Source organism: Manduca sexta, chromosome 12 (genome assembly GCF_014839805.1).
Source record: "Manduca sexta isolate Smith_Timp_Sample1 chromosome 12, JHU_Msex_v1.0, whole genome shotgun sequence".
NCBI lineage: Eukaryota > Metazoa > Arthropoda > Insecta > Lepidoptera > Sphingidae > Manduca > Manduca sexta.
Genome location: NC_051126.1, coordinates 715,358 through 783,835, shown reverse-complemented (window position 1 = coordinate 783,835; position 68,478 = coordinate 715,358). Strand labels below are relative to the sequence as shown.

Below are 68,478 nucleotides of genomic sequence, written 5' to 3'. Positions count from 1 at the left end.
AATATGATGGCCCACAAAACAGTAGAAACACCATCCAACACCATAAATTACAAAGTATTGTTTGGTATTCCACTGCACTCGCCATCCTAAGACATCTTATTATGTCCCGAAGTTATACTGCCTACAATATCCTTCAACCTGGAACACAATAGTGACTACACTCTGCTGCTTGGCGGCAGAAATAGATATTGCGGTGGTACCTACCCAGGCAGAATCCCACATACGAGATACCTACCACCAGTAAATAGGAGTGTGAAATATATGCCCAATGTGGCGATAGGCTTGTGGCGGTACGATTAGTATCCTCACCGCCATCTCGTCAACATCAATGGAACTACGAGAAGACTTATGTGGTATTGACACAACTGTAGTGATTTATCGAATAGCAATCACGCAAGATGGCGATAAACGACCCTGGATTACAATTGCACAATTTGAGCAACGTGTTACATATATACCACCTCCGAATAGGAACTGTCGGAGGGGCCGCGGCCGGTCAGGCGCAACATCTGCCTGACTGGAAATCTTCCCCTTCCATAGAGGAACGTCACCATCTGTTCCTCTACAGCGGTGCCTACCTTTACGCCGCTAAAGTCTTACATCCTATTACATCATGGGACTGAATATGCGCGGCGGTTAGTGGAAAATCAAGTTGCGCCTCTGCCTACTTCTTCTAAAATAAAAAGCGTGAGTGTATGTATGTGTCAAACATAAGAAGTTTGAAGTTTTAAGGCTCCAATCGTTATGTGCGACTAGACAAGCCACTAGTCCTTGCTAAAGAACACCGCTTCCTGCCTAGAGTTATTCGCGAGGTTATTGAAATTAAAGAACATCCGGATTTCAATAGAGAAGATGGTTAGAAGCTTGCACAAGCCTGGAATCCTGTTCTACATTAAATAAAGAAGTTTGAAGTAAAAAAATAAGATAGAATAGCTCCCTATCTTTATAATTATCTAAACTGTGTTTAAGAATTATTAAAGAAGAAATTTTATTTGTGCCAATAAAAACAGGCAAAACTGAAACTTAAAATTGAATATGCAATTTCGAAAAGGGTACATGTCTGTAAATGTAAAAAGTTCAGGAAATGAAAGAAACTTATTATTTTCTATAGTGTTTTTTTAATTTATTTTCGGGTTGCAACTTGGGTTCAACTAGCAATAAAAAATTACAAAAGTTTTGTTATTATATATACATTTCTAGATATTTTATATTTATGAGATTTGCACCTTTCTAAATTGTGCAACTCAACATACGTTGGCAAAATACGGCGCTGACCTGCTGTTGGGCCACTTGGTGATGTCATAGTACTATTTACAATGTTTTTTCTTATGATAATTAGTATCAGAATGATGAGGTTGGTGACACATCCGCATATAAATTAGCAAGTCATTCGACTTAGTGCCGATTCACTATTACTTTATTATTTTATGTTACTATGCCTCTAGTTAGGATGCGAGGCGCCTCCCGCGTGGTCACTTTATTAAAAAAAAATGCCAATATTTTCAACATATTTATTTTTAGTATTTCTATATCTTTTTATTAATTTTTACTTTTCTGTTTCGCCCGTAAATTTATAATTCAGAATAGAAGTACATCATGTCTATTCTTATTATCGAGCTAACATTAAACCTACATTCATCAAAATTGGTTCAGCAGTGAAGCCATGAAAATTATAAACGGTGTATATCTAGACCAACTCACTTTCCGATTTATAATATTTATGTTTATTTATATCTATATAATAAAATCCTTACTTATGCCATAATAAAATGGAAGAGATAATGAGTTTCTATATGTATTGTTTAAAGACTATTATCCTTTAAAAATATTTTTGAACGCTTTGTAGATTTTGAGTAAGATTTATAAAGAAAGGAATAGAGAATAACGAAAAATACTAAGCGTCTAGTAATTCTACGCAAGCGAATCGTAACAATAAACTGGGACTTGACGTTATATTTTTGTGACGCAAACCGAGCTGCTTAAGTATGGTAATTGAAATAAAAAATATTTAAAATTTCATCTCGGGAGTAATATAGATTCCTATTAGTGAAAAAAAATCAAAATCGGTTTAGTAGTTCCTGAGATAAGCGTGCAAACAAACAAACTCTTCAACTTTATATATTAGTCTATATTACTATCACATACGTATCGATAACCATGCTGATTAAATAATAAATATGTGACTAATTAAGTACAAACTTATTTATGTTATAAAAATCAGACTACTGTGAAATATGCTTCGTAATAATTATGTTTTTATTTTATCCCGAAGTTATGTTATAACTATTTTAATAATAATATATGTATAAACAAGATTATATTATCTTTTTTCATAACATCATACATAATACATAACATCACGCATTTATCCCCGAAGGGGTATGCAGAGGCGCAACTAGGGCACCCACTTTTCGACAAGTATGTTCCGTCCCATGATGTGATAGGGGGCGAGCCTATCGCCATATCGGGCACAAATTCCAGACTCCGGGTTGATACTGAGCAGAAAAACCCAAATATCACTTTGCCCGACCCGGGATTCGAACCCAGGACCTCAGAGCGCTATTGTACCGGACATGCAAAACAACTACGCCACCGAGGCAGTCATCGTCTCGATCTTTTTTCATCAATAAAATATTTTGGTATATAACACTAGCATGTTACATTCGTTTTTGGCGCTGTTCAAAATAAATGTATTCAATAAAATATGAAAATATTAAGATTGTTAATATCAAAAAATTTAATAAAGTGAGCTTTGTTATTAAATCGTATACAAACAATTTTTTCGGTTCGCTACTAAGTTTCATTTAGATTCAATTACAGAACTCGGCAGTGATGGATTATGAGAGAAATAACTCAGGATTAAAGAAATATTAGTATATTTATTGAGAACAGTAATGACTAGACAACGACCAAAGAGAATTATATAATCTTGTTTTAAGCGGCATAATGCCAGTACTAATATAGCTCACATTGGTTGTTATTGTTTGGTTTATACTCTTTGTTACTATACAGTTTCAACTGGCAGGAAAATTATACATCAAGCTTAGTATAATATAATTGTTGATATAAGTTGTTATATATTTATACCAAACTAGCTGACCCGACAGACGTTGTCCTGTCTTAACTATGTATGCACGCGCGCATTCTGTCGATCGCTGACAGTTATTTCAAACCACTGACAGATATGTAAAATTAATATTCTCGTTAAGTTTTCTTAAATTTTCTAATTTTCCGCGTAATTTTTTGAAACTATCTTCTATACTTATAATAAATCTGTAGAGAGGTCAATTCTGTACATGAAATATATTTACAAAATCACTATCAGCGGGTGATTAGGGATCGATACTGATGCCAAAAATGCAATTAGTAAAATTTTTGTTTTTTGTCTGTCTGTCTGTCTGTATAACCGTTATAGAAACAAAAATTACTCGACGGATTTTAACGAAACTTGGTACAATTATTTGTCATACTCCTGTGCTGGTTATAGTATACTTTTCATCACGCTACAATTAATAGGAGCAGAGCAGTGAAGGGAAATGTTGGGAAAACGGGAGAAGTTACTCTATTTTTTAAGCTTCCGTCGCGTGTGCAACCTTAATGGTTAAAGCTACACAGAAATCATGTATGACGGAAATGTTCTCCTTAAAATTATGTAAAAATATCCCACGACAGCATATGTCTATCTTTTATGATTGACTCACAATAACACGTGTAACTCCCGATAACTTAGCAGTTCGAAGCTTTCTTATTATATTTGTCTACTCTTACGTTTATAACACTCTCAGTCATCCCTAATTAAAAAAGTTAACATTATTAAGTTAAATATTCCATAAAAAAGAATCATAGAAATCGGTATAGAAACACCAAAGTTATACATGATATGCTAATAATAAGCCATCACGCGTGAATACTGAATCCCATCATCAGACCCTGACCGGACAATCGGACCACCTGCATACCACCATACATTAAAAAAACATCCCGACAAATTGAGCACCTCCTCCATTTTTGAAGTCCGAAATCCACGCGGGCGAAGCTGCGAGCGGAAGCTAGTCTCTCATAAGAACCTTCTCCTGACAATAACAAACACAACAAAAAAAAAATAGTAAAATCGGTCCAGCCGTTCACGCGTGATGGCGTGACCAAGGGAAATAGGGATTCATTTTTATATATATAGACATATATGTTTATAGTCAGATACATAATCTTATATTTCACAGCAAATGACAAATTAATTAATTATGATGACTTGATGTTATATGCATATTTTTGTTGTGTATGATCTCATGAAGGAAATTACTCATTTTATTTTCGTTCCGTATGAGCTTTTGTTGCTACATACCGATTATGTTTATAGTACAACCTATTTACTGCCGAGTACTTTCTGAAAGATAATCTTAGTTTAATGAACCGCTCGTGAGAGTAATAATTATAATATGTCCCGCGGATGCCGCATTATTACTTCCACACTACACTCGAGTGTGGAGGGAGTTTAATTAATATAAATGCCTCTTATGGGAGAACTATGCTGAGGGAGAGATTACCGTTTTTGTTCTAGAGTGCTGCTGGTGGTGGGATATATTTTATATGCGCCCGGATAGCGACTACCGTACGCGAGGTGTTAAAACCCGCCATAGTGGCCCAGGTAAGTGTGTTACTTTCCGGATCAGCCTGTACAAATCCAACAGGCCGGCATAATTGTGGCAACTGCTCTAGGATTATCATTTCTCGTTACACGACTTTTTATTGGAACCCACTCCACTTACCATCTGTTCCAGTGGAGTAACTTGTCTGTGCACGTATAAAAATATGGCAAAATCGTCGTCAATTTACTTTTTTTTTGTGTAAGTGCCTTACGAGTTATGTCTACCGTCCAGTCTTCATGGGGGTGACTAGGTGGCTATGTTGGGGTTACCGTGCCCTACGACCAGGCATTAAGACGCCCGGATTTGATGATGACCTTCGGTTGGCCGCCGGGCCGACTTCCTAACCTATATACAACACACGGCATACCAACTAAAACTCCGCCGTGGCCCTCTTCGGCGCATTAGGGATGACTACGGGCTTCCTCTAACAAAGCTGTCTAAGTCGTCGTCCGCAGCCGCCCCTGCGCGGTGCCGCCAGGTGCGGCCCGTCTGCTATGGAGGGAGGGGGGCTCAGAAGCCCACGCGCAACCAAACACGCTGTCGGCGTCAACGGCACCATGAGGCCTACCTTCCACGATGCCGTCCATCCCGGGGGTCATCGCAATGTGCGAGATGTGCCCACCGTACACTGATGGCAGACGGCCCTCAGCCGCCCGCCAGCAAACCCTCGATGCCCCCTATTAGTCGCCTTTTACGACAGGCGGGAGATACCGTGATGGAATATTCCAAACACCCCCTTTCGACAAGGCGGGAGATGCCAGTCATTCATCCACCCGGCGCCTCCTACGACTCCTCTGGCGTCGAGAGCGATCCTTCTCCCGATTCCTTTCAGCACTCTTCTTCTGCAAGAGGATAACCTGCAGAAGTGGGCGACCGCACGCCAGGCTTCGGGTTGTATGGACCCTTCACTACAGTGGTACGAGCTGAGATAAAAGAGACCATGAAGGGTGTTACAAACCAGCACGCATACTTCTGTTTAGTAAAACATATCTATGACTTTTCGCGTAAACCTAATTCTATTATTGTAAGCAAACGTACCACTAACCATTTCACCACCGCCTTCCTTTTATCCCAAATTATATAAAGGCGAAGACAATCACAGTAAAGTGGAAACGTAAAAATAGCCATTTTTATTCCAGACTTCCTTTAACCAAGTAACACGCCAATTACTAGAGTAACCAGGTCAATAACTTAGATTACTGTGACCTTGCGGTCCGTAACAAAGGTCGATCGGACCCCTATTTATTGCAGACCTCCTAATTGGCCCGAACAATTATCAGTCCTCTCTCCAGGGACCCGTTTATGCGACCCCGGCCGTTCCTTGGGCCCTAAACAATGTACCTGAGGTTTTTGATTGTTGAACACTTGTGAAGTTAGATTTATTGTTTTTGTTTGTTACAAAATTAATGTTGCTCATTTCGCAAATATTACGTATATTGAAATGACTTGTAATTTTGAAAGTAATGCGTAAATGTTTGACATTATCTGTACTTATAAATTTAATGCAATATTATATAGAAGATAAGTAACTTTGTTTGTTTGTAGAGGCTAATCTCTGGAATTACTGATCCGATTTTGAAAATAATTGCGCTAATAGGTACCTTAATTATTCCTGAGTACTATAGGCCCATTATCCTAGTCTATACCCTTTATCCCGGGAAAATACGAAGCGGGACTGGTATACACGATTAGCCACTCATTTACATGATTATAATAAAGTTTTGTCTGACTTCTAGACGATATGGCTTCATTGGTAAACAAATGCCTAAATAATTAATAACCTAAGCTGTTTGTCCGTGGGGTAAGCAGAAAGAAAAAGATAATATTCGTGTTTGGTGAATGCATCGCTATATTAGGTAGAAAATTCAAATCGGGACTACTAAGTCCCGATTTGTACTAACTCTTCCATATAAATATTGGTTTATTTTCACGGACTTCAAGACCGCGGCCATAGCTTCAAATCATCAGTACCTACATAACTGTGTTTTACGTTAGGTATAGCAATGAAGTATTATTACTTAAATTGGTACATTATTATAATGTAAAATTATATTATTATGAAAAACAATCAAGAAATTGCAAGTTTGACGACACTATTATACCGCACTGTCTTGAAAACAACAATAAAGGGACCCCAACAATTTTTGACATAGACTTCCCCTTTGACAAGCTACTTCATTGGAACCTTTTATGAAATTGATATAGCGCGCTGAACATCAGAGGAAGTGCAGTCAGTTTGGTTTGCTGGAAAAAAGCTGATCTTTTTTTTATTCACCAAAAGTATTATTTAATTTTTATTGCTATGAATGACGAAACGAGCTAGCCGTCGCCTAGTGGTAAGCGATACGACCGTCCATAAACAGTAGAAACACCATCCAACACCTTGAATTACAAAGTATTTTTTGGTATTACACTGCGCTCGCCATCCTGAGACATGAGATGCTAAGTATTATTATATCCAGTAGTTACACTTGCTACAATGTCCGGCAGCCATAATCTGGAGTGGCCGTGTCAAATTGGCATACTTGTTAAGGCTTATAACTAATAACATATATGACAATTGTTAGAATAAGGAGTAGTTTATTTCTTTATTTTATGTATTACTATGTTACACCAACGATACGTCACAATACAATATAACGATATTTAAATATATAGCAATTTTCACACTGTGAAATGCCTTTACTGGTGTATACAACATTTAAAAATTTCAGAGCAAGAAGAAGAAAAATTATAAAAAGATTGCACGATAACAGTACACATACATCCGAAATTAACGATAATAACATTACTAACATTCGTACAATAACGTTAGTTTACAATATGACAATAGATATACCACACGTTCTTATTACTCCGAAAATATAGTATACTCATCGTAACGGGCGAAATCCATTTATCAATAACAAAATTAAGGTCAAACCAAAAGCTTATGGAGTCATTTTATTACTACATCTACATCACGCTTTTGTCGCCGGAGGGGTAGGCAGTGTTGCAATAGCATCCACTATTCACCATGTGTTCCGTTCCATGATATGATAGAGGATGAGCCCCTAGCTATATAGGATACAAATTTCTCTCGTCAAGCTGATACGAATCAGAAAATATTAATAACTTAATATTGATTGATTTATCGATAAATATATGGAAATCCCTAATAATTTATGTTATCAGCGGTCTTCATCTGTAAGTAGTTGTATATAATACAGAAGCGACACAGTCAATCGTATCTCCGCGTAGTGTACACGTATCAAATCTGTTTTAACCGCCTACAAAAAAAGGAGGTCATCAATTCGACGTGAATTTTGCCTTTACGCTGTGTAACTAATCAGGTACGATTTTTTACAGCTTACAATGTTTGTAGTATTTGATGTAATCTCTTTTACGTGTTACATATTGTTCGTTTTTGGTATGGGCGCTAGTTCTTTATTCAACAAAATTGTAACCAACCTCAAATTTATTGGTATAATAAAGTGGCAGAAATGTGAAGCTTGGAATCATTAAAAAAAAAAATTTTTGACCCCGCCATTTATAAGATAAAAACCACTAAAAACCAAAAAATTATTTAACCTTTATACTATTCACCACTATATCACTGGTGGTTGGTCTCTTATATGTGAGAGTCCGCCTGGGTAGATACTACCGTAATATCTATTTCTACCACCAAGCAGCAGTGTGTAGCCACTGTTGTGTTCCGGTTTGAAGGGCTTTGTAGGCAGTGTAACTACTGGACATAATAAGATTAACATCTCATGTCTCGCGATGGCGAGCGCAGTGTACCAAACAATACTTTGTAATTCAAGTTGTCGGATAGTGTTTCTGCTATTTATGGGCGGTCGTACCATTTACAATCAAGCGAACGGCAAGCTCGTATCGTCATATAAAGCAAAAAAAAAACAACAATTTTGGAGTAATTAAAATTGCTAGTTAAGCTATATAAATACATAAACAAATGTACTATAACTATAAATTTTAGGTAGTCACCAACTTCTAAATTAGTAACCACTATAAAGGCAAAGTTAAATATTTTTTTGCTTTAGTGGTTTTTGAAGGCGGTATATTTTTTGTGAAAAAGTTTTTATTTTTTACTTTTTTGTGTTATTAAAAATCAGTATAAGTCGAGGACATCACGACCGTCGATTTTTTTGAAGTCAGTTAAAAATTACATTCAATTGTCAAATAAAACTCAAAAAATAACTTTATTGATTCATCATAAGTAGCTGTCAGTTAATGACGTTTGCGAATATAAACGGAAAATAAAAAAATAGTCAAAAAATGACATTCGAAGTAATATTTACAAAAATAAACGTTTTCTTTTTATTTGCTTTTTTGAAGATGTGTTCCAATGTGTAACTTTTAAGTAAACGAAAATTTGAAAAATCTCAAAAAACAGATGTCTTTAAAATTATATGATTAAGTTAGTATACTGAGTGCAGTTTAATAAAGAGTCTATAAACTAACAAGACGTCACAACACATTCATCCGCCATTACATGCAACCCTGTCGCATCGGTGCAACCCCGCGTTAGTGCGCGACGTGCAGAGAAATTATTTTAAATAGTAAAGAAAAAAAACACAAAAAGAATATAATAAAGAATTACAATAAATATTCATGAACCAGATATAAATTAAAAGGAGGTAGAAAAATGAAACTATTTAAGGAAGAAAATACATAGGAAGAGCGAAAAAAGAAAATAGAAAATTATATTAATTATTGAAGAAAGTAAATACTTAGGAAGAATGAAAAGTGAACATTTAAGAATATAAAATAACATGGAGGAAATATAGAAAAAAAACATGTAAAAGGAATATGACTCGCAAGTAGTACAAACATATCGACGGTTGAAAAGCTAATTGTCTTAAGCGACAATTTTCTTCGAAAAGTTTTAGCAAGGTTAAAAAAAAAAGATTGCTGATTTCAAATATGAATGAAACTTAGAACACTGCTTCTTTCTATGTTATTTTAACCTAGTTATAAAAATTGAATATAAATGTCGCTTAAATAAATGATTCTTTCAACCATCGATACTACATCATTCAATGCAATAAAACAATAAGGTACAGCATTTGATGTGGGTGCTTCTAATAGATGTATACTGCGTTCACCGCAGACTTACCTAATTAAAAACTAAAACGTTATACTCAGGTAGAAGATGTTAGTTTTGTTTGCAGCGCGTTGTTGCGAATATACGTCTAGATACTTCATAAACATAGTCTAACAACTTGGTAACGCCTTAGAAACATCGTTATTGAGGTCAGAATAAAAAAAAGAAGGTTTTTATTGTTGGAACAAAAATAACAGGGTTATATATTTATATTATAAATAATATATTATGATATTGTGCCAATAATGGGAACTCTCATTCGGCTCCATATTGCAGTACGGCGTATCCAATACTGCAGCGCTGATTTCCGGATGAGGGGCCCGAGCTACGTACGATCACTAATCGGTGGGATACCATTCACAAATTATATATTTTATACTTATATAATATCTGAAAAGTATAATTATATTTAGGGAAACAAAACAACGAACAGTTAATAAATATATATGTTTGGACAGAGATTAATATTATCTAACGTGATATTTTTTATAAGATATTTATTAATTTGATTTCCGCCTCTTTGGAGTGATGACAGTGTACATAAACAATGAGCCTGGAGGTCATCTGTTTAAATCCCTAGTTGAGCATGTTTACAACATGATTTGCTTGCATACTTTATACCTGTTGAACTAAGCGCAGTTTTTCAATGTGTACGGTTTAGTATATCAGCTTACCCTGGAAAGCAATTCGTCAGAAGATGCCTCTATAGTAAGTTTTCCACCATGTTACCATTGCTATACAATCACTCACGAAATGTAACGCTCCTACAATGATTAATGTTCGTATTAATTTGGTTATTTCGATTTTTGTGTTCTTTTTTTGTGCTTTGGTCAGACATACTATATGCTCGTTTCATAGTCGTTTTTAAGCATAAACATGTTTATACGTAATTCGATTGCTTAATATAAAAACTGGTGCTCTAAAACTAATCTTTAGTTAACATCGCATTTATCCTTCCCCATATCATAAATAGAGTTGAACCGTTGTCAGTCAACTACATCCTAAAAATATTCATTATTATGGCCCCCAATATGGTGACTAAATTGTCCATCCAAGGTCGAACTAGCGTTCACAATATTGTTTATGATGCACCAATAGCCACTCACAATTGCTCAAATTGAGGCCCACTTCCCACTCGACTTCAATCATATTTCGTTACTGCGCAGTTTAGGACATTGAGTTCAGGGGTCCCTTACAAGATACCTTTAGAATTATATAGCTACGATGTTTCATGTCCGAATAAAATGCGTGAATAGGAGACTGTAATTTCATTTATAAAATTTTTCTACATCAAGGACCAAATACTCTCTATCACCTTAACAATCCTGAAATTGTTAGACGTATGTAATCTTTTTAATCAAATTGATTTCATTATTTCTAATAAAAAGAAAAGGAATTAAAGTTATAATATAATAAACCACGATAAAATCTTAATCTCTGCACCCAAACATATTTAGCATAACATGTCAAAACCATATCGATAAAAAAATATTCTGTATTCTAATCTAATGTGATAAGGTAGATATAGTGATAAAAACACTTTTTCTATGCATTGGAAGTTTCGTATGTACGTACGTTAAAACATATTTTTTACAATGTTTTTTATTTTTACTATATGCCTTAAGTTACAATGTTTCAATGGAGCGTCAAATCAAGAAACAAACGCCTTGTTTATAATCTGTTTATCCAGAAAATGGACCATTATGCCAAATAACATCATAATCCTTAGCGGTTTCTACATCTACATCCAAACTTACTTGATGAGTAACAAATGTATATAGTATAAGATCAGTGGAACGATTTCTTTTCGTTGCAGTATGTTGTTGATAATATGGGCGTTGGTGCTGGTGGCTGCAGCGGTGGAATACATCAGACGTACATACACTCTGTTTACCAGGCAAGGAGTCAAGCAGATCGCCCCCGTCCCACTGCTGGGGGACATGACACCGCTTCTCTTAAGAAAAGAGCATTTCACTAAACATATGGAGAGAATATATAACGAAAACTCTGGTGAAAGGTAAGTAGCAAAAACAAACCAATATAGCCCTTAATGATAAATAAACATGTTTCTTCGGTAGTTAAATGGCGTGTGTGGTACGACCACTGCACTAAGGTCCAGGGTTAGAATCACGGATTAGGATAAATGATATTGGATTTTTCTGCTCAGTATCAGTCCACAATCTAGAATTTATGTCCTATACAGTAATAGACTCGCCTCCATCACATCATGGGATGGAATACACATGGCGATTAGTAGGCGTCCTGGTTTCATTACCACTTCAGTGATAAAGGCGTGATGTGTGTTTCTATGGTTCAAAGGTTTGTGGGGCGCTACGAATTTACCAAGCCGACACTATTTTTGCGCGACATCGAGCTGTTAAAGAAGATCACTGTGAAAGACTTCGAGCACTTCCTGGACCACAAGACGTTTATAGACGAACATACGGATACTATGTTCGGCAGGAGCCTCTTTTCTTTGAAAGGTAGGAGAGCAATGATGTAAATTAGGCCACAGGTCAACAACTTGCCAACACATGACAATAGGATAAGGGAGGTTGCCTTTGATGAAACTTTACAGCGATGCTGTCGCGCGTTTAGTAGATTCGTTTCTACATCACTATTATCGTGAGTTAATTGCGTTTACAAAGTTTAGTGTTGGAGATTGTAACCTTTATTGTGACTATCGTTTTTATGTGTTTTATTTTTATAACTATTTGTGTATTCTTTTGGTTTGGTTCAAGAAAGACTTGAAAAAAAAAATACAAAGGATGTAATGAACAGTTGATGACAAAAAAGTAAGCCCGGAGTTTCTTTCTGCCTTTCTTCTTCGGCTAGTCATTACTTAGGTAGCTAGTGAAAGGCTGGTAGATAAGCTGGTTAGGGCTCATGTCCTCGCCGGTGAGGACCGCAACGCGTTATCACTTAATTCCCCCTATTTGCCAGTTATTCCTTATAAATTTTATCCCTAACTTAAAATGTCCATAGTTATATAAGAAATTTTAATTGGGATTTAGAAATAATAATAATTATTCGTATACATTGTTCTACGCGCTGCTTGTGGTCGAGCGAAAAAAAATCCTAATCCTCCGCACATAATATCGCTAGAAAATAAATTATGCAAAAAAAAAAACAGATATTGATAAGGGTACAGATGTAACTTAATTATAGCAAATGTTTTATGTTTTGTTTGTCATGTAGTGTAACGATTAGTTGACTTATTGATCAGATATATTGAGTCATCAGCTATGTATCCATGTATGGATTCCGCTATGGCGACTTTATATTATTGTATAGTCTATATACTGACTATTTTGTACTATACTTCAAAATATATGGAGTATCGTCTTCAATAAATAGTTTGTTGATGATCTTCGTCCAGGTCAAGAATGGAAGGATATGCGCTCCACCCTAAGCCCCGCGTTCACCAGCTCCAAGATGAAGCTCATGATGCCATTCATGGTGGAAGTGGGCGAGCAAATGATACAGGCGTTGAAGAAAAAGATTACAGATTCCGGAGGCAAGTATTTCAAATTTATTTACTTCGAGGTGTTGCTCGCAATTTTGCTTGCGTGAGAAGCCTTTTCCACTACAAAATACCCTAAAATATTGTATCTATTCATAGATCTGCCACTACCATATGTACAACAGATAAAAAATTACATTATTTACCCCATCAGAATAAATTAATGGAAAAAATTGGCCTAAATACGAATCCAATACAATCTCTAGTCGTGTGCGAAATTTTTATCAAACCTGTTCTGTTGTTATTAGGCTTACCTCTAACAAATATACAAACAGTATCACAAACATTTGCATTTATAACATTAGTAAGAGTAAGATTTATAAATACTTTGTTCTGTTAAATCATTTTACCCATAATTTAATTAGTTACTGATTTAGCATTTTCTACCTTTCCTCGATTAGAGTTACGAAGGCCTACACACGTACAGTTTCTTAAACAATTTCCAAAATGTTTTTGTTAATAGAAAGCAACAATAGTTTTGAGTGAAACAATAATTCATTTTGAAAGGGGCACGGCTAAGTAATTCCATTGCTGGTGGCAAATGTATTGTCAATAAGTACTGAGTATCGACAATATTATTCTGAACTGTACAGCACATGCTGAACCCGGAACGCGCCACACGTTAGCCTCTGTGGCAGGCTTAACACCTTGTGAACCATTGTGGCTATGCAAGCGATCAGCTACCGATAGAATAGCAAAATCCTAACAAATACTCCTAAATAGACTTTTAGGCCAGTTAGAGCAAGTTTCTTGTTTGTTTTTACAAGGACACGACGAAGTGAACCTGCTGCTTCTGATGGTAAACGAAGTAAAGTCCAGATAGAATGGCGATTGACAAGAGATGATTATCCCTCGCCAGTAGACAGAGTATACCGGCCTGGGCCCTTATTCTGTATGATAGTGTAAACGCGTAACGCGGCCGTGTCATGTTATCTTCGAGAAATGTGCGTGGAATGGTATTCTGTAAGCCAAATTTCTATAGTCCTAAACATGATGCGTTGTGTTACGTGCTTGTTACGCACGGTTAAAATAACGTGCGGGATAGAGAATAAGGCCCCTGATTGAACCGAATATACATAGTTTGATCTCAGTACGCGACACACTTACATGAGTCAGTATAGCGGGTTTTGACATCTTGTCAGCTCGTCTTTGTAAGACGGTCGCTCTCTAGGCGGATAAAAATGGATCCTACTAACAGCAATTTGTAACATTAAGCAAAATTCTCTTCGCAGTTGGCTACGTAGACATTGACTGTAAAGACCTGACGACGCGCTACGCCAATGACGTGATCGCTTCCTGTGCCTTCGGGCTGAAAGTGGACTCCATAACGGAGGAGAATAATCAATTCTACGCGATGGGCAAAACTGCTTCCACATTCACCTTCAAACAGAACCTCGTATTCTTTGCATATTCAGTCATCCCTAAGATAATACAGGTTAGTTTATTAAAAATACATTTAATTCATTAAAATCCTTCACGCAGAATATTAAAAAGTAACGCTAAGAACTCACGAAGCGGTATTTACCCGCTCCCGCAGCGATTGCGGGTCCGCTATTATTGTAGAATGCAAATATATTATATGTCAAAAATAAATGCACATTTTGCAAGAACTGAATATATTTTTAAAGAGAAGAAAAGAGTGTAAATTCCTTAACTTGTATTTGCATGAAGTAATTCTTTAAAAATTCTAAAATCTTTTTTATTTGCAAGAAACAAGCGAGCAAACAAGACAGTTGTATTTTAATAAATGCATTTCCTTTCATAGATGCTGAACATAACGTTTGTTAGTGACGAAACTAAAAACTTCTTTACCGACCTGGTGACAAGTACAATGAAGGACAGAGTGGCCAGGCACATCATCAGGCCTGATATGATCAACATCCTCATGGAGGTCAAGAAGGGTACAAACATTTTTATATACTAGATAAATCTTTTTTTACAAGGAAAATCAATTTACGGATTACTGCCGGAATAAATCATTCTACCAACTAAAACTCATCCATATTAATGATTTCTTATGATTACGCGAATGTTAGACATTGAAATAAAACTATTTTACGAAATCTGTAAAATAATTTTATTTCAATCTCATCCATATTACTCTCTCTCTCTCTCTATACTCGCTTGATTGAAATGACCCCACTGTCCAAAAACAGTAGTATCGACATTGAACTTTAAATTTAAAAGCATTAGTGGCACTGCACTCACAATTCTCAGACAATGTTAATGGAAAATAAAGAGAAATTAATATCACAATAATATTATTTTCACAGGAAAAATATCTCACGAAGAAAACTCTACCAAAGATATTGACGCTGGATTTGCTACTGTCGAAGAATCTGCTGTAGGCTTGAAAGAAGTTAACAGAGGTGAGTGTAAAGAGGCAACTACGCTTATAAAATATATTTTGTTGTAAGTAGAAAACCTTCGATAAGGTCTGGCATAGCGGCCTTCTTTTCAATCCTATATTATCCCTGTGGAACTCAGAAACTGGATTGCTAGCTTTCTGGATGGTCCGAGCATAAACGTGTCATTGAGGGCAGTATCTCCGAGACCAAGACCATTAACGCTAGCGTTCCTCAAGGTTCGGTGCTCTCCCCCATGTTTCTAAAATAAAGCTACATAAGCCTCAAGAAAACTGGGTGTCCTTAACAGAGCTAGGCGGTATTTCATGTCAAAGCAACAGCTACTGCTTTACAAAGCACAAATCTGACCTGTCGTAGAATACTGCTCGCACGTCTGGGCTGGGGCAATCAAGTACCAATTACTTCCATGACTCCTTACAAATGCGTGCCGCTCGAGTGGTGGACGATCCCAAGCTCACGAACAGTTTGGATTCGTTGGGTATGCGGAGAGACATTGGGTCTCTTTGCGTACTCTATGGGCTCTTTCGCGGGGAGTACTCCGAGGAACTCTTTGTGACGACACCATCATCTCCGATTTACTATCAGACCAACCGTTTACGGAGGAAAGTTCATTCACACCACCTCGAACGGTCATCTGCCAATACTGCGTTTTAAGAGATGATTTTTACCACCAACTTGTACGCTGTGCTATAAACTTCCTCCCACAGTGTTTCCTCGGTGTTATGACTTGTTCTTCTTTAAACGAGATTCAAAAAAAGTTTTCACGGTAATCAGTGGCTTGGCTGTTTCCCTGTCTCTGTAGATATCCATGGGCAACAGTTACCACTTACCAACAGGTGGGTCGTTAGCTTGTCTACCTTCGGCAACAATAAAGAAGAAAAAAAGATCTGAGTTTGAAGGTTTGAGCTTTGAAATAACGTACCGAATGATAATGTCAACAAGATTTTATCAAAACTGGTGTACGCAAATTAGCCATTAATAAACATATTCTACTGTTTGTACATCTGTCATTTTTAATAAATTCCGCGTGTGGTGTGGCGGTTCTTATGTGTTTGGGGTCCTAAACTTACATTTTTACATATCCACTAGGTATCATAAAAATGAATAAACAACCAAATTGCCCGCCTGGTAGTAAGTTTAGTAGTACATATGCTAATTGAAAAAACTCATACAAACCTCACATCCCATCCTTATTTTTCTTTATTAGTCCGTATACTTTCTTCCGAAAGGAAACGAGCCTAGAATCTTTTTCTAAAATAAGTAACCACTAGCACCGAATACATGCTAAAAGACTTTAAAATCTTACTTTCCTTAGTATGGTCTGACGATGATCTCGTCGCGCAAGCGTTCCTGTTCTTCATCGCTGGTTTCGAGACCGTGTCATCAGCGATGTCGTTCCTCCTCCATGAAATCGCAGTGAACCCTGACGTCCAAGAGCGGTTGTACCAGGAGATCAAAGACAACAAGGCGAATAACGGAGGGAAGTTCGACTACAACTCCATACAGCAATTGAAGTATATGGATATGGTGGTTTCGGGTGAGAAAGACTTTGAGGTTATATATTATATACTAGCTTCCGCTCGCAGCTTCGCCCGCGTGGATTTCGGACTTCAAAAATGGAGCCGAGAATGTTCGTTTTACGAAGCTACTCGCTAGGTGATTCGCTAGCCTCTAGGTGCCAAGCAAGCCGCCTGCCTGTGCGTTCGCGACCTTATATATTATATACAAAAGTAATCCTTATAGCATGATTCAGTATTCACGCATGATGGCTTATTATTAGCGTATTTCATGTATAACTTTGGTGTTTCTATACCGATTTCTATGATTCTTTTTTATGGAATATTTAATAATGTTAACTTTTTTAATTAGGGATGACTGAGAGTGTTATAAACGTAAGAGTAGACAAATATAATGAGAAAGCTTCGAACTGCTAAGCTATCGGGAGTTACACGTGTTATTGTGAGTCAACCATAAAAGATCGACATATGCTGTCGTGGGATATTTTTTACATAATTTTAAGGAGAACATTTCCGTCATACATGATTTCTGTGTAGCTTTAACCATTAAGGTTGCACACGTGACGGAAGCTTAAAAAATGGAGTAACTTCTCCCATTTTCCCAACATTTCCCTTCACTGCTCTGCTCCTATTAATTGTAGCGTGATGAAAAGTATACTATAACCAGCACAGGAGTATGACAAATAATTGTACCAAGTTTCGTTAAAATCCGTCGAGTAGTTTTTGTTTCTATAACGGTTATACAGACAGACAGACAGACAGACAAAAATTTTACTAATTGCATTTTTGGCATCAGTATCGATCGCTAATCACCCCCTGATAGTTATTTTGGAAATATATTTCATGTACAGAATTGATCTCTCTACAGATTTATTATAAGTATAGATATAGATAGAAGATTATCTTGAGTTTTTGTCCGACAAGGGTTTTTGTCTGGAAATCTTTAATGAGCACGTAGATTTAATACTGGACTTACAAATGTCTGAAGAATATGAGATAGAAAGGAGACGAGATGCAATAATGGGATCTTATCAACAATTCAGTGTTACTCAGGTTTCTAGACCATTCTCATGAATGTAAAAAAGTCACTGCGATATATAAAACAATAATTATTGAGGAACCGAACTAGTGTCACCTTGATGATCGTTTTAGAAAGTCGGTTATACAATCATAAGCATCCTCAGAGTCGGAAATTCACCATGGTTAGATTCCAAAATATTTTGAGTGCTTCGAAAGATAAATCATTAAGTCTATCAAACTGAATTAGACCATCCAAATTCTTCAAATTATTATGATTAATTATTTATGAAGATAATTTAATTGTGTATACTCGCAAGACGATATTCGTTTTGGTTTTGTCTTTATTTCCATAGAAAATATTTAAAATGTTATGTTCTTTGCAGAGACACTAAGGCTCTGGCCCCCAGCAGTTATTCTAGACAGGCTATGCATCAAGGATTACAACATGGGCAAGCCTAACAACAAAGCTGACAAGGATTTCATAGTAAGTTTTACTTTATATACAGATACGAGCAATTTACTTCCCCAAAGACAAATTCCCCCATCAACTCATTAGAAGTAATACATCTAGAAATTTGAATCATAAGGCTTTGATTAATCATCTTGATACATTGTACAATGTTCATACCGTCTCATAATGTTCAGTAGTAATATTGCTTCCAAAGTCTTTTAAATCTACAATATTACCCACAAGTTACACTTGTTTCCCCAAAAGGGGTTTTTCACCCCTCGTGCATTGATTTTGATCAGTATCAAATTGGACCTAGCAAGACTTCTTGCCATAATGATAGTATCATTCCCTTTTACACAGTATTTTATAATACAAAGTAAAATTCAATACTGAATACCAACCATTTTTCAAATGCAATTGGTTTCTTTGTCCGGCCTAGTGTATTGTTTTAAACCTCTCTGTCGAAAAAGGAGTCGACAAGTTCTATAGCAATAAAAATAAGGCAATAAGCCATTCCTGAACCTATTTATGTTGCCTCTCAAAATCTGTTGCGCCAAAATGTGTAATTCAAAGGATGAAAATATTGAATAACTAGTTGGCCCGACAGGCGTTGTCCCATCTTAACTATGAATTTGCAGCGCGCGTTCTGTCAATCGCTGACAGTTATTTCATACAATTGACAGTTATATAAAATTAATATTTTCGTTAAGTTTTCTTAAATTTTCTAATTTTTCGCTCAATTTTTTGTTTTTTTTTTTCATAAGAACCTTCTCTTGACAATAACAAAAAAAACAACAAAAAAATAGTGAAATCGGTCCAACCTTTCACGCGTGATGGCGTGACCAAGGGAAATACTGATTCATTTTTATATATATATAGATAGAAGATATTGACCATCACTTAGGTCATCTAATAATGTTCTTATATGTTATTAAAGCAATTTAATATTAAAGTATTTATAAAAAATCGGGAATGTTATAACTTTTGCTTTTTATTTTATACATGATGTACAATATACTTGTTTTAAAGATCTAAAGAAGATTCAATAATTTTCATACCTTGGATGGAAAAGTTATAAACTTTTTCAGTTCTTTTCCTATTTTATAGTGCTTAATACTTTCACTTAAAATAGATGTAAATTAGGAGCTCTCAAATGATTACGAAATTATGTTCCGACATGAAACCTCTTAATTATTATATTCCAGTGTCGCAAAGGTCAGAGTCTAGTTATTCCTGTATGGGCGCTCCACAGAGACCCCCAATACTTCCCGAACCCAGACAAGTTTGACCCTGAGCGATTCTCCGACGAGAACAAACACAACATCAAGCCTTTTACATACTTACCCTTCGGCTTGGGACCCAGAAATTGTATTGGTAAGCGAAACTAGAATTTGTTCTACTGTCATAGATCTCTCATATTTAAAAACTTGCTGTTACTAATTCTTTATCTATTTATGTCACCAAGCAGTAGACAAGCGTTTTTTTAAATGTACTGGAATAAAAGTAATTATTTCTTCTATAGTATCCTCATCTCAAAGAGACCCAGTGCTACATTCTGAGTTTGTAATTTAAATCTCATGATGATTGTACTTCTAAAGGCAGCCTTAAGGATTACTGACTATTGTCTCCTCATATAGTGGCAGACTTACCTGATATTAGAAATGCAGTAACTGCTCCACGGATTTGGATAAAATTTGGCACACGGATAGATCATGTCTTAGTTTAACAAGTAGTCTATTGTTTATTCGAGCAATTTGCTCCAATGCAAAAGAATAGATTATTAAAATCAGGTTTCTAAATCGATGGCGCTATTAATCAATCTAGTGTTTTATGTAGCGGGAAAGGCTTTATATAATTAAACTTTTCAGGATCGAGGTTCGCTCTGATTGAAGTCAAGGTAATGATGTACCTGCTCCTAGAACACTTGGAAGTATCCCCGTGCGAGAAGACCTGCATACCAGCCGTGCTAGACAAGTCCACGTTCAGCATGATGATGCATGGTGGACACTGGATCCGGCTGAAAGTCAGACAGTGATAAAGGGATCCCGGATTTCAACTCATTCATTTAATTCGAGTCATTTATAAGGCAGGTTCTACATATATGATATTCATGAAAGTAGATGAACTTTAAATTATAAAATAGTGCAAACGATTCCGTAGCCTCTATCTACTTCTGTAGAATAGAGGTGTGATATTAAATGTATTAAGTAGTTTGAATAGTCCAGATTTGACTTATTAGTTGCGTAAATTTGTTTACGTAAGTTTTTATTATATTTTTGTAGGTGATGATGATTAGGCACTAGGATTTATCGCCGCAACTGTCAATCACTTGAGAATAACTTGAACAAAATTGATTTGTATAACGTTTAGTTGAGCTGTCAGTGTCATAGCAATTGTATGGAAAATAAATATTCAGCACTGCGCTGCCATTTTATTTTTTCTTGCAATAAAACGTCTGTGTAGATTATAAAATGCGCATAACATGAATTACCTACGTCTTTACAATTGTACATTAATATTGTATATAAAAAAGATAATATTCTAAAATGAATAATAGGTAGATACGATATTAAAAATATCAAATAATAATATGACGTTGCTTTGTATAAATATTATGCATAAAATTTTAATTTTTTTGTTGTTGATTTTTTGTTAGGAAAACTTTGTTGTTGTAAATACATTATTTTTATTTGTTTTTACTAAAATTTGTTACAATGTATAGTTCCAAATATTTATAATGTTACATCTTGTATTTTTCATAAAAAGATATAATAAAATAAAACAATTTTTAAATATATTATTTTTATTTTTTCTTGTGTTACTGTGATCGAATAAAGCTCGGTTCCTAACAAGGCCCACCATCCATGTTTTGGTACTTTGTGTAGAAAAATATACTAGGATTTTTTTTTATTTCTATTATTACATTTTGGTAAGGCATGACTGCCTCAGTGGTGTAGTTATAATTGTACACCGCGCTGAGGTCCTGGGTTCGAATCCCGGGTCCGTCCAAAATAATTGTGAGTAGATTTTTCTCTCTTAAAAAAATAGCTCAGTCGCAGCTGGGAGTCAAGAAGCTGGCGGTGTGATACCCCCGTGCCTCAAAAAGCACGAAAAGCCGTTGGTCCTACGACTAATCTCTCCCTGGTTAAGTCGGATTGCCGTCTCACCTGATTTTAAGATAGTGTGTGATGTGTGTAATGCGTACATTATACTTGTACTTAATATATCCTGCATACTTCGCTGATCTCCGATGAGTTTAATACTAAATAAAACATTAATGATTAATGATTAATATATTAAATATTAATGATTTCTTATGTTTACGCGAATGTTAGACATTGAAATTAAACTAATTTTCCGGATTCTATCGCGATGTTTTGTTTTTTATTTTTTCAATTAAGAATAGATTAAGAATTTCCCTCGTTGGAGATTAATTTTCTCTTCGTATGAAAGAAAACAAACTATTATGACACAATATAATTCATAATGAGGCCGGTCATTAATCCTGAAAAACTTGTTTTTATATCGTGCGTCAAAAAGTATTGCTCCAAATCTATGTTTAAGTGAGGTAAGGGAAGGTGGAAAATACAAACATAGTATCACGCCTCTATCTCATAGAGATAGGCAGAGACTATGGATTGCCACTTTGTACGATACTGGCATACTTTCCGCGCTTCCTCCACCTTCATCAATCTTTTCACGCATTGCCACCGGTTTCGGGTACTTTTGACCTGTCCTTTACTAGAATATCAGGTATCTGACATTTGAAGGTTCGGTGCGGTCCAACCCCTACCGGCTATTCCATCCACATTCGCCTTATAAACCCTCTTTGACAGTTAGTTAACATCCATCCTCTCCAAATGCCCAAACCACCTTAGTATGCCCTTTTCGATTTTAGTAACTACATCCACAAGGTGGAAAATGGTAGTGCGTAGGCCGAAATTATGAAGAATATTATATCATAATTGCAACATTGTGTGTCTCCTTACTCAAGCAAGAGTCAATGTACTGAAGTGGTCCAAATTGTTGTGAAACTACTTTCTCTTTCATATTCTATTAACTGATCATGCACAAACAAGGTTCAGTTTTTAAACCTGCTGAGCTGGCACTAGATTATAAGATTCGAGGTTTGATTTCCAGCTCATAAAAGTCGTGAGAAGCGTTCTGGAGTCGATGTACACAAGGTCATTTTAACATCCTGTTACTGAAACCATATTATATTTATCTTCTCTACGATATTCCAAGAAGATGGAAAATAGAAGAATATAAGTGTCGAACAAAGTAAAAATAAATAAAAAGTAACTTTAATTTTACGCACCTTAATCCCACTCCCTCTACTCTAAGAGAATTTGTCGCAGCGATATCACCTTTAGTCAGAAATATACCCACTCACATGCCATATTAGCACTAAACTACAAAATAATCAAAAAATCTGATGGTAAAATCAAGAATTTTTGGTGGAAATATTCATTATTGGTGGATGATTTTTGCCACAATATTAGCAAAAGTAAAGACGAGTACGTGGTTTTATTTATTAACACACAACAACAACAACATCACGCATTTTATCCCCGAAGGGGTATGCAGAGGCGCAACCATGGCACCCACTTTTCGCCAAGTGTGTTCCGTCCCATGATGTGATAGGGGGCGAGCCTATCGCCATATCGGGCACAAATTCCAGACTCCGGGCTGATACTGAGCAGAAAAACCCAAATATCACTTTGCCCGACCCGGGATTCGAACCCAGGACCTCAGGGCGCTGCCGTACCGCGCATGCAGTACAACTACGCCACCGAGGCAGTCTGTTGTCTATTTTATTTATTAACGCAATATTAAAATGATCTTGTATGCAGTGAGTTAAACATATACGACCACCGACGCGGCACTCAATGTCTCTTGTTAGTAACATTGTGTTTACCTTTGATTGTGTTTTTTTTAAAACAGCCTAGTGACGAGACGAGCAAACCGCTTATGTGTTAGCTAATATGACCTGTAGCATCTTAGATATATTGTTTAAAATCTGCATAGAATACATAATATAACACACTGTTGTGTTGAAACACAATGATAGCACATTTCATCGAGCAAAACGGTTTGGACAAGCAACAAATCTGCGAGTGACGTCACGTCCGTCGTGTATCAGTACAGACGCCATTTTGACACGCTACGTCAAAAGCAGGCTGCATGAATCAACTGAAATACAACACGACGTGTTTGGACTCTGCCACCGAGGATGTATGTTTGATGTTAAACGCATTTACAATTTACATAAACCATTATGCCTTTTTTCTATTTTCGGGAGCAAGCAGAAGTGTAACTGCTACATTTCAAGGTCGCCACACGTTTTACGTCTCGTATAAAAGGGGGCGTAGCTGTTTTTATTTACCAGGCATAATTTTAGACTGATGATATAGCAGAAACACACCAAAACAAGGATTGAACGCAATTGAACAGATATGTTGAGAAACTATTCTAAAGCTAACGGTGAAGCAGAAATAACAATTACTGATTTATTTTATGTAATCGTTCCTCTGATTCCTCTACCACCGTCTACATTATATCCTTGAGGCGGTACAAGTAAGTATTACATACACCGCCATCTCGTCAACATCACAGGAACTGAAAAATGAATAATATTAGCAATTAGGAAATAATGCTCAATAATCACACTAGATGGCGTTAGACGGTATTAACTTGCGACAGCAGAATTTGCGTGTCGCGAAGGAAATATTAGGATTAAGAACCGTCGGAGGGACCGCAGCTAATCAGGCCCTGACTGGAGATCTTCCCCTTCCACAGAGAAACGACAACGATCTGTTCGTCTACAGTGGGGTCTACCTATACGCCGCTACTTTAAATACTTGATACAATTACTTAGGATTTTATCACTCCTTAAATGTAATACTCGTCAGAATGAACCCATGCGAATTCAATCAGGTGTATCAATAACAAATTAAGGTCAAACCAAAAGCTTATAAAATAATTTTATTCCTATATCTACATGATACCATTATACCCGAAGGGGTAGACAGAATTGCAACCCTGGCACCTTTTCGCCATTTGTGTTCCATCCCACGATCTGATAGGGGCGAGTCTATCGCCATATCGGGCATAAATGCCAGTCTCAGAGCGAATACTAATCACAAGATAATAACATTGATTGATTTATCGATAAACGTATCCAAAACACTACTCATTGATATTATCAGCGGTCATCACCTGTAAGTAGTTGTAATATGCAAACGCGACACAGTCAATCGTATCTCAGCGTAGTGCACACGTATCAAACCTGTTTTTACTTTCGTGTTGTGTAACGAATAAAATACGAAATTTTGTTTACAGCTAGCTATCAATGTGAGTTGTATTTTTATGTAATAAATAAAATGCTTTGTGACTGTATTTTGTATGTGTGAATAGATTTTATTTATGGTTAAATGTAATGTAAATAGATAATGTGTCAAGTAATGCTTGTAAAATCTGTATGTAATCAGAGATAATGAGTAAAGTAGATAATATGTTTATTTATATATAACTTCACTTAAATTGTGGATTATAATAAAACTGGTTTCTGTGTATTTTTCACACGCACACATCTATGCAAAATTACCGACTGTAAAATCAAAAATAATACTTAAGAAACAGCAACAACTCCCACAACACCGACGTCACAATCATGACATGTCAACAGTAACTTTTCTACTGTGGGTCCGTAACTGTAGCGGTGCCAGCCGAGTCGAAGCACAGGGTCAGACCCTGGAAGGGCGTAAACCAAAATCAAGTTATAGCAGCTCGCACCGGGCTCATCAAAGGCTTACTTCACTGATTGTTAGTTTGTTTATTGTAAAAATGCATTACATGTTACATCATCTATGCAATACGCCATTAAGGTACAGCATATAACATGATTCCTATTAATAAGTGTGCACGGCATTCACCACTAACTTAATTAAAAATTAAAATATAAAACTGAGATTGTAACGCGTTGTCGCAAATAAAATATTACGTCAGCATACTCCATAAACTCTAAATTGGTGGGGCCTTCAAAATATGTTTGATAAGGTCAGAATTCATGTTTGTGCAGAGATTAACATTATCTGACGTGTTAAGTTTTATGATATTTATATAATTTGTTTTGACGCCTCTTTGGTTGAGTGATAGTGTATACAGACAATGAGCCTGGAGGTCTGTTTAAATCCCAGGTCGGGAATGTTTTTAACATGATTTGCGAGCGTGTTGTATGCGTCAATGGTTAGATTTTTAGTTCGCTACGATTACGCTCATCCATAATTGTTGATGCTCATACTCTGCCACTGACCGTTCTGAGCCGAGGTTGGTAACTCGTTGGTGGGTCCCATGTGTTTGCATAAGCCCGCTCTTAACAGGCTTGCAAATGTGGGGACATGTAATTTTTTTTTAATATCATAGATGTTGGTGTATATTCCAGTTAATAAGTGTATACGGTGTAGTATGTCCGATTACCCTGGACCGCGATTCGTCAGAACATGCCGCTACAATGAGTTTTTCACCATGTTACCATTGCTATACGCCCCAAAAACGCTTCCACAATGATTAATGTTTGCATCAAGTTTATTTAGTTTTTTGTATTTCATTTCTTATGCTTTTCTCTGCCATATTATATACTCGTTTTTATATTTGTTGTTTTTAAGTTAAACATAAACATGTTTACGTACGACAGTCTCAGCTACGAACCGGATTTTTAGACTAATCATTAGTTGTTTGCGCTTTTTTTACCCGTTCTATGTGTCATAAATACATTGAAACAGTTGCTACGCAACTACGAACTAAAAAAATCATTGTCAAGGCCCATATCATGGTCAATAAACTGTTCAGCCAAGGTCGAACTAGCGTTAACAATATTGTTTACGATGCATCACTAGACTCCGGCTCGCATCACAATTACTCAAATTGATGCGGACTTGCCACTCGACTTCAATTATATTTCGTTACTGCGCAGTTTGGGACTTTGACTTCACGGGTCTTAGATAGATGTCTCTAGGATTTTATAGTTATAGTATTTGATATCCAAAAAGAGTGGGATTTCATTCCTCATTTCTACTTTTAGACAGGACATGTGTTTTTCTATTTTCTATTAGTGTCAACGATTATTGAAAGAGACAGCAATTTCGTTCATCCATTTTTTCATTTCAAGAAAGAAATCATCTTTAAAACTTGAACAATCTTGAAATTGTTATAAGTACGTAATCTTTTTAACCAGATTGATTTAATAGTCTTTATCCTGAATAAGCACCAATTTTGTTTTTAATTACTTAAAGTATTAGTAAGGACTAGACTAATAGCGGTACATGCGTGACGAAGGCGTCACGCATGTACCGCTTGGGGAATAACCTTATATTAGTACATTGAAGAAAAATAATAAATGAAGTAAGCAGACATCTCTTAAAACAATACGTCTTGTTAGATGTCAAGCGATCTCCACCTGCGATAAACAGTTATTATTGTGGTTATTATACTTAAAGAATCGTGGATGCGCGCCGTGCTAAGGAAATACATATAATGACAGGGTTTTTTAGTCCTCAGTAAAATAGTGAATACAGTAATGATTTCTAATGTTTACGCTAATGTTACACATCGAAAAAAACTATGAAGGTTGCAAAGTTTTTGAAACGTCGGGGGAAAATATAATAAACCGCGGTAAAATCGAAAAAATAGTTTTATGCCGATATTAAATACATTTGTTTTGATACTGGAACACAGCAGCAAGTATTGCTTGGATATAATTCGGATCTTATTTTTTGTGGTTTTTGACATTGACATGATCGTCTTCAATATAAAAAAGACTATAAAACTGCACGAAATGTTATGATTGAAATCAAAACCACAAAGTCGGTACGACGGTATACGATTTCTGATAAACCCACAATGTCGTTAATCAAATGTTGGTTCTTTAGAGTGATTTAAAAAACTAAATAAATAATACAGTTAGCAGATTCTCCAAAGGGAATTAATTTCTGGAAGGTTCAACCTTCTAGAGATTAATGCCCTCTGTGTGCTCTGCACCAAAATATATTTAGCATAAGATGTCGAAAATAATTTCGATACAAAAAATCATACCTACATATAAGAGCAGTAGGAAGATTTATTTTTGTTGCAGTATGTTGCTGATAATATGGGCGGTGGTGCTGGTGGCAGCAGCGGCGTTGTACTTCAGACGCACATACACGCTATTCACCAGGCATGGAGTCAAGCAGAACTCCCCCGTGCCGCTGCTGGGGGACATGGCCAAGGTCCTCTTCAGACAAGAGCATTTCGCTGAACAAGTCATGAGGATGTATAACGCGTACCCTGGTGAAAGGTAAGCAATAAAAGCAAAACAATATAGCCCTTAATGATGAATGAAATTATACTATTCTTTGGTAGTTATTTTGCATGCGCGGTACGACCACCGTTCTTTCGAATCACAGATCAGACTTTTTTTTATTACTTTGAATGACGATATGAGCTTGCCGTTCGCCTGGTGGTAAGTGATAAGACTGCCCATAAGCAGTAGAATTACCATCCAACACCTTGAATTACAAATTATTGTTTGATATTCCACTGCGCTTGCCATCCAGTCACATGAGTTATTAAGTATTATTATGTCCAGTAGTTACACTGGCTACAATGTCTAAGCTGGCTGACTGGCTGGGTCTGCGGCCTGGGTTAGGTAATATCGGGTCTTTCTGCTAAATATCAACATGGAGTCTCTAATTTGTGTCTCATGTGGCCATAGTCTTAACCCTTATCACATCATGGGATGGAATACACATGGTGAAAAGTGGACGGCCTAGCATGCATGATTATGCATGATGTGTGTGTTTTTCTTTCAAAGGTTTGTCGGGCGATACGAGTTTATCAAGCCAACGCTGGTTGTGCGTGACATCGAGCTGCTGAAGAAGATCACTGTGAAGGACTTCGAGCACTTCCTGGACCACAACACGTTGATAGACGAGCATTCGGATCCTCTGTTTGGCAGAAACCTCTTTTCTTTGAAAGGTAGGAGAGCAATGATGAAAATTAGGCCACAAACCAATAACTTGCTCCACGCATGTCACAATAAGAGTAAGGGAGGTTGCTTGGACGAACTTTCGCAGCGATGCTATCGCGCGTTTCGTAGACTCTAGATCACTATTATAGCGAGTTACTCGCGTTTTCAACGCGCATTGGAAGCGATATAAATTCACAACAACATTACTACCATATCGATACATGCGCCAAAAACAATCCGTAGAAGCAGCAACAAAGACAATTTTATCAATGTTCTCTCGTCGGCCAATTGTATCGTTCATATTGATTCCTGTATCAAAGTTAAATCGCAACAGCTGCTGCTGTCTTTAGCGTCTATATCGCGGCATTTTGCGATTACATCGCTACTGCATCACTGCAATGTCTCAATCGACGACCTTCCTAAAGGTTTCATACGTTCCCATACAATTGTTTTCCCCTTACCCGAGCCGCTGCCCGCGCCGCTCCCTGTGGTCGAGCGATAAAGTTTCCTAACCATAAAATCAAAACCGAACCATCCAAAAAAGAAATTATACAACAAAAACACATTATGTAACTTAATTATACCTAATGTTTAATTTTTGTGCGTCATGTGTACTGATTAGTTGACCTATTATCAGATATATTGAGTCATCAGCTTTTTATTCATGTCGGCAAACAGCGAGACGATAACCTGATAAAATAACATTGCCTAAATATACAATTGTAAAGTATGTTTCTAATTGTGAAACATAATTACATCAATATTTAATGTCAGTTGATCTAAAAACGGGTTCTACGTTCGATTCTCACATTGGTCCAGATTTTTATGACATTATGGATGGTAATCGCTACTCGGTACAGTACAAAAAGTATGCAGTATCGTTTTAAATAGATTGGATGACCCTTGTTTAGGTCAAGAATGGAAGGATATGCGCTCCACTTTGAGCCCTGCATTCACCAGTTCCAAGATGAAACTCATGGTACCGTTCATGGTTGAAGTGGGCGAGCAGATGATACAAGCTTTGAAGAAAAAGATCAAAGATTCCGGTGGCAAGTATTTAAAATATATTTTACTACTAAGTATTGCTAGCTGCTTCGCCCGCGTGAAAAATCTTTCTCACTACAAACTACCCTAAAAACTATAGCAATTCAAAAACTTATCAGCACCAATTATTTAAAAATTCCATTATTTTCAATGGAACCAAATTACCTGGAAATAAGTGGTCTCTATGTCCATTATAAGCTCTACTCAAATAACATTCTACAAAAATTAATCTGGATTAATCTTACTAACAGCAATCTGTATTTTCAAGCAAAATTCACTTCGCAGATGGCTACGTAGACATTGACTGTAAAGACCTGACGACGCGCTACGCCAATGACGTGATCGCTTCCTGTGCCTTCGGACTGAAGGTGGACTCCATAACAGAGGAGAATAATCAATTCTACGCGATGGGCAAAACAGCTGCCACGTTCAACTTCAAGCAGATACTCGTGTTCTTTGCATTTTCAACGTTTCCTAAGTTAATGCAGGTTAGTTTTTTACAATACCTTTTCATTAATTATAATCAGTTCTTCATGCAGAATATGTAAGAGTAAGAGAGGCCAGATTGCACTAACCGTAGTTTAGGCAATATCGATAGCTGATCTTCGATTTTCCTATGATTCTGCAGCGGCATGAACAAAAAATGCATGTAACAGTTCATTTAATGAATTAGCAAAGAAGGAAAAATAAAAAGAAGAGTCGTGATTAATTCCTCTACAATTTAGGAGCTGAATATAATTCTATAAATATTATAATTAAAAGTACGTATATCCTAAAGGAATATATTAATTTTATTATTAAAAAAATATCTAGTCTTTTTATAGGTGAGAAACAAGCGAGCAAGCGAGTCAGTTTGGTTTTGTTTTGTATAAATACATTTCCTTTTTTAGATCCTGAAGGTAACGATCTTTAGTGATGAAACTAAACACTTCTTTAGCCACCTGGTGACAAGTACAATGAAGGACAGAGAGGCCAGGCACATCATCAGGCCTGATATGATCAACATCCTCATGGAGGCAAAGAAAGGTACAAAATTGTTTATACAACTAAATAAGGTGATTATGTCACCTATTTTTTAGACGGAGAATCCATTTACGGATTTCTGCAAGACTCAGTGAACTAAACCATTCTACCGACTAAAACTCATGTTTGTTAATCTCTCCCTTATAACCGTGTTTGAAGAAAATGACCCCATAGCCCATAAACAGTTGCATCCGCACAGAACTTTAAATTTCAAAGAATTAATAACACTGCACTCACCACCCTTAGGCTATGTTATTAGAAAATTAAAAAGTGAAAATAACCAAAATAATACTATCGCAGGAAAAATATCTCACGAAGAAAAGCCTACCAAAGATATTGACGCTGGATTTGCTACTGTTGAAGAATCTGCTGTGGGCATGAAAGAAGTTAATAGAGGTGAGTCAAGTGTAAAGAGGCAACTAACATCATAAAATATATTTGTTACTAGTCTGAGTTGATAGAAAAGTAAATCTTTTTTTTTTGTTCGTACTACCCAAATCTCAAGTTATGGTTTAGGACATTAAACCGCAGCTCCCCTCACTTGAAATTCCATGTGCGATATAAAATTTTTATAACTGTGAACCATTCTGGCAAAAAGATCCACGTATGTTAATTTAAGTCTTGATCTATTTCCCAAGCAAACATAATAACAGCTTACAAGTTTCTGAGTTTTGAAATAATCCCAACATGTTCACAAATGATCGCATTTGCAACAGACCAAGATTACTCGAATTATTTTACAACGAACTTTTTTATCAGAGGATAATTATGTTTTAACTCATTTTTTTTATTTTGTTTGCAAGTAACGTACCGGATACGGTAACTAATGTCAACTAGATTTTATAAAAACTGATTTAAGTAAATTAGCCATTATTAACCATATACTGTTTGACTATGCCAATCATTTTAATTGATAACTTCCACACGGAGTGTAATGGTTCTTATATCACTTGAATCCTAATCTTACTTTTTTACATATGCACCAGGTAACGTAAAAATGTATAAACAATCAAATTATCTGCTTAGTAGCAAGTCCATACCTTAATCGAAGAGACTCATACAGATCACCTTACACCTACCAACTTCATCTTCATTAATTACTTTTTTAAATAAGTTAATAACCAACATTGAACACCAAATATACCAATAAACTTAAATTTTATACTTTCTTTAGAATGGTCTGACGATGACCTCATCGCGCAAGCTATTCTATTCTTCATCGCTGGTTTCGAGACCGTGTCATCAGCGATGTCGTTCCTCCTCCACGAGATCGCAGTGAACCCTGACGTCCAAGAGCGGCTGTACCAAGAGATCATGGAAAACGAGGCTAATAACGGAGGGAAGTTCGACTACAACTCCATACAGCAAATGAAGTATATGGATATGGTAGTTTCAGGTGAGAAAGACGTTGAGTGGATTATGTTATTGTATTATGTTGAGGAGTTTATGTGTCACAAAGATTTTTGGTCTGAAAATCTTTAAGGGAGACGTATGTTCAATAGTGGACTTCCAATAGCTGAAGAATAAGAGGAAGAAAGGAGATGAGATGCAATAATAAGATGCAGCAACAATTCAGATTTACTCAGTTTCCCTAGAGCATCCACAATTATCTAACAAGCCCACTGCGAAATTTAAGTAATCATTATTGAGGAACCGAACTAGTTTCCCCTCGGTGATCGCGTTAAATAGACGATGATATTATCATAGTCCTCCATGGAGCTTCGGAACTTCGAAAAATAAATCATCATTCCTATCATCCTGATTAAAGAGAATCCTAATTCTTCAAGTTATTGTTACTTAATTAAGAAAATGTTTTATTGGAAATGTAGAAATATTCAAAAGGTTAAATCTTTTACAGAGGCTCTAAGGCTCTGGCCGCCAGCAATTGCCTTAGACAGGGTCTGTATCAAGGATTACAACATGGGCAAGCCCAACGACAAAGCTGAAAAGGATTTCATTGTAAGTTTTACTTTATATGTCGATACGAGCAAGTAGGTCTCCGAATGACAAATTCCAATTTCTCATTAGACGTAATAGGCCCAACTTGAATATCGCATTTCAAGACTTGGATAAACCATCCTTATACATAACATCATAATTTCCAGTAATAACATTGCTTCCAAAGTCTTTCAACTCAAAATTACACACACACACACAATAGGCCTTCGTCTCCGAAAGGGTTTTTCACCTAGTTTCGCCGTAAATGTTTTATCCCATGGTGTGATAGGGTGTGAGCCTATCGCAATATCGGGCACAAATTCTAGATATTTAATACAATTTCTCTTGCATTAGGTTGTATCAGTATCAACCTAGAGTTCGCCTGATAATGGCACTATATCTCTATTACAAGATATTTAATAATCCAAAGCAGATATTATTTAACTCTACTCCTGTTGAAAAGTGTGATGCTGTGTGAGCCAATATTTCAGCCCTTTTTCAAGTGCAGTTGGTTTCTTTGTTTGGTATAGTGTATTGTTCCAAACTTCCGTGTCGAAAAAAGGAGGCCACACGTTCTATAGTAATAAAAATAGGATAAAAATCCTTTCCTGAACTTATTTATAATGCCTCTCGATTTCTGTTGCGCCAAATTAAACTGAGTGATTCAAAGGATAAAATATTTAATAATATTTTCTTTACTTAGAACTTTTAACATAATTCCTAAATGATAATAATAAAAGTTCTTTAAAATTCTATGGGATTAATTTTACATACGGCATCGGGAATATTATGATTTTATCCTTTTATGAATGAAGTATCAATTAAACTTGTTTAGATCTAGATAGGATTCAGTTATTTTAATACCTTGGATTAAATATTTCGAGAATAAACTCAATTCTTTTACTATTTATTTATTTATTTATTTGAACAGCCAACAAAACATACACCTTACATAGTTTTTTTTAAGAATTCGGTAAGTAATTTCTGCAGTGCTGTTTCATTTACAGGCTGTCACAGCATGAACATTTTAAATACATAACAATTAACAATTGGCTGCACCATAAGTGCAGTATATTCTAAATATAAGACTGAATATAAAACTAAATTTAGGTTTCAACAAGCGAGTTCAATATTTTCTTTTGAAGATAGGAAGCGAGTCGTTAAATATGTCAATACAATACTATTGTATAGTGCTTAACATTTTTTCCTTGGTTGTTGGTTTGGAGCCCTCAACCTATAAGAAAATTATTGTTCAACATAGTCATTATTATTTCATTCCAGCTTCGCAAGGGTCAGAGTGTAGGTATTCCTGTATGGGGACTCCACAGAGACCCCCAATACTTCCCGAACCCAGACAAGTTTGACCCCGAGCGATTCTCCGACGAGAACAAACACAACATCAAACCGTTTACATACTTACCCTTTGGTTTGGGACCCAGGAATTGTATTGGTAAGCGAAACTAGAATTTTCTCTACTATCTCTCACGTTTAGGTATCTCGCTGTTACTACTTCTTTAGCTATTTATGTCCCCAAGCAGTAGAAGATACTGCTAAATTCTGGGTTTTTAATCTGAATCTCATGATAATTGTACTCCTAGAGGCAGGTTTGAGCTTTACTGACCAATGTCTCCTCATTTAGTGGCAGTCTTACTGAATAGGTATTATGAATGTGGAAATTTGTGAATATGTTTGGATGTTTGTGAGTAGTAAACGCAGTGATTACTGAACGGATTTAGATGAAATTTGGCACATGGGTAAACCATAACTTGGATAACACGGGATTACTTTTTATCCGGGTAATGTGTTTCAATAGGAAATAATATATATTTTTTTAAATCGATTTCCTAATGAATCGGTGCAGTGGTTTGGGTACTTTTCAAACAGACGTTTTAAATAATTGATCTTTTCAGGATCAAGATTCGCTCTCTGTGAAGTGAAGGTGATGACGTACCAGCTCCTACAGTACATGGAAATAGCCCCGTGCGAGAAGACCTGCATACCAGCCGTGTTGGACAAGTCCACGTTCAACATTAGAATCCTTGGCGGACACTGGATTCGACTGAAGGCCAGGTAGTGACAAAGACGAAAGTATTCTGGATTTTGACTATTATTTAATCCCATTAATTTATAAGGCAAGTTATATAAAGAGTATCCCGTTCTGTGGTTTGGGGTGTTTGAGAATTTAACCACGGCATCTCCTGCCTGTCGTAAAAGGCGACTAATGGGGGCTAACAGGGGGTCACGGGTGATCAGCCGAGGGCTGTCCACCGTTAGTAACGCTGTGAGTCTTTAAGCACATCGGGGCAACCCTCGGTATGGACGGCAGCGTGAATGGTAGGCCTCATGCTGTCTTTTAAGCAGAGGGCATTCTTTAGTGTAAAGGGGCTTTTGAGGCACTTTCTGCGCAAGACCAAACAAAGGTTACCTATATAAAGAGTATGAATGTGCTTAAACACATGGTATGCAAGATGAAGTTTAAATTATAAATTAGCACATACAATTCCGTAATCTCTGTGTACCCCAATAGAATACAGGTGTGATGTTAAATGTATAAAATAGTTTAAAAAGTCCAGATTCGACTTATTAGTTGGGTAAATTTCCTTACGTAATTTTTTATTATATTTTGCACCCACGTCCTTGTATCCACCCACCACCTGACGTTAACTATTCGACGTTAGCATTTGCTGCCGCAACTGTCAATCAGTTGACAGTTACTTTAACCGAATTGATTTGTATAGCATTTAGTTGAAGCACCTGTCACTGTATCAGTGTTATAGCAATTATATCGAAATTAAATATTGACAACTCTTTTATACGAGTTCTGTAAAGTGACTCAACTGCTCCTCATGGTAAGTAAAGGGAGTCCAATAGAATGTCGACTGACGACAGTCACCCCCTCGACAGTCGACACAATTATGCCGGCCTGTTAGAACCGAATAAACACGGGCTGATCCCGGAATGGACACACTTATACAGGCTACTATGGCGAATTTTAAGACCTTGTGTACGGTGGTCATTATCCGGGCGGATATAAAATATATCCTACCACCAGCATGGCACTGCGTTGCAATTTTTTGTTGTCTGGTGAAACAAGTTGAAAACGTCTGCGTACATTAGAAAAAGCCTATAACATTAAATACCTACACCTATACATTTGTACGATAATATTGTGTATGAAAAATGTGATATTGTTAAATGAATAATAGGTAGATATGATATATAGAAATATAAAATAACAATTTGATGATACTATGTATAATTAATACGCATAAATACTTTCATTTTTTTATTGTGATACGTTAGGGAGAAACTATGGTGTTATGAATACAAAATATTTTTATTTTGGTATTGTTTACTACAGTCTGTTAGAATTTATAGTTATTAATATTTATAATGATACATCTTGTCTTTTTATATGAAACTATTATTAAACTTAAATAAAAACAATTTTGAAGTATACTGCGTTTATTTTTTCTTGTATTTCTGTCAAAGAAAGCTCTGTTCTTAACAAGACCCACCATCCATGTTTTGGTGCTCCGATTTTTTTTTATTATTACATTTTATTATAGCAGTGATATTTCAATTTAATCAAAGGTTTTTCTTTATATTATTATCATGAAACGATCATATGAATATTTTAAAATTAGATGGACGTTCCCTTGAACGTCCCCTTATTTTATTTTTGTATGTTTTATGTTTTACAAACTCGCTGAGAACACTCAAGCTAGGCTAGAACACTAACTCTTATTACCTATTACAAATATGTTGCAAGCAGCATAACATTTGTACCCTATTACGGTAAAAAGAAATATGAAATAGAAAGCATCTTCTTTAGAAACAATTTATTTGGAGCTGACTATGATACTAAATAATAAAGCGACAATTGAAAAGGGGATAAACTCGTAAACACTCATGTGTCAATCCCTGACGAGGAAAACAGAGGCGCAAACAATTCACCCACTTTTCACCTGTGTCTTCTGTCATGTAATGTGATAGGAGGCGAGCATATCGCCATATCGGGCAAAAATTCTAACTTCCTTGCTGATACTGAGTTGAAAAATTCAAATATCACTTTCCCAACCAGGGATTCAAATAAAGGACCTCAGAGCTGTGGTCGTGCCGCGCACTCTATATAACTAGGCCAACGAGGTAGTCGAGTCAGTAAGAACTAAAAGAGTAAATAAAACACCAACAAAATAATTTGCATTATTTATTAATAAAATTTTATATTATTTAATACTTTTAGACACCATATTATATTATACATTTATTACAAAATAATTGTATATTACCTATAAAATATGTCACATCAAGTAAAAAAATAATTTCTTAATTAAAGCCTCACTAAAACAATTAAAAGAGATTTTCACTTCAATATATGACGTATACTAAATTTTTTTGTGAAAATTATTATCGAAATTGTTACATGATTACTTAATCACAATTTTTTCTTTTTATTGCCATTGATGCCATTGCATAACACGCAATATGCCGCCTTGAAACTTGGTTCCTGCTATAAAATGTTCTAAAATTCCGTATTGTAACCGTGCCTCATACAAAAGAAAAATATCCCCTTTGAATTGATTAGAGAGTTATATATTAAACTTAATGTATAATCTTAAGAGCCTCGTCCATTCGTTCCACACATTTTCAGCGCATGAATTATGGCAGCTATATGCAAATATTTACAAATAATTTCTTTAGGTCTTTTTGATAAATTAACTACCAAAAATATTCCTTATTAAATTATCTATTTAATAGTGTTGGTTGGAAATTAATGTGTGTTAGAAGGAGATGTCCGAAATCGTCAATTTTAGTGGCATTTTTATTATAAAATTAATGACACAATATCCACATTATAAATAAAAACTATAAGTTAAGATAACATTTATTGTGGAAATATGATGTTTTATTTTTATATATATATATATATATATATATATATATATATATATATATATATATATATATATTATAAATTTTAGGTAGATAGCTTCTAAAAATACGGTTAGGTTAGTTTTTTTAGTTTTGCTAGGGGAGCACCTAAAGTAAATATTCGTTAATTGGCTTTTAAAAACACCTAATTTATAATTATCACGTGTTTATTAACAAAAATATGTGAATAGATTGTCTAAAAATAATTATTATCGCTATAATAACAAGCACAATGATGTGATATCTAGTTCGTTTTTATGTTTATGAAGATACTGTATAATTGGGCATCGGAATTATCAAATACTATTGTTGATACAAAAATAAAAAATATATAATAATTGTTATTACTTTGATACTGCTACATAGCGACGGTAAAGTTAAAATAATACATTAAATTTATTATTATTAGTCATTTCTTATCAAAAAACGCGTACCTAAAGAATAATAAATTGCAGACCAAACAAAGGCTACTTCACGCTATTTCAAAACATATCAATCCGGTATAGTCCAGTCGAAATAGACAGAAAAAAACCTGCGAGTTAGGAAAAATTCCCATAGAGCTGAAGATTGGTATAGACGTTAAATATGTCATTACCAATAAATTGTCAAAAGTCCCCATCGTTCCTATGCGTGCAAAAAAAATATTCAAGGTCAAATTCATTTTTCTCTGAAACCGGAGGTACCGGTATTACCCGTAACCGGTATTATCGTAAAATAGGTCAGACAAAAGTTGTAGATCATACAATTCTCTACAAAAATTGTTCTAATATTTTTTCGTACGAATCACCGTTCATTAAGATATCGCGATTTTAAAACTACTAGTTTTTAAAAACGATGTATTACTATCAGTCACTAGAAAAATTGATCATCTGCGTTCGACCTTACACTAAGTCTACTTCATAATCACCCTCTAAAAATTTACTTAAATTTATACTTAATGCTGAATGTCAATATGTCCATTATTGTCTAACCCTTAACCGGACCCAGTGCCCGCCCTCGATCCTGATGTTGAAGGTGCTCCTGTCCAACTTAACTGGTATGCAAGTCTTCTCGCACGGAGACAGCTCCATATGCTGCAACAGCTGATATGCCATCACTTTCACCTCGCAGAGGGCGAATCGGGATCCTAAAAAAAGTATAATTCAAGATAATGAGAAAGTCGCTTTTTTTTGCTAAGCGGAATACTATAAATAAACTTTAACAACACGGTTATGAATTTAAGAGCATCTTGAGATTTAATTTATTAACTCCCATGAACCCTGCTTCATTAATCGTCAAACTGGGGAAACAATACCTATTCGTGCACACAACATAGTGGCAGAAATAGACAAAGCAGTGGTACCTACAGATACGGACCTATAGACACGAGCTCGTACCCTGTAGATCTATCAAGGGTTCAAATAATTTGATCTTTTAGAAAACTCATTTCTGTAATAGTAATCCTTACCGATACAATTCCTAGGTCCCAAACCGAAGGGAATGTATGTGAAAGGCTTTATATTGTGCTTGTTCTCATCGGAAAAGCGCTCGGGGTCAAATTTGTCTGGGTTCGGGAAGTAATTGGGGTCTCTGTGGATGCCCCAGACTGGTATGCCGATTCCCATACCTTTGCGGACCTGGAAATAAAGCATTTTGTAACCATGTCAAATCATAGAAGATTATACATTGAAAAAAATAAAAACTCAGCAAACCGAGGAAACGTCAGCTGCATTAAATAATGATTTAGAATAAAGCCGAGTTTGATTGACTTACGATGAAATCTTTTTCAGCTTTGTCGTTAGGTTTCCCTATGTTGTAATCCTTGATGCATATTCTGTCCAAAGCGATACCTGGAGACCATAACCTAAGCAACTCTGCAAAATAAATTAAAATTTACAATGAAATTATTTTTACAGGTACCTTGAGACTTTGTATTCTCTGGAACTATGCATTTGAGTACCTAGATTATTTTGTATGTATATTATGCCAACTTACTCCAAAACGTGAGTCGTTAGATAAAGCACAATGACACGTTTTCACTATGATTTTAAGTCTCTATTGTTTTCTTTCTTCCATGAGGAAATTAATCTCAGTGCTTTTAAGAAATTGACAAACCAAACTCCAACTACCCTTACCCGAAACCACCATGTCCAAATACACCATTTGCTGTATGGAGTTGTAGTCAAACTTTCCTCCGTTCTTCGCCTCGTTGTCCATGATCTCCTGGTACAGCCGCTCCTGCACATCAGGGTTCACTGCGATCTCGTGGAGGAGGAACGACATGGCTGACGATACGGTCTCGAAGCCAGCGATGAAGAATAAGACCGCTTGGGCGACAAGATCGTCATCGGCCCACTCTATTAATATAAATAAGTTTACATTAAACTAGGAACATATTTTTAAATTTACCAGGTGAGATAAAAATGTAGCAACTTGCTCCCATTTCTTAAATTCCGATTTCAAACATTGTTCCATTCATAAAGGTAGGTAACGAATTGATATTCCTTTGCAAACTATGGAGGATTCTTTGATCTCGATGACCATTTACTATAAAATGATTTACTATCTTTGCCAACTTATAGTTTATCATATATTATTCTTCATTTTCTTACCTCTATTAACTTCTTTCTTTCCAACAACTGATTCTTCTACAGTGGCAAACCCTGCGTCTACGTCTTTCGTAGACTTTTCTTCGTGAGATAGTTTTCCTGCAATATTATGTCAAATTTCAGAATAGTTTAAAATCTTTTATAACTATCGATGCAATATGACGAAACTTCTTATAGACCGGTCCTTATTTTGCTCTCCGTGCGAGCAAACTGCTTCTTTCGTCTTTCAGTTTTATGAAAAAGTTGATGAAACGTCACGATACCTAACAATAGCTGGATAAGACAATCCAACTGTTTTTGTTACAGGAATCTTAGAATTAAACTATGTTTTCAGAATATATGAAATACGTATCATAGTAGCAACACACCTTTCTTCACTTCCATGAGAATATTGATCATATCCGGTCTGATGATGTTATTAGCCTCCCTATCATCCATTGTGGTCTTCACCAAATTTCTGAAGAAGTATTTGATGTCATCCGTAAAGAGAGATACTTTAAGTACCTGCAGAAAAAATAAAAAAATACCCTTCACTTTTCAAAATACTCGTATTCCTAGGATTTAATGCAAATCTTTGTACCCACTAATCTTTTACTAATCACTAGCCAGAAGATTTGCAAGAATTCATGAGTATCCGTTTTTTACAGAGTAGATAGATCAGTAATCGGTCTACCATATGGATAGTATATCCAAATTATATTGACCTCTAAGATATTACGCCTCTTGAAATACCAATTACGCTGACCTTGTCAGGTCTAGAGCTCATATTATGTCATCAATGCGGTAGACAAAAACAAGTGGAGTCTCAATCATAAAACCACCATCTTAAGAGCAATTTAAGAACGTTTTTCGACGGACGCGATTAATCTACGCTCTTGCAGCGTGTGCGCAGCGATAGTCGCGTATACTAAATAATGTACATTTCAAGCTTGAATTACTAAAGCGAATTAACATCATTTCAACGTTGCGGTGTCGTGGCAATGTTCCTGGTCCGAGGTCGCTATAACCAGGTTCACTAAAAACCTACTGGAAACGGCGAAAATTCTCACCAGTATACTAAGATCCAGAGAATTTCATCTAAGAATAATTATTTATTTCTAGACAAAGTCATTATCATCTATACATGTTATAAAACAAAGTCCCCTTTTCTGTCTGTCTATACCAATTTTATCTATTTTCTCATAACCTACTGAACGGATTTTTATGAATTTGGTGCAGAGATAATTTAAGACCCTGGGAAGGTAGGCTACTTTTTATCCCGGGAAATTATACAGCAAGACCTTTATCCCGGAAAACGTTCATACGGGCGAAGCCGCGAGCAAAATGAAGTTAAATAGAAAATATAATGTATAAAATAAAATAGACGTCATTGTGCCGTTAGCGTTGTTAAGACCAGTGATATTTGCACTATTTTCAAGGTCACGAATATCAAAGAGTGAAGACTGGCTGAATCTTTCAATGGTTTTTATTAAGAATTGTACATTAAACTGAGTTGTTATACATTACTCATATAAGGAAATAAACAAAATAAAATATAGCTGAAACATAAATGAGACTTGAATTTATGTGTATCTCTGGGTGATTACTTCTGAATGCTTGCGATAATTGTCTATGATCATATCCCGAGTCGAGCAACTGATTTTAAATCTTCAATTTGACTGCAATACTGATCATTTTAACGTAATATCTTGCGTCAATTTTACAAGCATAGGTACATATTTAAGGGAAACTCCTTACAACAATATATATAAGTATGTAGGTTATTATGAGTAATATGTGGTTTTGCAATATATGACATGTACTTTAGAATAACACCTGTTTTGCTGGGTACCTATATTAAATTCTGGAGAGATAACGGTACGCTTACCATAGCCACTCTTTCTGTAGAAAATCAATATGTATAAAAGCCAATCGTAAGAGGTTACTCAGAAGGGCTATCGGAAGGACGCGAGCACATTTAAGAATTAGACATTATTGCGAATAGTCACCCTTTGAGGGTAGTAGTATAAAAGTGAAGAGCAGTAAGTAAAGAACAGTAGTATTAAAGTACTTTGCCCACAAAAAAAAAACAAAACAAAATTGTTAAGGTTAATCCAAACTCACAAACCTTCATTATCTTAGGGAACGATGCAAACGCAAAAAACTTTAGCATTTGCCTGAAGTTGAATGTGGAAGCTCTCTTTCCCATCGCGTAGAAGTCGTTCTTCTCATGGGTCATGGAATCCACCTTAAGTCCGAAGGCGCAGGAGGCTACAACATCGTTGGCATAGCGAGTCGTCAGGTCCTTGCAGTCAACGTCTATATAGCCCACTGTGAAGGAAGAATTTATAGCTTCTATATACCATGAACTTGTATTGCCAAAAATTGTGCAAATGCATATATCAGTCCAGATTCAGACATCACCTGATCAGTAGATATATTCTTAATTCTGAATCAAGGTTATAGGCTATTATGCGATTGATATTCTATAAACTTCCATGTTATATCTCAGGATAAAAAGTGCCATATAATTTTTCAATAAATTGCAAAAATATCCATCACTCACGATAATTTCGCTTATAACTGGTGTCAAAATTCAAAAAGGACTAACCTTTAGAATCTGTGACCTTTTTCTTCAACGCCTGTATCATCTGCTCACCCACTTCCACCATGAAGGGTATCATGAGCTTTATCTTGGAGCTGGTGAACGCAGGGCTCAGCGTGGAGCGCATATCCTTCCATTCTTGACCTGGACGAAGATCATCAATTATTAATTATAATAGAAAAAACAACAGTGCAAATTAATTGGCTTTCCTGGAATTAAATTTGGAAACCAAGTTCATAGTCTAAATAAAATAAACTATATCAGCAAAACGGTTCAAAATACAAACAAATTGTAATAAAATGCAGGTAATAATTTTCTAAAAACACTTGGCTATGTTGACTGAATATGCAATTGAATCCGATATTTATACTTTGCTTATATTGTTTTACTAAGTTCGTGTTGCAAAATCAGCTCTCTACTCCACAACTACAAAGAAATTAATTACCTTTCAAAGAAAACAGATTTCTTCCGAACATAGGGTCTACTTTTTCATCTATTAACACGCGGTGGTCAAGGAAATGTTCGAAGTCCTTAACCGTGATCTTCTTAAGCAACTCGGTGTCCCTCACCAACAACATCGGGTTTGTAAACTCATATCGGCCGACGAACCTATGGAAGATTTAAACTGATATTTTATTTAACAATTAATTACACAGCAACAAAAGTAGCAAAACAAATGTTTTTTTTAAATCACCTAAGAGTCAAACTTTTTTTGCACTGAAATACACTCTATAGGGTTTACTTAATTTTCATAATAATAGTAATATCAGCTCTGTATTATATACTTGCCCACTGCTGAGCACGGGCCTCCTCTACTACTGAGAAGGATTAGGTTTTAGTCCACCACGCTGGCCTAGTGCGGATTGGTAGATTTCCTATATTATTTCCTATAGACAATTTCTCAGGTATGCAGGTTTCCTCACGATGTTTTCCTTCACCGTTAAAGCAAGCGATTATAATTTAGAAAGAATACACACTTTATTTTAGATGTAGAAAAAAGAATTTACATTCAAGTTAATACGTAGAAGTTTTTAATGTGTACAATTATTTTTTGGGATGATTATACATAACTGTCAATAGCATCCGAAATGTGTTTGTATTACATGTCTACCTACCAATGCAGAGGTAAAATAGTGGCATGCTATGTATCTACGCTCTCGTTACATATTATAAAACAAAGTTCCTAGGCGAGTCTTTCTGTCTGAATGAAGCGATAAACTTAAAAACTACCAAACTAACTTCGATAAAATTGGGTATGGAGATAGTTTGATAGTCGCAGGAGGACATACGCTACTTGTTTTCCCTGGAAGATATATAGCAGCACTTTTATTCCAGCCACCACTCCTTCAGGCGGCTGAAGACGCAGGCAAAAACTAGTACCATTATAAAGTAAAAAACATGAAAATACAAAAACCACTAAAGTTTCGAAAAACTAATGTAAAATAATCTGAAGAGAAATCCGCCATGGTTGCTCCTACTGAGAACAGTAAATGCAAGTGCTAGATCTGTAGGCAATGATCGGCTAGATCCAGTAATGTAAACAACTTATCCATTGTTATGTATATTATATTTAATGTTTGAATAATCTCTAGTATAATTGCATGGTTTACTTCCGTGAGAACCTTAATTATGTATAATACCTATGTAACGTAGAAATAGGTATGGTTGTATGAGTAGATGTTTGTTTCAATTTTTTGAGACTGGCGAGGAATTTGCGTATTTTAGTAATAGATATTACTTGCGGCTTCGCTCGCGTTAAACGCTTTTCCCGCTACAAGTCACTACATCACTGTACCGATTAAATAATAAAAAGAATTTTCCAAATCCGTTCCGAAATGACCGAGTTCTAAAATAAAAAATATAAAAAAGGTCGAATTCATAACTTCTTCCTTTTTTAAAATCGATTGAAAATGATGAGGGAGTATTGCATTACACTTTAGCCATAAAAGATTTATAAATATTTTGCACCTAAGTTTATAATATTTCCTATAGCTTATCATTGTTACCTCAGTATTTCCAAACACTCAGAGTAGTAATATCAGTAAATTGAGTGTTCAACCACTATCTGATAAGAAAAGGCAAACAATCCGAATGCGTATAGTATAATTGTTTATGTTTTAAATTTATGTTTTTAACCTTTCATATCTAACTTACTGCGCGTGCGTATTTCAAATGTCGAAAAATAAGAAACATTGACCCGAAACCCGACAATCTTTCTGACAATTTGCTTGCTCAGTCTGGAAGTCAAAATTTATTCATAATTTTTACCGAATGCCATGACGTACAATATCTAAGTGTTGTTTTACTAAGCTTTACATTTGATTCAAGGCTAAGTTTGCTCCCGCCTCGGCCTACGTAAATAAGTTTATTTGGGATAACAGTTTCGCTATATATTTTCCCCAGATAAATAGTGAATGTGCTATTCAAAACTGTACTCTATATCATATCAAAATACGTCCAGATCCAGCCGTTCCAGAGTAATTGTGTATGGAACATCAAACCTTTCGCATAAATAATATTAATGTAGATTAAAACCTACCTTTCTTCAGGGTATGCATTGTACATCCTTGCAATCTGATCAGCAAAGTGCTCCATTTTGAGCGTGACCTTGGCCATGTCGCCTATCACTGGTAAGGGCGAAAATTGCTTGACACCATGCCTGCTGAACAGCGTGTACGTGCGCTTGAGGTAGAGCACCGCGGCCGCCACCAGCGCCACCGTCCATATCACCAAAAACATTGTTACTGCAACAATTATCAATGCATTAGGTGGAAACCGCCCTTGGTGGCACGTCAATATCAGAACTACTTTGTAGGTACTGCCGAGTATAGGAACGTCCGTATATAATAAAAAATTAAAGAAAATTTGACTACATTGTACACATTTACAATAATTCTGGTGGTAGGTCTCTCGTAATTGAGGGGCTTTCTGGGTAGGTGCCACCGTAATGTCTATTTCTAAGCAGCAGTGAGCATGCGCTGCTGTATTCTGATTTAGAAGACATTGTAGCGTTATTACTGAACATTGAGACTAAACATCTTACGTCTCGTCATTCAACGGCAATAAAAACAAATCGAGGCTATCCTGCTCTCTCATTTACTGCAATTATTGTAAGGGGAGATGAATAAGACTGTTATCATACCGAATATGCAGTGAGCCACATGAGTAGCTAAACAAATTCAAAACTTCAAATGGCCTATATGCGTTATGTTTAATTAAATTTTGATTTTCTTCATGAAAAGAAGATTTTTTTTTTGTCATACGTGAAAAAAAAAGGTTGTTGTTTTGATTTGTCATGTGTTTGTTAACCTGGCAAAGGCCGGCTTAAACAAACACATAGGACTTTTTGGGTGAAGAATCGGGACGCTCGCAACCCTTGAAAAAATTAAGTGACCATGCTGCGAGCAACCCACTAGCAGGTTACAAACCTCGGCTCAGGACGGCCAATATGAGATAATGTGGCATTAACAATTAGGGATAAACAAAGGGTACTAAACAATCTATCCATTATGATTTCTTATGTTTACGCGAATGTTAGACATTGAAATTAAACTAATTTTCCGGATTCTATCTAATCTATCCATTACCATATTCGTAGACACGCGAAGCTAAACTTAATAAAAAAAATGTTAAAGCACAAAACAGTTTAGGCGATAATTAAATTTGTTTATTTATGTGGCTGACTCTACACCTCAAAAATAGTCTAGATACACTGAACTGTTGGTGCATATAATAGTATATTGATATGTACGGGGCAATCCCTTGATCGCTAAGGCTGCAAGGCCTTCGAAACGACGGTGGGAGGATAAATTAAACAGAAAATCGCTAAAAAAACGTAAAGATTTTTTTTCTAATCATTCATGTTAACAAATTATTATACTAATCTTAAGGAACAAAGAAATATGTAAATCAAAAAACATGCTCTTAACTAAAAAAATCAACGGTATTGTGAATTTTACTTAAAATATAAGTAATTTTATATCTTTTATATTTCTCCAATGAATTTCTCAGAAATATATGTATTGTAAGAAGATTTGTAGAGAGTACGTCTAGCATCATACGCTTTTGTACTTAATTACTTATATAATGTCAATATTCAGGGAAAGCCCCGTACACGTTTAAACAAAACAAAATGTAAATAGAAAATCCAATTCCAGAAATTTTAAAATATCTATAGTAATTTATTTAATTTTTAAGAATCACTTTTTATCCATTTAAAGGTCAAAGTCTAATGATTATAACATATTATCGATCGCAAAAAATATTTACACTAAAATTATTATAATCCTTATTTCTCAATGATTTCGCTCATAAATTTTCTATTTGTTTACAAAATGTATTATTAGGAACACATACCTTATCAAACACAACACCAATAACTACAACTCGCGGTCACTGAATGAACACGACGATGTGAAATGTTGTATATAACAAGCATACTGGTTCGTGACGTCATAAATTTACATGCGGTACTGCGTCGTATTATGATATATCGGTGCAATCTTCGACTCTACGAGAGCTTAGATTAGATTTTTGTAAACACAATACATTTTCTGGAGCTGATATTAGAGAAGCCGTCTAGTTGGGTGTGGGACAGACTGCCGAGAAGAATGTCCGCAATTTCAAAATCAAAGGGTATTAACCTCTGACTTTTCTAAAGTTATGTGTGTATTTTATGTAAATTATTTTTGCTTTAACAGTGAAGGAAAACCTAAGAAGTTCTCTATAAGAATTTTGAGTGTGTGAAGTCTGCCAATCCGCACTAGACCTGCGTGGTGGACTAAGGCCCAATCCCTTTCAGTAGTAGAGGAGGCCCGTACCCAGCAATGGGACAGTAGCGATACAGGGTTGGTATTTTTATAAAGAAAAAATTAAAATAACAAAGAAATATGTTTGTATCTGTTATCTTTATATAGGTACTATTTTTATTTTCGTTGTGTTATCCGATATCCTATTCTAATGAAACAAAGCCCATACTCTACTTCAAATACACTTTGTCCAACTGTTATAATATTTTATAGGTGCCCGGACAGCACCATACACAAGGTGTTTAAACTCACCATAATGGCCCACGTAAGTGTGTCGCGTTCCGGGATCAGCCTGTGTATTTCCGGCTCCAATAAACCGGCATAATTGTGTCGACTGCCGAGGGGTAATCATCTCTTATCAGACGTACCATCAGATGTAGTGGGGTCAATTTGCCGTGCACCTGCCTTATTTTATGACGAGAGATGAAGCTCGAAGGGTCACTGGTGTTAAACTCTACCAATCATCCCGTATCTATCCATTTGTGGGTGTATGCCTCCTTTCCAAGGCGCCAGGGTTTCCGATCTTGAACTAACCTCATTGGGTTTCTTGCTCGATGCCTGCTGACCTTCGGGCTCATGGTCTACCTCTAATCCTTTACCCATGTTAAGTACAACAAAATCCTAATATTACAATGTAGACTCATTTTAAATGTTGTGTAACAGTTTCCACTCTGGCATGTGACGTTGTTAGCAAGTCTTGTAGTGCTAACAAAACCCGGATCATATCAGGACGATATCCGGAGAAGGTCCCGGATTATATATTACGTAATATTTAATAATCAGCTTATATGTCTCGACTTTGGAAAACGAAATATCGTAATTATTGCGCAAAGTTTTTGTTTACGTTGCATGCGATTATTGAAGATAAAAACGCAACATTTATCTCTGTTTGTCGAGGTTGGTGACCATGAGTCTGTGGTGCAATGTGGATCTATCGTTATCTACCTGCACGTTTACCAGGCACTATATAAATACGAATTGTATCAAATGTATTAAGTTGCTGGGATATGATACCGATGGTAATATGATACCCATTACTGTACTAACCATCAGGTGTTTTTAACCGACTTCAAAAAAGCAGAAGGTTGTCATGTCGACTGTATTTTTGAAACGATCGATAACAATGTTTAGTTTTTATTACGCTTCGACTCCAATATTGGTGACCAGTATATAGGTAGTGTTAAATATTTTTTGGCTTTCAGTAGTTTTTGAAGGCGACTTTTTTCTAATAAAACGTAACTTTAATCTATAAGCACTTAACACACTTGGCACTCCGGAGAATGTGGAGTGCTAAACACCTGACACTTCCGTGATTCTTCCAGTGAAAACTGGCAGCGTATCCACGCTTTTTTTAATATTATGTGCAGTGAATCACTTGACACTAGTTGTCTTATTTTCTCTTTTTTCAGCCTTTACCATTTGGCCAAAATTACCATTTTCTATTTCTGTATCCAAGGATAAGTTTTGTTCAAATGAAATAGAAGAAGCCTTGAACAAGTTGCAAACGTATCTATTCTATTATCTTTCTTTAGATTTTTTTACCTATTAGGATATCATTAGCATATATTTCTTTGTTTTCTACGAGCGTTAATGATTGGACTTTTTGTCTAAAGACCAAGACTGCTTGATAGTTACGCCTGTTAACAAATAATAGCAACAAGGGCCCGAAAGAATAACTGCATACAGCATCATTAGGCCTACCCGCAGATATGAGTCAGAGTGTACCTTTGGAGGTCGTGTCGATGCCCTCAGAACCCGTTCGCGGTAGTACAAGTAATCATGTACGGGGAAAAGTCATAAAATATTACGCAAGAAATTGTCGGTGGTGCAATCGTTTTGGCATAATTGGGCTCTGATTATTTTAGGTTCAAATCAACTATTTTTGAAGCGAAATTTTATTCCAGATTTCGGAATAAGGAAGTTCCATCTTTTTAGTTAGATTTTAAACTAAAACTGCCTAGTTGTACTCCATTTTTGAAATTTTGCCTCCTATTGATCATGAGAGAGAAATTATCTTTTACATATAATTAAAGCACCAAATTAGAGTATAAGGTTTAGAGTTAGAATATCCAAAGCTCGCAAGAAGGTCCGCTCATAGTACCGGAGGATACCATATTTTGACATGACGGTAGAGCTAACACGTTCTCCCAGTGAATAGAATATATCGCTCTCTTAATAAAACAATGACCAATTCCAAAATTGTAAATTTTTGGGAATCGTCCAAATATTCATTTCTGTATGCGACCTTTTTTTTAAGTTGCTATAAAATTGAAATTGTTAAAGATAAATCAAAAATGAAAGCTATAGCATGAAACAATAAAAAAGATCGCAAATAGAAATGAGTTTTTGGACGACTCCCACAAATTATCAATTTTGGAATTGGTTATTATGTTTATACGTTTACAAATGAAAGGGCTTGACCTGGATAATGCCACAATCTTACAGAAAACCAAAGGGATATGACGGCTTACCGCTGCATTTTGTATAACTAACATTTTTGGTGATCTGGATCATATCTCTACGCATCCCTGACTCCACTGTCTTTGCGATGCTTCTTTGGCCTTGGAAATGAAAAAAATCCTCACACTTTATAATCATTGCGCGTTTTTGCAAGTCATATCTATTTATCAATTGTTATTCTCGAGCAATACATTTAAACGTTTAAGGCCCTCGTCTGAGCAAATGACCTTGAGAATTCAGTCCATACTTTTACAGCGCATAAGTTACTGCCGGATATATGCAGAATTGCGTTTTATTTTTTAATGAAACAATTTTATATCCTTTAATATTTTAAATTACCAAAATATTCCTTATTACACGAATAGTGCCACTTACAATTTAAAGTTATGTGTACTTTGTGAGGCCCGGAATAGACAATTTAGTGGCACTGTTATTATAAAATTAAAAAGACAATATCCATATTATTAAAAAAAATAACAAACAAAGTACATAACATATTGTACAAATATTATGCAATTTTTTTTCCATACGTATATAAATATCTTATAGATAGAAACGCCCTTAAAACAATAGTTAAAACCTTGAAGTTCTCCATTGCGCATGGAATGTACATGCACTGATTGATTAATTGCTAATGCGTATGCTATGCTATGTATATCAGATTATATAACACACAGCAATTATTGTGTGAAATTAAAACACTAGAAAATTCCCTGAGTCTTACATATAATAAATTTATAAGTTCTAAAAACAAAGTTGATGATCTAATGGCACTCTTAAATGATTCTAATACTAATAGTAGTAATTATTCCTTGACTAATAGTGCTGAGTCAGTACACACCAAATCTGTGGTTGAGACGGACATGCCTGGCCTTATTGTCTCTCAGAGCACTGGCCCGGGGAACTCCCAGGCAGATGAGAGCTGTGCCTCAACAACAAAGGCTTCATGTAATGTTTCTCCCACTATTGTGTTCTCTGACAACTTCGGAAGGGGCTTTGGATCATCGCTGAGCAATAGCCTAGAGCACTCCGCTATGAGTTACTGTTTCCCAGGAATGCTCTATAAAAATATTATTAAACAAGTTGTTAGCAAGACATATACTCCTGACTCTTGTATTGCAATATTAGTAGGAAATAGCTTTAATTTAACTAAAAATGACATATCGAGTAGCATAGGCTCTATGATCAGCCTTAATTGTCAAAAAATAATACTTTGTGCATTTCCTTACTTATCAAATGTATCAGATAGAGTAAACAATCATATTCACACACTTAATAAGCAGATGCACTTTTTAGTAAACCATTACAGTGATAAATTTATATTTTTGGACGTCAATAATTTTATTGAAAAATGTAGTTTAAGTTTGACTAGGGATACAGTGTATCTGACAAATACTTGTAGACATTCTATAGCTACATTGTTAGCATATAATATTAAGACAGTCATAAGTACTATGACGAAGTCCTCAATTACTACATGTTTTAGTAGTACTACTAATACTATTGTAGTCAATAATTTAAACATTTAAGTATGACAACAGAGGAAGATGACTTGTTTTTAATGTTAACCCACCAAAACATAAATCGTTTCTCTGGCAAACTTTTGACATTGAGTTATTTGTGGAAAGGTATAATGTTGATATTTTATGTTTTACTGAGACATGGTTGAAACCAGATAGAATGGCGTTTAGTGTCAATGGCTACAGAGTTGCCAGCTCGTTTATTAGGATTTCAGCAGAAGGTGGAGGCACCATGATCCTCATCAAGGATGGTATCTCTTACAAGGATAGACAAGATATAACAAAACTTTCTGTTGAACGAGTGTGTGAGGTCTCATGTGCAGAGACTAGTGATTATATCATATTGTGTGTATATAGGCCTCCTTCATCCAACATATTAGCTTTTATCTCTAAAATGGAGGATATTCTAAAAAACTTAAGATGCATAGTAAGATTTTTAGTCTGCGGAGACTTTAATATAGATTTACTGATAGATACAACAGACAAAAGTTTATTTTTGACTTTGCTCCAATCATTTAATCTTAACTGTCACTTTCTCGAGCCAACTAGACTAACTACAACTTCGGCCACGTGTATTGATAATGTTATCTCAAATTTTAAAATTGACTATAAAGAATTATTAAGCGGTGTTCGCTCAGACCATACTTGTCAAATGGTCAAACTTAATTGTGTAAAACAAAGAAGTAAAAACATTATTAAATTTAGACCACTATCCCTACGTAATTTGCAGAAATTTAGCACAAAACTTAATTCCGTGCTGCCTATGCTGACTTGCGACTCGGACAACCCAAATAATATGTTTGAAACATTATTAAATAGTGTGACAAATGTATTCAATAAAACATGTAGTGTAAAATCAGTAACACTAAAAAATAAAATATCTTTCAGTGCTTGGGCAACCAAAGGTATTAGGCGTAGTAGAGATGTTCTATACGAATTATATGACAGAAGGTCCTTTACACCTGATGTCAAATTTACTAATTATGTAAGAACATACTCTAAAATTTTTAAAAGTGTATGTAGGTATGCCAAAGCTGCTTATATTAGTAGAAATATAAAAAAATCGGATAATAAAATTAAAACAACTTGGAGAATAATTAATACTGAAACTGGCAAAACTAAGTGTAATGACAAGATTGTATTAAACATTAATGACGAACTAGTTTCAGACAATAATTCTGTGGCTAATTACTTCGAAAAGTTTTTCAATAACATACCATTTGAGACGACAAAATGTCTGCCATCCTCACCAGAGGCAGCTGAGTCATTCTTAAAACAATATTTAGATTTATCAATTCCAAATTTCGAATTTGAATGTGTTACTCATTATGATGTTATAAAAGTATTCAGGAGCTTAAACATGAAGAGTACTGAAGATCTTTGGGGTTTGTCTGTTAAAGCGTTGCAGTCAGTGATAGTTAGCATCGCCCCAATCCTTTCTGATATTTTTAATTGCTGCATAAGAGACGGCATATTCCCTGATCTTATGAAGATAAGTAAAGTAGTACCAATTTTTAAAACTGGTTGCTCCAACACCCCCGCCAATTATAGGCCTATTTCTATTTTACCAGCTTTAAGTAAAATATTCGAAAAGTTAAAGCTTAATCAAATGCTGGTGTTCTTTAATAAAAATGAGATTCTACATGACAGGCAATTCGGTTTTACAAAGGGTAGGTCCACGCAAGATGCAGGACGTGCATTAGTTAAAGCTGTGTTGGATGCCTGGGAGGGATCGCAGGATGCTTTAGGGGTATTTTGTGATCTTTCCAAGGCGTTCGATTGCGTTGATCATGGAACCCTCATTTTAAAGCTCCACTATTACGGCATCAGGGAGTGGGGCTTAAACTAATATCTTCATATTTATCGGGTCGGAAACAAAACGTTTTTATCAACAACGTTTCCTCTGCAGGGTCCACAGTTGGGATTGGGGTCCCCCAGGGTTCAATTTTGGGACCATTTCTGTTTTTAGTTTATATTAATGATCTACCGTACATTATTAACAAAATGGCTGAAGTTGTATTATTCGCTGACGACACTTCACTAATATTTAAACTAAATAGAAGGGAAGGAAATTTTGTAGAGCCAAATAAAGTATTTAAATTGATTTCTGACTGGTTTTCTGCCAATAATCTTCTATTAAATGCAGCAAAAACTAAATGTGTTCGATTCTCGTTACTGAACAAGATTAATGGAACTGATATTGATTTAGACGGGAATAAACTAGAATTAGTACCCTCTACAGTCTTCCTTGGGGTTTCTATCGATAGGAAATTACAATGGGGACCCCACATTCAAAGAATTTCGAGTAAATTGAGTTCTGCAGTCTTTGCTATTAGGAAGATCAGATATTTAACTGATGTGGCTACGGCAAGGTTAGTATATTTCGCTTACTTCCACAGCATTATGTTTTATTGCATTCTTCTGTGGGGTACTGCAGTAGATCTGCAGACCATTTTTATTTTACAGAAAAGAGCGATTCGTGCAATTTATAACCTTCGGTCTCGCGATTCCCTTAGAGAACTGTTTAAGGAGGTGAATATACTGACTTTGCCAGCTGAATACATTTTTCAAAATATTATGTATGTCCGTAAGAACCTAGGTACTTTTATGAAAAACAGTGACTTGCACTGTTTGAACACTAGAAATAAGAATAAACTAGTTGTTCCAAATTTCCGGCTCTGTAAAACAAATAAATCTTATCTAGCGAATTGTATCAAATTCTATAATAAAATCCCTCTTGAAATAACCAATCTGCCCGGCTACAAATTTAAGTGTCATGTTAAGCGCGAATTAATGTCAAAGGGGTATTATAATGTAAAGGATTACCTCGATGATCAGACGGTTTGGAAAAACAGTCCTGCACACCCTGTCCAACCCTATGTTAACGCCAATATTATAAATTAACTACATAAACGTCTCATGTGTACCTTTCTACAATTTTGACATTATACTGGGTAACGGTTTTAAATTTATGTGACATATTTTATTTTATATTGACTCATTGAATTATCAATGTATAAGAGACGACCGACCGATCATTTTGTTGCACCAGCCTTAAAATTTATAATCTTAATTATATTGACCAAGATCTGCGACAAAATATGAAATGAAAATATTATGTTTGTAAATGTAGGCGTATGCACGCTGTACACTGACTGTTTCATAGTTTTTATAATTTTTTTAGTATTATTGTTTTTTTTCGTTAGTTTTTAGTTATTGCTAAATACTTTTATGTGGATTTTCTCCGCAATTTTACGGTGATGTGCGTGTATTAGCTTATGTGCAGGACGCACACACGAAAAGAGCGAGACAGCGCATTCACGCATGCGCAGTAGGTGTGTCGAGCGAAACGACACACCCAGAGAGGGACGGACAATGCGCCCGCGCACGTGTGTGTGACTGTTTTTTAGTAGTGCGTTATAAAGCGATCTCACGACCGAGATATTGAAGTGACAGTGTAGAAACTTTACGTAGATATAGTTTTTGCCTTTGCCTACCCCATGCCGTAAACATGGGTATTGTATATAAGTTCATATCAAAGTAAATAGCGTTTTTAAGGCCTTTGTGCGTCGTCTGTAGACAAATTTCTTGTGTTTTGTTATTGTAACCTTTTTCGTATCGCACATAGGCGTATTATTTTTATGTATAGTTATAGGTAATTGATTTATCTATAAAACCGTGTAAATTTCACATAGGGGACTCCAGAGGTCCAACTTTTATTTATAAAATAGTGATAGCTAGGAAGTGAAAATGAGGCTGCAAAAAGGCTCTATTTTTGGCGGCTCTCCCTACGGGATAGCCGGGTTATATATAAGCGAATGTAATTTTGGCATTCGGCAGTTCGAGTTCCAGCAAGTTCAGTTCGAGTTAAGAAAAGGAAGAAAACAAGAAGCCCTGAAGTGTTCCAGCCAGGAAAAACAGTGCAAGAAAAGGAGAGAGCGACGTGCATGCTGCACCGCTCACGCCGCACTGCGAAACATACGCCGCTACTGTGTGTCCGCCGGATCATTGTATTATTTAACGTGTGTGAATAGTGAATATACGTTATAAAAACCTCCCGGGCCTTATTAATTGGCATTGCCACTTCCCCTCACGCAATCCAGCACTCATTGTGGGGACGGAAAGGCGTCCTGTGCCGATCCTACGCCCCACAGCTTATATAATTAATCAGACTTTGTATAGAAAAGACTTATTAAAAAAAAATATATATATTTAATAACAATATTATAAATGAATAGACAATTGATGACAAAAAATAAAGCCCGGAGTTTCTTTCTGCCTTTCTTCTTCGGGTAGTCATCGCTTAGGTAGTTAGTGAAAGGCTGGTAGGTTAGCTAGGTTAGGGCTTTTATTGTCCTCACCGGTGAGGATCGCGACGCGTTTCTCCCTTATTGCTTATTTAAAAATACATACATACATAATTTTATTTCTTCTTCCCTGCCAGCCCGAGCTGGCTTCTTTGTTTACTAAGTATATTTTTCATTTATTTTATTGTCTTTGTTTATATAAGCTAATCTAATTAAGTAATAATTGAATATTCTCATGTACCTTGACTTATCATAAGTGCAACTATGTTCGCCTACGTGATGAATAAAGCATTTTTATTTTTTTTTTTATTTATAACATACCTTTTTATAAAGTAAGACGTTAACTCTTAGCAGTTGCATGAATACTGACGCAATATATCAATGTGTGCCTTATATTTATCCTCCTGTAACAAAGTAACTGGATTAAAATTAGTATCAAATATTGTAATTAAATAATTTATTTAAACCTGTAAAAATGTTATACATTATTTAGATTCCGTCAATATTAACTCTACCACCAGTTCGGAAAGCAGTTCTCACTAGAGAAGATCAGGGAAGTAACTGTAGCTCTTACTACAATACGTTATACAGAGAACAAAAATCAATACAAATACAAAATGTGGAAATGGGATCTGTCGACTCGCCAGAATTATGTCAAATTTCAAGAGTAGCATCAAAACAAGCAGACAATTGAACAACCTATTTTAACTAACCAACCAACAGTTAACCGACTTTAATGATTTTATAATTACATATCATTTAATTATACGTGAAAGTTTAATTTTGGTCTAGTGTTATTTACTGAGTGATCACGTTCATGAGTGCTTGTCTATTCATTGAGGTAAGTAAGTTATTTTTTATTAAAATAAACTCAAGTACCGTTGACTGTTTTACAAGTATACAAGTATCTTATAGAACATCAAGGGACTTTCGATCTTTTAACCAAGACGTAGGAAAATTGCCTAATTTTTACTAATTTTCTTGAGCTCGAGACTTCGCTTGCATAAGATTTTTTACTGATAAAATGAAACCTAGATTATATACTGTCAACTCTTCTTAATATAAATTCCATCTTGTGATATAAAATGCAATCTTTAGTACACAAATATATTTGAAAATTGAATCAGCCTTATCATTTTAGAATATTTCGTACTGGCAACATCAAAAAAAGTATATTCCAAAAATCCAAAACTATTCTACATATTTCAGTCTAAATCTCATTACTTTCCATCCACGCTGTCAGAAAGATTGATATTTATTAATAAAAAGCTTCAGCATCCATCTTGTTTTGCGTTACGATAAATTTCCATGAGCAACGTAATGGATATACCATTGTAGCCTGGGTAGCCACAGTAGATAAATCTTTAATTATAGCCGAAAGACGTATATAGGAATATAAATGCGGTACGATGCGGGCGCTGCGTATTCGACGCACCATAATGTTACAATAGGGGACCGGCCTATGCTTGATTTTGAGCATTATTCTATATGTAATGTTTAATAATACGAAAAAGAAGCACTCCTGCGAAAACTGCATAACAATTGGTTAAAAAATGAGCGAGTAATTCATATTTAAAATATTGTAATGTGCAGAAGTGGGCGCGATGTGGGGATATCGCTTCATCTCTTTTTTTCGCACGCGTCGTAATTCCCGATGACGTCACATGATGATGACGTGGATATTTCGTCTCTTTTCTGTTTCTTGTTAATAACCCCTTCCACCGAAATCCAAAGACTTATAACTTGTTGATTTTTTACCGGATTTTAATAATTCCTTCTGTGTTATAATTTATATTATGTAAATATTTGATAATAGTAAAGAACAAAAATGAGTCCGATACCCTATTGCTGTTCTATTTTTATTTATTTTTTTACTAACAGGCTATGAACTTGAATTAGATATTAAAGCGTATAAAATGTATGTAAAAGCCTTTGAATATTGGTTTTTATGTATTGTATTTTTTTATACGAAAATAATAATAATACATAGAGATAAAGTATGCAAGCATATATGTTTTTTGTTATATTTTTTCCTTAACATTTGCTTGACTTCATTATTTAAGGATATAACATAATCGCTAAATTTATTAAGTTCATTATCTATGTGCCTTACTAAGATTACCTAGTGCATGTCGGATTCATATCTAAAAGATTTCAATCAGTTGTACTTTTACACGCAAGATTGAATAGTTATACTTACCTCGGGACCGTCCCGTATGCGCCGAAGAAGGCCACCGTGGGTTTCGGTTGGTATACAGGGGTATACAGGGGTTAGGGACTCGGTCCAATGCTCGCTCGAATGATGATATACTCTCGAGTGTCGACATTGGCCCGTAAGACCGGTGAATCCAACATAACCGTTCCACTCACCCTTTAAGTGATAGTAGCAAAAACGCTTTGTTCCTCGCGAAAAAAAAAACAAAAAAGAATAGTCAGTTTTGTAAGTCTTTATATATAAAAATGAATCCCTATTTCCCTTGGTCACGCCATCACTATTTTACTATTTTTTTTTTGTTGTGTTTGTCATTGTCAGGAGAAGGTTCTTATGAAAGAAAAAATTCAAAAAATTGCGAAAATATCTAAAACTTAACGAAAATATTAATTTTATATAACTGTGAATTGTTTGAAATAACTGTCAGCTATTGACAAAATGCGCTCTGCAAATTCATAGTTGAGACGGGACAACGTCTGTCGCGTCAACTAGTTATATAGTAATTAGATACGTCAGTAATAAAAATGCCTTCAAGCACTTAATTATATTTGAACCGCAATACAAAATTCCGTTCGCGTTCGAGAGATCGTTAAAACTCTATTAAATTGTGGTTATAAAGTATTTACTGTCGTAAATAAATTAAATGATTAGCAAAATTGGACGCCAAATTACCTGACTAGAAGTACGGGCTATTTTTTAGTATTAGAAACTGACGTGACTGTCTATGTGGCTTAGTATTTTTTTGGGGTATCAGACCCCGCTGCATTACCAGGAGAAACCGGCGAATGAGATACTGGAGTCCCCTAACTTAGGTGCCGTTCAAGTATTACGTAACGCAATTTTTGAAGATCTTGGGGTTCTCATTAGATATCACCGCTGCACCATTAGCCTGCAGTAGATAGACGAAAGTTCCAACTATAAACACAACATTTTATATTTGTGCGACATTTACATATTCAGAAAAGTAATTTTTTATCTCAGTAATAAACCTTTTTCTTTCTTTATAAAAGATAATCATTTTAAACGAAATAATTAACAGAAAAAAACCACCTTTCAATATAAATCTTGTTGCAGTGACGATGCTGTTCATCATTTTCCTGGTGGCTGCGATTACGGCGGTGGTGGTATACTTGCAAAGGACCTACACGCGGTTCTCGCGAGCTGGTGTACGCCATCTGCCCCCCGTACCTTTCTTCGGGAACCTGTTGAGAGGTGTCCTCAGGAAGGAACACATGCTGGACTCAATCACGAAACCCATTCAGGCGTTCCCTGAAGATAGGTGAGTATCAGAGGAATTATATTTTCACTATTAGAATACAAAAGAGTTACCGCGATTTTTTATAAAACACATACACTCCCTTTTATCCTGGAAGGGGCAGGCAGAGGTGTAACCGGTGACCCATATTCCGCCGTGTGTATTACGTCCTATGATGTGATAGGGGTCGAACCTATCGTCATATCGGCCACAAATTTAAGACTTCAATCTGATATTGAGTAACTAAGAAAACCCTTTATCACTTTCTATAAAGTAACATTTTTTTGCGAAGGAACGGTACATAACAATTTATTCAAAATATTTCCTTATTAGTGACTATTTTTTTCCATATTGCTGGCAGTATTCGGATAGCATGTGAAAAGAACTCTTCGGCTTTTGAGGATATGCACACATTAGGGGTCGCAATACCGGACCATTTTTCAAAACCGGTATTTTCGGTATTGACCTAAAATAAATTCCGGTATTCCGGTATTTTCGGTATTTCCGGTATTTGAAGAAATATTAGAAAAATAAGAAATATACTTACATTTAAGTTAGTAATTAAATGTCAAATTTTAATGACAGCTTAGTAATTAGTTAAAGGCTGAATGAAAAGAGATTATTTTCGTAAGCCAACGTTCACGCCGTTCTGATTTTTGAGAGCTGGCTCAAACCTCACCTTCCTTCTACCCTTTACTCCCTCCCTGGTTTCATTTTGATTAGAAATGATCGAGTTGACAGGAGAGGGGGCGAAGTCGCTATATATTTACGTAGCGACCTGAAATACAAAACTGTAATATCTTCCTCTGCTTCTTATTCTACTTATGCGAAATTTCTGTTTCTTGAGGTTTGGGTCAAGAGAGTGAAAACCTTACTAGCTGTTATTTACTGTCCCCCATCTCTTGATTACCTCTCCAGTCTGGAAACAGTTCTGGAATCTATAAGATCAGAATATGCTTATCACATCATCATGGGTGATTTAAATACTGATCTACGTGCCAGCCACTCTTCCCGATCTCGTAAACTCCTTACTGTCCTTGATTCTGATAAACTGCATGTCCTACCACTGCAAGCCACCCACCATAATATGGATGGTCATGACACTTGGCTTGACATTATCCTCACCTCTGCTCCTTCCCCTGTTTTCTCCCACGGTCAATTTTCCGCTCCTGGCTTCTCTCACCATGATCTCATCTATATGTCTTACGCCCTAAAACCTCTCAAATTCCCCTCTAAGATATTGCACTTGCGTAGTTTTAGTCGCATTGATGCGGATAAGCTGAAAGGAGACGCTGCTAACTTTAACTGGGATCACCTATTGGCAGCCACCTCTGTTGACGATAAAGTCGCAATTTTTAACCGCGCTGTCACTTCACTCTTTGATACCCATGCCCCTTTAAAGAAAATTAAATTAAAACGTCCTCCTGCACCATGGATTACAAATGGGGTTAGGATGGCGATGAGACGACGGGATCGGGCTTTAGTACAGAAGTTATCGTTCGAAGGAGAACTGGTGCCTTTTAAGGCTGCAAGGAATCGGTGTAACTAGTGGTACGTAATGCTAAACGCCGACACATTCTCGGTAATATTTCTTCTTCCTCGTCAGCCAGTATCTGGAGATTCCTCGGAACTCTGGGTATTGGCAAAGTTAAAAACATAGATCTCCACGGTGTGACTATTGGTTTGGATGACATAAATAAACATTTCACATCTGTTACCATGATTGATCACCAAACTAGGCGTCGTACCATGGATTTCTTAGCGGGTCTATCCAGGCCTAACATTAATACTTTTCATTTTCTTCTGTGCCATTGGGTGAAATTAGAAAAGTCATCCTGTCCATTAAATCCAGTGCCACTGGCTGTGACAACATCAGTCGTCGCATGATAATCCCTATCTTGGACCAACTTCTACCAATCATGTCCCATATCATTAACGCCTCCCAGCACTGGTATCTTTCCGTCTTTGTGGCGGAGAGCTATTGCTATCCCTCTTCCCTAAAAATCCCTAACCCATCACTTGCTAAGCATTTCCGTCCTATATCCATTCTTCCTTTTCTCTCGAAAGTGCTCGAGGCCTGTGCTCACAAGCAACTGTCTGAGCATGTGCACCGAAACAACCTACTGTGCCCACTCCAGTTTGGCTTCAGGCCTAGCCATACCACTATTACTGCACTCCTCAAAGTGACTGGCGATATTAGGGCGGGCATGGAGGATTCCCAAGTCGTTGTTTTGGCTTTGGTTGATTTCTCCAAGGCCTTCAATATAGTCAGTCACGACATTCTTCTTGCAAACCTCTCCCACCTTATGATCTCACCCACGGCACTGAATTGGTTCTCGTCTTATATTCAGGGACGCCAACAGTTGGTGCGCCTGGACGATTCTTCGTCTAGCTGGCGCGATATAGACCGTGGCGTCCCTCAAGGCGGCATACTCTCCCCATTATTGTTCACTGTCTTCATAAACCTCTTAACACAAAATCTTCAATGTGCGTACCACCTGTATGCTAATGACTTGCAAATTGATTCTCAGGAGCAAGTCGATTGCGTGTCCGCAGCTGTAGATAGGATAAATAAGGACAATTTCGGCCTATCGGTAAACCTCGCGGAATTGCCATGAAATACCAGGCCTTCATTGTAGGCAGCTCAAGGCTTTTAAACAGGTTGTATTTTACATCTATTCCCCCTGTTATGTTTCTCAGCTTTGTTTATCTGATAGCTTGCTGTTTGTTCAGCTTTGTTAATCTGACAGCCAACTAGATTCAAGTTGTATCACAATATTAGCCAATCACAACGGCCCTACGTCTACGCACTGCGAAGGCTGCCATGCCGTCAGCACTGAGAAACAGACTTGTTATCACAGCAATGCTTCGTCCTTAGATAAATAACGTCTTTGAATAATGAGGATAGACTTTAAAGAACAAAAAATATTTCTAATAAGTTCTTATAAAAATAACAATTAACAGTTAACACCGCTATGCCTAGAACAAAACAAAAGTAGCAATATAGCCCTAAGCCATGTATTTTGGTCGCTCTCTATAATATAAGCCTATACGAATGACTGAAATTGCAAGCAGCTTAAATTTTTGCGATTTGAAACTCGAGAAATTAATAATTATACACACATTTTGTACTGAATTTTATTTTTATAAAATACCGAAAATACCGAAAATCCCGGTCTTTGTAAAATCAATACCGGTATTTTGAAGTTCTTAATTTGGTCCGGTATTCCGGTATTTTCGAAATCCGGGATACCGGTATGCGACCCCTAGCACACAATGACCCAATTTGAATTTAAATATATTTGAATTTCTGTCCAACATAGCGAGAGATTCGCCCCCTATCACATCATGAGACGGAACAAATTAGGCGAAAACTGGTCGCCCTGGTTGCACATCTGCTTACGCCTTCGGGGATAAAGCGTGATGTGCTATTTTGCAGGATAGTCGGTCGGTATGAGCTGCTTACTCCGGTATTTATTATAAATGACCCGGATCTGTTGCGCCAAGTGACGATCAGCGACTTCGATTACTTCACCGACCGACGACCCTTCACTGACGAATCGGACCCGATGTTCGGACGGAACATTTTATGTTTGGAAGGTATGTACTTATTTTGGATTAGTTTTGCTGCCGACATTGTGTGGAAGTCATTTTCCAGTAAATGAAGTTTGATTGTAGACATTCCAGATAAGAAATAGCATAAATAGTCTATTCAAATGTTACATTTTTTAGGCCTTACCTTGCGTTTTTTAGAGGACGCAATTTTATTTTTTTGAAGTGTAGGGGGGGTCACCCCCTGGGGTCGCCACCCTTGTCCCACGGCCGCCATCTTGAAAATAGGGGTTGAAATGGTTTTTACGATGTATCTCTTAAACTATTTATCTGACAAAAAAAATTATAAACACTTTTTCTTGCAAATTAAATTCTCTACAACTTTGGTCTAGTAACTTTTGTCGTAGAATTATAAATAAAAAAATTATGAGCGAAAATGTTAAGAAATTCAATGTTAAGCAATGTCCATTGCAACGTCATCAGAACGTGTGTTTATAAGGTTCATAATACTTTTTTTGTACTCTCATTAATACCCAAATACCCAAGGGATCATTAGGGAACAAAAGAACATCTGCCTGCTATTATTATTATTATTTCTAACCTCTGTTATTGTAAGAATAGCTGATAATATTATGTTGAAGTTGTCGTTCAACTTATATCTTTTAGTTGTGCTACATATTTCTGTACGTGCGGATGTATTTTATTCTGTTTTTAATTGTGAAGACGATTTCGAATGATTTTAGACACGATTTTAACTTTAGTGAAAACTACTTTTTTATTAGCATTTTGACTTTTAAAAGACTTTTAAAAGTCAAAATGCTAATAAATAACTTACTTACTACAACTTCAACACAATATTATCAGCTATTCTTACAATAAGAGAGGTTAGAAATAATAATAATAATAGCAGGCAGATGTTCTTTTGTTCCCTAATAGTCCCTTGGGTATTTGGGTATTAATGAGAGTACAAAAAAAGTATTATGAACCTTATAAACACACGTTCTGATGATTTTGCAATGGACATTGCTTAACATTGAATTTCTTAACATTTTCGCTTATAACTTTTTTATTTATAGTTCTACGACAAAAGTTACAAGACCAAAGTTGTAGAGAATTTAATTTGCAACAAAAAATGTTTACATTTTTTTTGTCAGATAAATAGTTTAAGAGATACATCGTAAAAGCCATTTCAACCCTTATTTTCAAGATGGCGGCCGTGGGACAAGGGTGGCGATCCCACAAACTTGGTTTTAGCTTTAGACTGACCCCCCTACACTTCAAAAAAATAAAATTGCGTCCTCTAAAAAACGCAACCCCAAATGTAACTTTTCAATGGACTAAAACGATCTTTTCGTGTGTCAAATGTCAGTGAAATCGATTCAGTGACGGCATGTCAATGAACACTTTTAAATGAAAAAAGGATTGAAGGCACCCCGCAGACGTTAACAGCCACCGTGATAGTTGCTGAAGTTGCTCAATCTATTGAATATAATAGAAAATTATTCTTTAGCAACGCGTTCATAGCGTCACGTAACGCCTAGCAAAACGAATTTTAGATTAAACTAAATTAACGGCCTTTTAGTCTGTATACGAACCCCATTCAAGTTTTTTTTACTAAAAGCCATACAAAGGAAAAATAAATAACAGTGTGCATTAATTTGATAAAAAGAAAAAACACGCAAAAAACCGTTTGTAACACCGATTCAGACAATGTTTTCGTCTGTACACAATTTTAACTGGTTCCAATGTTTTTATATTTTTAACAATACAATGAGAGTGTGGCTTGTCAGAAATAGTCACAGTAGAAGTACTATATAACCAGTGTTTTTATAATAGGGCAAAAAAAACGACACTGTCGTTTTATTTTGATTGCTTGGAAAGATGTAAAATATATTAAAGGATATATTTTATATCTACGCGGATAGCGACCACCGTACACAGGGTATTAAAACCCGCCATAGTGACCCACGTAAGTATGCCGCATTTTGGGATCAGCCTGTGTATATCCGGTTCCAACAAACCGGCATAATTGTGTCAGCCGAGGGGTAATCATTTCTCATCAGTCCACATTCTATCGAACCCCACTCCACTTAACATCAGGTGCAGTGGAGACAGATTGTCGTGTCCGCATAGAAAAAATAAAAGCATATTAGTTGAGACACTAACAAGTGACTGACGCATTGGTCTCTCAATCAATCACAAATATCAAAATTAAACATCAAGTTACGAGTCGCGTTTTTTTGGATATTCTAAGGGGGCTGACTATCTTGCTCACTAAACTTGTCAAATATAAGCTATATTTATTACCTTTGTGTGCAGGACGCACACACGAAAAGAGCGAGACAGCGCATTCACGCATGCGCAGTAGGTGTGTCGAGCGAAACGACACACCCAGAGAGGGACGGACAATGCGCCCGCGCACGTGTGTGTGACTGTTTTTTAGTAGTGCGTTATAAAGCGATCTCACGACCGAGATATTGAAGTGACAGTGTAGAAACTTTACGTAGATATAGTTTTTGCCTTTGCCTACCCCATGCCGTAAACATGGGTATTGTATATAAGTTCATATCAAAGTAAATAGCGTTTTTAAGGCCTTTGTGCGTCGTCTGTAGAGACAAATTTCTTGTGTTTTGTTATTGTAACTTTTTTCGTATCGCACATAGGCGTATTATTTTTATGTATAGTTATAGGTAATTGATTTATCTATAAAACCGTGTAAATTTCACATAGGGGACTCCAGAGGTCCAACTTTTATTTATAAAATAGTGATAGCTAGGAAGTGAAAATGAGGCTGCAAAAAGGCTCTATTTTTGGCGGCTCTCCCCTACGGGATAGCCGGGTTATATATAAGCGAATGCAATTTTGGCATTCGGCAGTTCGAGTTCGAGTTCCAGCAAGTTCAGTTCGAGTCAAGAAAAGGAAGAAAACAAGAAGCCCTGAAGTGTTCCAGCCAGGAAAAAACAGTGCAAGAAAAGGAGAGAGCGACGTGCATACTGCACCGCTCACGCCGCACTGCGAAACGTACGCCGCTACTGTGTGTCCGCCGGATCATTGTATCTTTTTACGTGTGAATAGTGAATATACGTTATAAAAACCTCCCGGGCCTTATTAATTGGCATTGCCACTTCCCCTCACGCAATCCAGCACTCATTGTGGGGACGGAAAGGCGTCCTGTGCCGATCCTACGCCCCACATTTTGGTCCTTCGTGAGCCGGATTAACGTGAGCGGGAAGGATGCCAGTTACAAGGTCCACCGGGAGGCGGGCGGAATCAGCGTCTGTTACAGCAACCTCGGCGACAGCGACTTCGGCGACAGCGACTTCGGCGACAGCGACGTCCGCTACAGCGACGTCGGCGACCGTCACCGGAACAACTGAAGCAACCGAAGAAACAATCGCCGAGAGCACAGCGACACACACCGCTACGCTGGGAAACCGCGCCTTGCACCGCTGCGGAGGAGCGACCTGCCGCCGCAACGGAACAATCGACGCAAGAGCGAGCCCGAAGCAAAGCAGCGTCGTCAACTAAACACGCTTCAAGGGCACGCCGCCTGGCACAGGCCAGGGCTGAACTCACCGCACTGAAAATAGAGCTAGCGGCCGCTAAGCTAGCTGAAATCGAGGCGGAGGATAGCGAGGACGACCTCGAATCCGTCATAACGGAGGCCGGACAAGATTGCCGAGTACATAGCTGGGTTCAAACTAGCCAATTACTCGCGATCGAGAGCCGACCGACCGATGTTGCGACGGGAAAGCAAGCCCCTATACAGTCATCGGACCCAGTGATCGCTGCCGTATCATGGGACAACCCGGCGACTGTACCGGCGGGAGCCAGTGCCGTGCACCCGCCGACGCATCCCGTCACAACGCCCGAAACAAATAATCCGTCCGTTTTATGCCATTTTCAGTGAACCCGACTGCGCAGCCTGAAGTGCCAACGATTGAAGCCGCATCGTGGCAACGAACTCAACAAGCTACGCAGCTGCTGCCTGTAATCGCCGCACGGAGCGACGAACACCGCGCTACGAAGCAACCGCCGCCCGTCGTAGCAGCCTGGCTACGAGACAACTCAGCTTCGCAGCAACCGCAATCAACGCCGAACCCGCAACAAGTGCAAGACGGCGCGTTGGTCGCATCGCGACCGAGGACGGAGTATCAAGAACTCGCGTCCGCCATAACACAAGCTGTGCAAGCCGCACAGCATAGGCAACCTTTAAGGCACACAGAGTTGCCTACGTTCAACGGTGATCACCACGATTGGCTCACATATAGAGCGGCCTACATAGAGTCCATGAGCCACTTCACGACGTTGAAAACATGTCCCGGCTACGCCGTAGCCTCCGGGCATCGCCAAGGAAGCAGTACAAGGACTGCTTATAACCAACGCCGACCCGAACACCGTGTTAAAGAGTCTGGAAACGCGCTTTGGGCGCCCGGACTCAATCGCATTAGCCGAAATAGAGCGCCTACGCGCGCTACCCCGTCTTACAGATACGCCGAGAGACATATGCACATTCGCCACGAAGATAGAAAACATCGTGGGCACACTACAAGCGCTCGACTGTGCCTTCTACCTCTACAACCCGGAGGTAACTAAGGCAGTTATGGAGAAGCTAACTCCGACGTTGAAAAGACAGTGGTACGAGTTCGCCGCCGCACAGCATAGAGGTGAGCCCGATTTGTTAAAGTTTTGTCGCTTCATAAGAAGAGAAGCCGATTTCTGCAGCCCGTTCGCGACGCCTGAAGTCATTTCGGACAAGGCTTCGCCGGCAAGATTCGGCGGCGGCGAACAGCCACGCCGGCAGCGGGTACACACGACTGTGGCAGATAAACGGTCGACATGCAGTGTGTGTAACAAAGAAACGCACTCGATGAGTGACTGCGTTCGCTTCCGCGACGCCGCCATAGACGCGCGGTGGGACATCGCAAAGCACAGACTTATATGTTTCAGATGTTTGAAATTCAGGAACAAACAACACACATGCAAGCCGAAGAAATGCGACATCAACGGGTGCGAGTATCTACATGACCGCTTGCTGCACTCGGAGCGAAAATATATGTTCACCGACGCACCCGGCGTAGCAGTGAACGAGGCAGTGAACTCAACATGGATGCCACAGATGTCCTTTTTAAAAATAGCCCCAGTGTGCATTTCAGGACCGGCGGAGTGGCTCGCACTTTCGCCTTACTCGACGACGGATCGACGGTGAGCCTCATCGACGACGAACTCGCTCGAGATATCGGCGCGGAAGGACCGGACGAACCACTCCACATAGCAACGTACGACGGGGAGAGGAAGACGCAACAATTCTCGGCGCGTCAAGTTTAATATTGAAGGGAAGCCGAGGGACGACTCCGCATCGAAGCACGCACCGTCGACAATCTCCAGTTGGCGGCGCAGCGCATCCCGGACGAGGCGATACGGGATTGCGGACACCTGAAGGGCCTACTGTCCGCTAAACGAGCGGAAGAGGCGAAACCCGAATCCTCATAGGCCAGGATAACTGGCATCTCCTCCTCGCCACGAAAACACGGTCAGGTAGGAGACATCAACCGGTCGCATCACTCACGCCGCTCGGTTGGGTGATACATGGAAGCCGGACTCGGACTCTGGGACACA

General features: G+C 36.8%; 3 protein-coding genes across 4 annotated transcripts; 2 read left to right on the top strand and 1 right to left on the bottom strand.

Annotated features, from left to right (window-relative positions):
• Positions 1–7,877: 7,877 nt before the first annotated feature.
• Positions 7,878–21,233, top strand: LOC115451215 (cytochrome P450 9e2). 2 transcript variants are annotated; one of them, XM_030179452.2, is made up of 11 exons: positions 7,878–7,978; positions 11,567–11,767; positions 12,070–12,233; positions 13,130–13,267; positions 14,506–14,708; positions 15,039–15,174; positions 15,547–15,642; positions 16,955–17,176; positions 18,560–18,660; positions 19,833–20,001; positions 20,496–21,233. In XM_030179452.2, exons 2-11 carry the CDS (start codon positions 11,568–11,570, stop codon positions 20,660–20,662), a joined length of 1,596 nt encoding a protein of 531 aa, XP_030035312.1. In that variant the 5' UTR covers positions 7,878–7,978; position 11,567; the 3' UTR covers positions 20,663–21,233. The 2 variants fall into 2 exon arrangements, with proteins under 2 accessions (XP_030035312.1, XP_037293713.1); XM_037437816.1 differs by lacking the exon at positions 7,878–7,978 and adding an exon at positions 10,040–10,095.
• Positions 21,234–24,854: 3,621 nt separating this feature from the next.
• Positions 24,855–35,429, top strand: LOC115451216 (cytochrome P450 9e2). Its single transcript, XM_030179454.2, has 11 exons — positions 24,855–24,981; positions 27,761–27,961; positions 28,478–28,641; positions 29,545–29,682; positions 29,963–30,165; positions 30,568–30,703; positions 31,001–31,096; positions 31,875–32,096; positions 32,559–32,659; positions 33,920–34,088; positions 34,549–35,429. The coding sequence occupies exons 2-11, from the start codon at positions 27,762–27,764 to the stop codon at positions 34,710–34,712; spliced, it is 1,593 nt and encodes a 530-aa protein (XP_030035314.1). The 5' UTR covers positions 24,855–24,981; position 27,761; the 3' UTR covers positions 34,713–35,429.
• Positions 35,430–37,722: 2,293 nt separating this feature from the next.
• Positions 37,723–47,200, bottom strand: LOC115451217 (cytochrome P450 9e2). The gene is made up of 11 exons (XM_030179456.2): positions 47,102–47,200; positions 45,285–45,489; positions 43,191–43,354; positions 42,752–42,889; positions 42,269–42,471; positions 40,530–40,665; positions 40,165–40,260; positions 39,688–39,909; positions 39,326–39,426; positions 39,021–39,189; positions 37,723–38,699 (listed from the first exon to the last, which is right to left on the bottom strand). The coding sequence occupies exons 2-11, from the start codon at positions 45,482–45,484 to the stop codon at positions 38,533–38,535; spliced, it is 1,596 nt and encodes a 531-aa protein (XP_030035316.1). The 5' UTR covers positions 45,485–45,489; positions 47,102–47,200; the 3' UTR covers positions 37,723–38,532.
• Between the last annotated feature and the right edge of the window lie 21,278 nt (positions 47,201–68,478).

What these genes read in the sequence shown, in the direction of transcription:
- LOC115451215 (XM_030179452.2), top strand. Translation starts at nt 11,568, where the DNA reads ATGTTGTTGATAATATGGGCGTTGGTGCTGGTGGCTGCAGCGGTGGAA. An exon ending in AAAGATTACAGATTCCGGAG is followed by an intron (nt 13,268 to 14,505) that starts GCAAGTATTTCA and finishes TTCTCTTCGCAG; the next exon opens with TTGGCTACGTAGACATTGAC. An exon ending in AAGCTGACAAGGATTTCATA is followed by an intron (nt 18,661 to 19,832) that starts GTAAGTTTTACT and finishes ATTATATTCCAG; the next exon opens with TGTCGCAAAGGTCAGAGTCT.
- LOC115451216 (XM_030179454.2), top strand. Translation starts at nt 27,762, where the DNA reads ATGTTGCTGATAATATGGGCGGTGGTGCTGGTGGCAGCAGCGGCGTTG. An exon ending in CATGAAAGAAGTTAATAGAG is followed by an intron (nt 31,097 to 31,874) that starts GTGAGTCAAGTG and finishes TACTTTCTTTAG; the next exon opens with AATGGTCTGACGATGACCTC. An exon ending in TATGGATATGGTAGTTTCAG is followed by an intron (nt 32,097 to 32,558) that starts GTGAGAAAGACG and finishes AATCTTTTACAG; the next exon opens with AGGCTCTAAGGCTCTGGCCG.
- LOC115451217 (XM_030179456.2), bottom strand. Translation starts at nt 45,484, where the DNA reads ATGTTTTTGGTGATATGGACGGTGGCGCTGGTGGCGGCCGCGGTGCTC. An exon ending in AAAGAAAGAAGTTAATAGAG is followed by an intron (nt 39,910 to 40,164) that starts GTAAGAAAATGA and finishes TTATATTAATAG; the next exon opens with AGTGGGCCGATGACGATCTT. An exon ending in TTTGGACATGGTGGTTTCGG is followed by an intron (nt 39,427 to 39,687) that starts GTAAGGGTAGTT and finishes TTTATTTTGCAG; the next exon opens with AGTTGCTTAGGTTATGGTCT.